Source organism: Indicator indicator, chromosome 18 (genome assembly GCF_027791375.1).
Source record: "Indicator indicator isolate 239-I01 chromosome 18, UM_Iind_1.1, whole genome shotgun sequence".
Taxonomy (NCBI): Eukaryota; Metazoa; Chordata; class Aves; order Piciformes; family Indicatoridae; genus Indicator; species Indicator indicator.
Genome location: NC_072027.1, coordinates 2,171,400 through 2,240,894, shown reverse-complemented (window position 1 = coordinate 2,240,894; position 69,495 = coordinate 2,171,400). Strand labels below are relative to the sequence as shown.

General features: G+C 45.4%; 2 protein-coding genes across 8 annotated transcripts; one reads left to right on the top strand and one right to left on the bottom strand.

Annotated features, from left to right (window-relative positions):
- Nucleotides 1-34,720: 34,720 nt before the first annotated feature.
- HNRNPAB (heterogeneous nuclear ribonucleoprotein A/B) lies at nt 34,721-65,049 on the bottom strand. 5 transcript variants are annotated; one of them, XM_054389035.1, is made up of 9 exons: nt 64,963-65,049; nt 64,542-64,842; nt 61,210-61,378; nt 60,967-61,125; nt 60,434-60,565; nt 58,705-58,813; nt 58,459-58,611; nt 58,296-58,380; nt 34,721-34,737 (listed from the first exon to the last, which is right to left on the bottom strand). In XM_054389035.1, the coding sequence occupies exons 2-8, from the start codon at nt 64,802-64,804 to the stop codon at nt 58,310-58,312; spliced, it is 1,056 nt and encodes a 351-aa protein (XP_054245010.1). In that variant the 5' UTR covers nt 64,805-64,842; nt 64,963-65,049; the 3' UTR covers nt 34,721-34,737; nt 58,296-58,309. The 5 variants fall into 5 exon arrangements, with proteins under 5 accessions (XP_054245010.1, XP_054245008.1, XP_054245009.1 ...); XM_054389033.1 differs by lacking the exon at nt 34,721-34,737 and adding an exon at nt 35,568-39,350; XM_054389034.1 differs by lacking the exon at nt 34,721-34,737 and adding an exon at nt 57,472-58,039.
- Nucleotides 47,270-58,774, top strand: PHYKPL (5-phosphohydroxy-L-lysine phospho-lyase). Of its 3 annotated transcripts, none has more exons than XM_054389031.1 (13): nt 47,270-47,364; nt 48,743-48,861; nt 49,703-49,862; nt 50,310-50,384; nt 51,213-51,300; nt 51,395-51,511; nt 51,732-51,814; nt 52,117-52,342; nt 52,591-52,745; nt 53,261-53,350; nt 53,545-53,675; nt 54,097-54,153; nt 55,599-56,226. In XM_054389031.1, the coding sequence occupies exons 1-12, from the start codon at nt 47,333-47,335 to the stop codon at nt 54,147-54,149; spliced, it is 1,329 nt and encodes a 442-aa protein (XP_054245006.1). In that variant the 5' UTR covers nt 47,270-47,332; the 3' UTR covers nt 54,150-54,153; nt 55,599-56,226. The 3 variants fall into 3 exon arrangements, with proteins under 3 accessions (XP_054245006.1, XP_054245005.1, XP_054245004.1); XM_054389030.1 differs by lacking the exon at nt 55,599-56,226 and adding an exon at nt 58,740-58,774 and having other exon boundaries at nt 47,329-47,678; XM_054389029.1 differs by having other exon boundaries at nt 47,329-47,678.
- Nucleotides 65,050-69,495: the final 4,446 nt, after the last annotated feature.

Sequence of the window (69,495 nt, the reverse complement as noted above, 5' to 3'; positions counted from 1 at the left end):
TGCTGTGCCAGAGCAGTGTCACCTTAGCCCTGTCACTAAACCTGTCGCTTCCTGTCACCTTCCTTCATGCTCTGCACATTGTTTGATGCCTCTTACTGTACTTCTGGGAACCCTTCCTGCTGGATTGCATGGATGAAGGATTAGGTATATAAATCATGTAGCCAATGTCCGTGAGTAGAGCCTCTTCCAGAGCATGTCTGATGTCGCTATGTTTGCAAATTGATTTATTTTTTTATTATTATTATTACTTCTTTCTTTCCTTTCTTTCTTTTTTTTTTTTTTAATAATAATACTGTCTTTTCCTTCCCTTTTCAGGGGCCTCTTGGTTTGGATGGAAAGCCAGTAAGTAGCACTGAGTGCCAAATGTAACATGTCTTTATTCATGCTGCCCTGCAACAGATAGGCAGAACCTCAACTATTTCTTGTTTATTACTACATATAGAACTGTTTAGAAGTCACAATTGTGTTTAGAAATACTATTCAGTGATCTGTAACACATGCAAATCTAAATTCTGAGCCAGGGCTGGCCAGCACAGCTAGGGGTGAGCTTTGCTTTACCTGTCAGCTCCTCTCGGCTGCTTCTCCCCAGCCTGTGCCAGCTCAGCTAGCAGAGACTTTGCAAATGGGCAGCAGGCCGAATTTGGGCAATAAACAGCAGCAGTGCCCTGGCAGAAGCAAAGTCAGCAATCTTGGCTGCATACTCCCTGTGGTGTGATAAGTATTGTTCCCAAACTGTGTTCATTTGCCTCTGAAGGAACCCAGGTGGGGAGCTGCTTGAGAGTGTCTGGTGGGACAGCCTGGGCTTCATTTCCTGAGCTGTTTTCTTGATTTCGTTTTTGCTTGGAAGCCCTTTGGCTACCCAGATGCTACACTCTCTTCTTACTTTACAGAAACAGAGACTTTTTTATTTTCAGGACAGTAGCCAGCTCCAATTCCTTCTGCTGGCTGGCTGCTGCCAAAGGGCTCAGCTCTGTATTTTGTGCCCAGTCCCATAGTCTTCCACCACGTTCATTAGAGGGCACCATTAGAAGCTTGTTGAAGCTCTGCTCATACACCAGCTGTGGTGGTCAAAGAGGGGAGAAGTCCTTCAGTCTTTGCAATGCACAAGTTATTCCTGATGCTTATTTCTAGCCAGTCAGGGAGTAGTGGTTTGCTCTAGCTGCATGCTGCTGTGGTTGCTTTTGGTCCTACCCCTGAAGATGACAAATGTGAACATCAAGACATTTATTAATAAAAAGAGGAAAAAAAGGCAAGCCAGATCACAGTGCTGTGCTCAGGGCTTGGCTGTGAACTAGCAAAAGCCCATGGTGGAAGAGCAGCCTGAACCCCAGCAGCACACTGCTGCACCAGCTGCCCTTGGCAGGCACATGGATGCCAGTGGCTGAGTTGTGCACATGCACCAGCCAGGAGAGGAACTGAGTGAGAGACAGGGAAGGTCTGAAGGACAAATCAAACTCATCAAGAGGCCAAATTCAAACCAAACTGTGCATGAGCTCTTCCATGAGAGCGAGGGGCCGGTAGCCTTGCTTAGAGCCAGAGGAACACCAGCAGGGATGCTGGGTGGGGATGCAGATGCTGCTGCTGTTAGCCTCTCTGCTGACCTTCTCCCACTGCATCCCACCAGGTCTCACTTCAGCAAGCACCACGAGTTGGGCTGAACCCTGTGGGTCAGTATTTTTCCTGCTGGAAGGAGGATGCAGAGTGTGGCCTTGGGGCTGCAGCACAGCGCTGCCTGCCTGTCGCACAGAGAACTGCTTGGAGGGAAGATGACTTCTGGCTGCAGCAAACAGGCCAAAGCAAGCAGCCCATCCTCCTTGTTTATTTCAAACAGATGGGTAATTGTTGTAATGATATGCTGAGCATGTGTTTTTCTAGCAGTGATTTAGGACTTCAAGACATCTCTTGCATCTCTTTGGGGGTCACGTGTTTGCCAGCAGCTGTCGAGCTGCCTGCCCTGCCCTGGTCCTCCTCTGCTCCTCTGTCCTGGCAACAGCAGGCAGGTCCTTGGTGGTGCTCTTTGGTAGTGTGATGCTCAGGGGAAGCAGTGGTTAACTGACAATAGTAACACATATCACTTAAAATAACAGTGAACGTGGCTCTAGGTTGTGACCTGATCAGTGCAGTCTCATTGGCTTTGCTGGTGTGTGCATTGAGGATCCTGCAATTCCTTAACTCAGATCCTTCTTGTGTCTTTCCAGGGACCTCCAGGACCAAAAGGGGAGAAGGTAAAGACTGCATTAACACCTGGCTTTTGGGAAAGCAACTGTATATTCTCCTGCTGCTGTAATTCTCTCAGGCTGGACTCCCCCAATACATGACATTACTGCTGGGTTGTGCTGGGATGTGGGACCAGGCTCTCAAGGCTCTCTCAGAAAAGCCCCAGGAAAGGGAGAACAGAAAGAATGTGCAAAAAGAGGAGGAATAAGGATGGCCTTTAAGCTCATCCATGCTGTAGGGTTCCTGGTAAGCCCTTCAGGGGTAGGAAAGTGGCATGCAACTCTCTTCTTGCTTTCCTGCAAGAGCAAGGCTGTGGGCTCCCATGACATCCTCCCACAGAGTTAGAGCAGCCAAAGAAGGTCATTGCTGCACTGAAAGTGATGTGAGTCCTTGCATGTGTAGCACATAAGCAGTTGCCTGGGGAGCCTTGGAGTTGGAACCAGTCCACTCTTTCTGCTCTATTATCTGTTTCATCGCCTGCCAGGGCAGAATCATTTGCTATTGTGTTGTCTCAAGCCCTTCTCCTCCCTTGAATCCATTAAGCAACAGCACTCTTGCCACTTCCCTTGTGTGCTGTCCCCATGTCCAGCTGCCCCTGTGCTCGGTGTGGTTGCAGTTTGAACTCTAACAGCTGACCCTTTGCTGTCTTTGCTGCACAGGGTGAAGCAGGGGACATTGGCCCGAGGGTGAGTAGCAACAGAGCACAGTGGTGTGTTCTAAAATGTGGTTGGGTTGGGTCACTGCATTGTGCAGCTCTGTCATTGCAAACAGGTATGCTAACAGTTTTGGAAACGTTTCACTGTGCCATTGGACCTCTTCGTGGGGATGGGTTTCCTAACTTTGACCCTGAGGAAATGAGACCTTCAGGTACCTCCTAAAGGGTTGGACTTCCCTATTCCTGATTCTCTCTTCCACTGTCAGGGAAAGCATCCATGTTGCTCTTGAAGCTGTGTTCCTTATTTGTTGGCATCAGCATGCCAGTGTGTGGTGATAAGACCTGGTGTCCCAAGGAAAGGCCCAGAATGATGTTGTGCAGGATGGAAAGTTCCTCCTCTCTTGCTGAGCTATTCACCTGGGAGTGTGGTGGCATGCAGGCAATGCCTAGGCTGCCCTGGAAAACGGGGTTTTGAAGTAACTGTATGATGAGGGAAAGCTGTTTTGGCTATAACACACAGAAATTAATGGAGGTTTGTGGAAACAGCTTTTGTGCAGGTGTATGAAGTTGAGATTTCCTGCAGTGGGTCCTTGTGGGGTGCAAGGGGAACATGGCTGTGCCACAGTCCCTGCTGTGGTGATGGTGATGGCAGTAGTAGCATGAAGACTCCTACACAGCTGAGGGAACTGGGGTTATTTAGCCTGGAAAAAAGGTGGCTGAGGGGAAACCTCACTCTCTACAATTATCTGAAAGGAGGTTGTAATGAGGTGAGGGTTGGGCTCTTCTTCCAAGTAACAAGTGATATGGCAAGAGGAAATGGCCTCAGATTGCATCATGGGAGGTTTAGTTGGGATAGTAGGAAAAATTCCTTCCCCAGAATGGTTGTCAAGGCCTGGAACAGGCTGCCCAGGGAAGTGGTGGAGTTCCCCAACCCTGGAGAGATTTGAAAGCCATGTGGATGTGGTGCTGAGGGACATTAGAAGTGACCTGGCAGTGCTGGGATAATGGTTTGACTCAATGACCTTAAAGGTCCCTCCCAAGCTAAATGATTTCTATGGTTCTCTGTTGGGGATGAGGCAGCAGAGCTTGCCATGAGGTCTGTGGTATTCCTGCTCCACTGCAGTGATGAAGGTTGAGTTGTGTGGGTTATGGGCACCTCCTGGAAATCCCATGGTGAAGCTTTGCTGGGATGCTGGTGCATGGGCACAGAGCAGAGGCTGGATTTGGAGCTGGCACCTGAGAGTTGGCTGTGAGTTTTAGATGCAGTTGCTGCAAGCATAGCCAGGACCTCAGTGGTCAACATCAGGCAGAGATGCCTCAGAGTCACTCTCTTTTCCCTTGGAGGCTCTTAAGTCAGTTTTTGAAGTTGGTGTCATTTTCTGAAGCAGCTTCCAAGTGCCCTGAGTGCCTTTGGAAATGTCCCCCTCAAGCTTCAAGAGCCCCTAAAAATCCTCTAGCAGATTTATGCCCTGTGTGGCTAAGGAGGGGCTCAGCATGAGGTCTCAACCTTAAGAGCCCACCCCTGGACTCAGAAAAGGCTTTAAGAGGTGATTCAGCAGCACATGGGGGTGAGTTTCCACTCCTGGGCTGAGGCTGTGGATGTCTTCAGGGCTGGTGACTTGGGTGATGCTGAGGAGTGAGGAGATGCTGCTCAGGCTCTGAGGTCCCTGTGGTGTGTGCTGCTGGATAACCTGGAGCCCAGGGAGGTGCCCTGGGGATGAGCTGTGCCTGCACTCACAGGGGTGGGTGCCAGCTCCCAAGGTAACGCTTGCCCTGCATTTTAATCTACTGATAAAAATCAGTGCTTTTATCATCCTGATCTGCACTTACCCAGGTCTTGCTCTGCTGGTAGATTTATTTCTGTCATCTTGCACAAGAGTGAGTGAAAACTCAGTCACCATTTGGGAGGGGAGGGGGAGAAATGAGCCTGGCAGAGCCCTGCACAAGGAGGTCTAACAACTGTTGCCTGGCTTTGAAAATTGCTTCCTTCGTGTCTCCAGACACTCAGGGTTGTGGATTGGATACCAAAACTCCTTCATAGCATCTGACCCAGATTCTTCTTCATTTCTCCATTTCATCTATCTTCTTCCTCCCAGTTTCAGTGGCTTTGTTTAGCTGATTTTGAAAGATGCTTCACATCCATGGGAGGGTAAAGAACTGGCAGTATGGGCAGTGCTGCCTCCCTCACAGATGTGCATGCCTGTGGGCTCTGGAGTGGGGATAGCATGTCAGGGGACACAAAAATATTAGGAATGGTGGACAAAAGGGAATAATGCTTGGGAGGGACTGGCTGCAGTGAGGTGAAGGCAGTTAGGGATTAGCTACTGAAAATGTTTGTGTCTGTGCTGCTTCTTTTTCCATCTCTAATACTCACCTGCTGCCAGCATGGAGAAAAAAGGACATTATTGCACATGTGAGTGTGCCCAGTGCAGAGAGAGGGTGATTCTGGAGAGCTGAGGAAGGAATTCCCTTGGGCACTGAACACTGGTTCTTGCAAACAGCATTAGGAAGTCTCTTGTGCAGCCTCAGCTAACCAGGGTGGGGAGCAAACATCCTCAGACATCCTGACAAAATGCATGGAAGTGCATTTACAGGGAGAAGCCTAAAGCAGTTCTCCTTTGCTCTGGGGAAGAAAGAGGGAGTCAAAGCAGGATGCTCCCAAGCTGGAACTGCAGAGCCCTGATACTGTGCTTGTTCTTAAAACATTTCTAGACCTCTGTGAAAGAATGATTTTGTAAGCCAGCACTCCCTGACCACTCTGGATTTATTCCCACAGCTTGATTTGGGTGATTTTTGTGATGATTTTGTTCTCACTGCCAGTTCAGATGTTTGGAGAAGTGATGGCACTGATGAGTTTCTGCACATCTGGGCAGCAGCACTGGGTTTGCTCTTGAGAGGGAGAAAAGGAGCTTCAGCTAGTGAGAGAAATGTTCTTGTCTCCAGTGGTGCATGCTGCATGCTCCTGCTCAGTGGCCAGTGCCAGTGGAGATGGCAGCAGAACCATCTGCAGCTGTCTGCTGAGCTGCTGTGGGGCTCAGCACTGGGGGGGCTGCCCTGGTTCTGTAGCAACAGGTTGAGTTTAGGCTGCAGGTGGAGAAGAGCTTTGTCTTTTCTCTTTTTGCCAGAAGATAAGTGCTTGCCAAGCTCAGCATGGGAAGTGCCCAGCAGAGCTCACAGTCACACTCAACAGAGGCACCTATGGGGATTTTTTTCCTTTTCTTTTCCTTTTTTATTTTTCAGTTTTACTGGTTTGCTTATTTTGGAACATTATGTTGAAATGGCTACATCCAAGGACTCTAAAGCTGGAAGGTGCCACATTCAAGGCTTCTGTGCTCTAAGACTCCAATGCTACATGAGGTCAGACCCAATGGCCAGTCAGCCCAATGCCCTGTGTTGGGAGAGTGGAGCAAGAATGTGTAACTCATCACACCCCACTGCTTTCCTGGAGCCTGGATATCTGTGGTTCAGATGTTTCTTGGGCCAAAGATGGTGTTTCTGTATTTAGTAGCCCCTGGGGCTGTTCCCCTTCTATGGACTCATCCCCAACAGGCTGTTTAAATGTGTGATGCTGGATTTGCTGGGATCTGGTAGCTCTGGCCTGAGAGCAAGCAAATGCAGATTGTCATTTCACATTCAAACAGATAGAACTGGGCTTGGAAGGTGTTCTCTTGGATGGTGCTCAGCTATCTGAGGGATAAGAAAAAAGTTCCCATTCCTGCCTGGCTCCTTGGACTACTCTGAAAATCTGACTTAATGTTCTTAATGGCCACAAGAAGCCACAAAACTAGCTCCTTGAGGTCTAGCACAAAAGCCTTTGTTCTCAGTAGAGCCCTTTTGGTGGTTTCTGTAGGATCTGGAGGGCCTGGCCAAGTGCAAGGACTCTGTCCCCCCATCAGTTTCCATGTGACATCAGCCTTGGGTTGTTAAAATCTCAGGATTTCAGCATTGTTCCTCCTCAAAATGGCTTTATTGAAGTGAGGGCTGAGCTGAAGCCTCTCTCTACAGCTTGGAAGAAAGCTTTGGGAGAGGTTTCTTTTCCAGGGTTGGTTAGATATTTCTGACTTGATTTTGGTCCCTCCCTTTCTGAGATGCCTGTGTTAAAGCTTTGGTACTTTGGTGTACCTGTGCATGCCTGCTGCTGAGCCTGTCCTGGGAGGTTGGGCAGGAGATGAGCTTGCCCATGCAATTTTTACCCCAAAATTTAATTGAGGATTATCTGTGACTCGTCTGAAAGGTTTAAAAGCTCTGTGGGCAATTTGGACAAGAGGTTTTGTTCCCTAGAAACCTTCCAAAATCTTTATGGAGGATGTGCTCTGTGCTTCCATGGAGCTTGTTGTGGCTTTGGTCCTCCTATGGACGTGTGCAGAGATGGATGAAGGAAAGGGAGACACAAGCAGCGTCCTGGGAAAGGAAACGTCTCCCTGCTTCTCCCTAGACAGAGAAGTGGAAAGGCTAAGAGACAATAGCAATGACTACTGACATGGTCTGAATACATTGTTTTTGCATCATATAAATCTGAGAGATTGATCTGCATGCTGCAGGCTGGGGAATACATCAGTATTCATTTTAGCCTCTGAAAAAGTATATTATATGTGGTCTCGGGAGAGATGCTGGGATACACCCCCTGTGGATTTTACTGGAATAATGCTCTTTATTCTGCAGAAAGGCCTGCAGTAGGGAACCCTCTGTACCCCAGCTGCTTTGAATGTCCTATTGTACAGCCAGCTAATGAACAGATACTTGTTTGTCTGCTTGCTGCTTCCCCAGCTCCAGCACACCCAGAACCTTCAAACAACCGCAGCTGGCTACCTGGATAATTTCCTCCTGTTCTATATCATTGCAGCCTTCAAATCTCATTCTTTCACTGTCCTTTCATCTTAAATTCTTGCTCTTTCCTCCTCTGCCTCCCACTTGCCCTGCCTAGATGGTTTTCCCCCGGCTCAATCACGGATTCCTGGCTAACGACCAGCTTGGCTTTAGCCGGCGAGTGCTCAAGGTAGAGCTGTCCCATCTGTGCTGCTGGTTTGCTGTGGTTCTTTGAGCTGCTTTTGCTCCTTCTTTCTGGCTGATGGTGCACTGCTGCTGGTTTAATTTGTCACTACTATGGCTGCTCTCTGAGGGACTTGTTGGGAGCACACTCGATGGAAATCTTGTTGGAATTTAGGAGGAGAGGAGATGTTAAAAGGAGGAGTTGTAGGATTTGGCTGTTTATGAGAAGTTGGGGGGTCAAGAACATCCTATAAATGTTCATATATTGTAAAAAAAAAAAAACATTAAACCTAGAGTTGTCTGAATCCTCCTACTCCAAAGGTGACAGTTTAATTAGGCAAAATTCAGTGGGAGACTCTCAACTTAACCCAGTGCGATGCAGAGTTCAGCATTTACTGTCACTTTTTTTTTTTTTTTTTAACAATATGCAAGTGACTCAGGAGCACAGATCTTGTTGAAAAGCTGTGGGATTTGTGCTGCTAAGTCACTTAAGGACTTACTAAAATCCCACACTTGTCCCTGATTTGAGGGTGGACCACATATTAAACACAGTCCTCGTACTGCTGCAGTGGTAACCCTTCCAGATGTTGCTAAAAGATTTATGAGCTGGCCTTTCCGTCAGCCTTTCCATTGTGCAGCCTCATGGATGTGCCCAGCCACAACCCCAGGGTTGGGCTGTGGAGGCTGGCAGGGGGTTGGGAGCTGATAACTGGGTGGTGAAGTCCCCTGGGGTGCTGTTCTCCAGAGTGGGCACCTACCAAACCTTCCCAGTCACACAGATCCAGCTGCTGCTTTGGGGTTCTGTGTCTGTGCAGTGCCAGGTGTGAGCTGTGCTGGATGCTAACGTCTGGCTGTGTTTGAAGGGTTCTACTAAGCACTGCTCTTTTTTTTGTGTGTGGTTTTTTTTCTCTTGGTGTGGTCCACTAAGCTCTGGAGGCATGTGCATGCTCTGTGCCAGCACGTTGTTGGCTCTGGGTTATTTCTGGGGACTGTCAAATTGGTGGTTTCCATGCAGACAGTCACTGCACAAGGGCTTGGAGAGGTGAAACCTCCTTGGAAGGCGTTGAGCAAAATCCTGGTGAAGGAACTAAACCCAAAGGGTGTGAATTGGCCATGAGCACTCTTCCCAATTGGAAGCAGTAAACAAACTCCTCTGGGAGAGCAGAGGCCAGGGTGCTAACGGCCCAAGGGTGCAGTGCATGTGCTGCAGCCACCAGCGCCACCAGCGCCTTGTTTCACCATGTCTGTGTGAAATTCTTCCAGGGCGACCAAGGGCGAGATGGAGCCACTGGCCCCCCTGGGCCACCAGGACTCCCAGGTGCCAGAGGGCCTCCTGGTGACACGGGAAAAGATGGCCCAAGAGGACCTTCAGGCCCCCCTGTAAGGACGGGAGATGGAGAGCAAGCACATGCCACGCAGTTCCCACCCCAGAGAGGGAGAGAAGCTTGAAGGGTATCCCCCTCCCCAGCACTGACACCCCAACTTCTAGGTCCCCAACCTGAGCCAGCAGTTGGGGCTTGATGGCTGCTCATACAGCAGGGTTTGGGCATGGGGCTGAGGGAGCAGGAGAGGACTTTCCATCTTCAGTTTGGGTGCAAAGAGCCGGATTCGGAGCACGTGTTTGTGGGTGCTGGAGGAAATCTCTGCCCCAGTCTGTAGCTTTCAGGTGACCTGTGGCAAAGCTCCAGATCACTGAGGATTTGCTTCATAAGTTGGAATGCTGCTGAGCACTGTGATGATTGCTGAGCATTTTGGAGAAAGAGGGGCAATGGATTCAGTGTTGGCTTTGGATTTTTGCAGGGTCTCAAAGGTGAGCCAGGAGAGGATGGCCTCATGGTGAGTGTTGCCCAGCAGCATCCACGTGTCCATGCCCCTCTCCCCCTTTGCTCTTCAGCACCCTTCAGCTCACTGCAGCAAGTGGGTTTGTGTCATGGCTTATGGAGGTCAGAAGAACCCAGGGGACATTACAGATGTCCTAAAACATGTGTTTGTCATGAGGTATCTGTGCCTTGAGGAGAAGGGAGGACAGCCTTGGTTCCCTTGGCTCCTCCGGTGAGATGTGCTGCTCCTGCAGCCCCACTTCTGCCCCCCTGCAGCCTTCTGGCATTGCAGTTCCAGTTCACAAAGGACTAGGTCTGGATGTTAGGAAGAAGCTCCTTACCATGAGGGTGATGGAACACTGCAACAGGTTGTCCAGGGATGTGGTGGAGAGCCCATCCCTAGAGATATTCAAGATCAGGCTTGATGGGAGGCACTCTGAGCAACATGATCGAGTTGAGGATGTCCCTGCTCACTGCAGGGAGCTCAAACTAGATGATCTTTAAAGGTCCCTTCCATCCCAGTGCATTCTAGGATTCTAAAATGGACAAAAATGTGCTTATTCTACACAAATATTCTTTTACAGCTTGGGTATTTTCTTGTTTACTGTGGGAGCACAAAGAACTTCCTGCTGTGATTGCAGGGGAAGTTGAGAAGTTGGCACCTGTGACATTTTAATTTTTTTAATGGGAATTTAAATGCACTTGGAAAGGTTTTTATCCTGTTATATTCTATTGTCAAATAATTATCCCAACTACTCTTGTATTCAACAGGGTGCCAGGGGACCTCCAGGACCAAAGGTGGGGAATAAGTAATTTCTTATCTAATTTTATCCCAAATTCTTGAAATCTTGCTGCCCTGGGGGGGGGGGTGGAGATGAACATGCATATTCTGCACTGGACTTGAACTCATCAGTGCAGATCAGAAAGAGAATTTCTGAGGCATCTCTTTAGCCATTAGCTTGGACCTGCAAATGTCTGAACATGTCACCTGCTCAATGTCACAACCACTGCCCCTGTTAGAACCTTGAGATGGGAGTGGAGGGAGTCAGGGCTGGGAGCTGGTGTGCTGTGGGAATGTGCTTCCAGGCATGTTTGAAGGAGGAGAAATAAAAATGATCAAGACAAGGCAAGCATTTTAACTTTACAATTATTTTTTATATCTAATTAGGCTTGTTTCCTGTTCTGTCCCTAAACTTTTCTCCTCTGTTGTTGTTGTTGTTTGTTTGTTTGTGGTTTTATTGCTATCCAAGGGTGAGCCTGGCATCCAAGGGATAAAGGTAAAATGGTGATTTTTTTTTTTTAATTATTATTATTTATTTATTTGCTTTTATTGATGCTTAACAAGGGAAATCCTTGCCTGAGACTGAGGGAGAAGCCATGGTCCTGGCTGTCCATACCAAGCCCTTCCTTGTGTTCCCTGAGGTTTCTCACCCATGCAACCCCGAAGCACAGGCACAGCTGCGCCTGCAGCCTGCTTTTCATTCCCACAAGCAAGCCAGAAGCTGCAGTCACATCTGCCCAAGAAGACAAAGAATAAAATAGCAAATTCCAAACAAAGCAGTGGGTCTTGAGCCCTTTCACTCCAATAATTCAATCCAAACCGAGAGGTGCCTGGAGGCTGCTATCTGCCCAGGGGACCCCAGCATGGGCTTGAGCTTCCTAGGATGGGCATCACTGCACAGCACCTTGGTCTCGTGGGGCTGCCCACTTTCTGAAGGACAGGCATGCTGCTTGGGCACTGAAGACTGCTGGAGATTCATGTGTCTAAGCTCTCCATGCTTTAATCTGGTGGTGCCATCAAGCAGTTGATAAATCACTGCCTTTAACTGAGGCCAGAAGTGTTGACAGGGCTCAGCCTTTTCCTCTTACTGCTCTGCCTCAAAACAGACTTGGCCCTGGGTGTTTTTCAGGCTAGAATTTGGCTTAAAACATTTCATAACTGGCCAGTAAAATTAACCTCTTCAGTACCTACAAAGTTGGGTTTATTTCAGGAGAACAGTGAAAAGTGAAGAGTGAAACAAGAAAATCTCCTGGCAGCTCTGCATGCTGGGGACTTGTGTTGGAGTCCATGAGGATGGGTGGCAGCTTGCTGGAACTCTGTGGCACCAAAAAAGCCTAAATGGATTAAACACCTAATTTCTATTAAAGATGGGAGAGCACTTTCTCCAGCACCTGCTTTAATGAAATTCTGGGAGGTGCCTATCCACCTCCGCAGGAGCAGGGGAGGCAGGAGACAGAGCTGTGCTGGGAGAAAGGTGCAACTTTCCCCTGACCTCCTGCAAACCTCAGTGAGTCTGAGGTCTCTTCAATACTCCACAGGGTCAAATATGGCAGGTTGGATTGTAATGACAGGTGTTTATGAGCTCCTTGTATTTCACTTTTTAATGTTTTATCTCATCAGGGTGATGATGGAATCCCTGGGGAACCAGGTCTCGTGGGCCCTAAGGTGTGTTCTACTCTATGTCCATCTAATGTATGTGCTTGGCAGCATCCTTTTGTCATCTGGTTTCTTGGTGCAGTATCACAGCTGGGGCAGGTTGAGAAGCACATTTCTCCCCTGACAAGGAAAAAGAACCAAAAAGTAGGAGAAGGAGAAGCATATAACCCTCCCCTCTGCCATGCTGGCTTTGCCCATAAGAAGTCTGCAAACTCAGCTTGTTGACTGCCGCAGAGAATTGCTCCTCCTGCAGAAATAAATTGAGGAGTGCTGCTGGGAGTGGCCCAGAGCTGGGGTTTGGGCTGTGGGGTTGCATTGCCCAGGGGCAATGGGCTCTCCACAGAAGGCTTCTCTAAAGGTTGCAGTTCTGGGGCTAACTTTATGGCTGAAGATACCACCCCCAGCCAAACTGTTAAGCCTGAGAGCTTCATTTTTACCCCAAAAACTCCCCTTTTGCACCTAGGCAAGGTGGTGTATTATTTGTGGGTAGAAGCAGAGTTTTGTTTATTCATGTGTGTAAAAGTAAAGTAAGGAAATGATAACCTGAAGGAATCTGTTCTCCATCCTGCCCATGCTGCATTTGTTGAAGCTGCCTTGTTTTCAGGGGGAAAAAGGAAGTGAGGGTCCCAAGGGAGAGAACGGCACAGAAGGCTTGCCAGGACCCAAGGTAAGTCGCAATCTATCAGTGGGATCCTGGCACAGTGCTGGGGGCAGAGGCTTTCAGCTGAGTTGGGGTTTTACCCCTTTGCCTTCCCAAAGACTCAGAAAACTCCCAACCTGAAACCAAACAGGGGGATGTTCAGAAGTGTTTTAGCTTTTCCTGGGGATTCAGTGAAAGCTCAGACTGAGAGGTTTTGAAATAGTGTCTTTGTGTGGTTTTCCCACCAGACTGCCTCTTTCTCCCAAGAGAGCAAAGCCTCTAACCACGTTTTGCTGCTGGCTATCCATGGCTGCAGCATTGCCTCAAAGCCCAGAGCCTGTCTGTGCTGCCCTGTTCCCTCCAGCCCTGCCAAGCAGTGCAGGGATAGCCTCACTGTGCTCACTGCTGGTCACAGGATGTGGGGGTTGGAAGGGACCTCTGGAGCTCATTGAATCCAATCCCCCTGCCAGAGCCAGGACCATAGAATCCAGCACAGGTCACACAGGAACACATTTGGATGGGTCTGGAAAGTCTCCAGAGAAGGAGACTCCACAACCTCTCCGGGCAGCCTGTTCCAGTGCTCTGTGACCCTCACAGTGAAGAAGTTCCTCCTCATGTTGAGGTGGAACCTCCTGTGCTGGAGTTTATATCCATTGCCCCTTGTCCTATCACAGGGTGTAACTCAGCAGAGCCTGTCCCCTCCCTCCTGCCCCCCAGCTCTCAGGTATTTATAGACATTCATTAAATCCCCTCTCAGCCTTCTCCAACCTGAACAGTCCCAGGGCTCTCAGCCTCTCCTCCCCAGGCAGTGCTCCAGTCCCTTCAGCATCCTTGCAGCCCTCCCTTGGACTCTCTCCAGCAGATCCCTGTCCCTCTTGACCTGGGGAGCCCAGAACTGGATGCAATATTCCAAGTGTGGCCTCAGCAGGGCAGAGTAGAGGGAGAGGAGAACCTCCCTGGATCTTATGAGGAGAGCTGGGCAGTATTTGTGGGCTGTGATTTCCCCTCTCAGCTGCTTCTTGTTTAGTAGGCTCTATATCCACCTGAGTTTTCTGTATCCAAAAGCTGTGGCTCCTCACTGGACAGGAAGCTGTGATGAAGGGATGTGAGCTAAGGTGACTCTTAGCCACCTTTTTTTTACCTAGCGCTGTTTTACTCCCCTGGGATCTCCTGAACTGAGTTTTCCTATGAAGAGTCTTTGCATTTATACCATTTAATTTTTACCTTTTTTTTTTTTTTTTTTTGGAGAGGTTTTGTTTGGCCAGCAAATGGATGTTGATGGGTAGGGCAAAAGGTATATTTTTTTTGAATCCTGAATTTCAGGTCTCTGCTGTGAGAGTGCTGTGGCTTTCCAAACTTCCCAACTTTCACATTAAAACAAACCAAAAAAAATTAATAATCAGGGGAAAAGAAAGCCAACCAACAAACAAAAAAAAGGGGAAAAGAAAGCTAACCAACAGCCAAAACAAAAAAAAGGGGAAAAGAAAGCTAACCAACAGCCAAAACAAAAAAAAGGGGAAAAGAAAGCTAACCAACAGCCAAAACAAAAAAAAGGGGAAAAGAAAGCCAACCAACAGCCAAAACAAAAAAAAGGGGAAAAGAAAGCTAACCAACAGCCAAAACAAAAAAAAGGGGAAAAGAAAGCTAACCAACAGCCAAAACAAAAAAAAGGGGAAAAGAAAGCCAACCAACAGCCAAAACAAAAAAAAGGGGAAAAGAAAGCCAACCAACAGCCAAAACAAAAAAAAGGGGAAAAGAAAGCTAACCAACAGCCAAAACAAAAAAAAGGGGAAAAGAAAGCTAACCAACAGCCAAAACAAAAAAAAGGGGAAAAGAAAGCTAACCAACAGCCAAAACAAAAAAAAGGGGAAAAGAAAGCCAACCAACAGCCAAAACAAAAAAAAGGGGAAAAGAAAGCCAACCAACAGCCAAAACAAAAAAAAGGGGAAAAGAAAGCCAACCAACAGCCAAAACAAAAAAAAGGGGAAAAGAAAGCCAACCAACAGCCAAAACAAAAAAAAGGGGAAAAGAAAGCTAACCAACAGCCAAAACAAAAAAAAGGGGAAAAGAAAGCTAACCAACAGCCAAAACAAAAAAAAGGGGAAAAGAAAGCCAACCAACAGCCAAAACAAAAAAAAGGGGAAAAGAAAGCTAACCAACAGCCAAAACAAAAAAAAGGGGAAAAGAAAGCTAACCAACAGCCAAAACAAAAAAAAGGGGAAAAGAAAGCTAACCAACAGCCAAAACAAAAAAAAGGGGAAAAGAAAGCTAACCAACAGCCAAAACAAAAAAAAGGGGAAAAGAAAGCTAACCAACAGCCAAAACAAAAAAAAGGGGAAAAGAAAGCCAACCAACAGCCAAAACAAAAAAAAGGGGAAAAGAAAGCCAACCAACAGCCAAAACAAAAAAAAGGGGAAAAGAAAGCCAACCAACAGCCAAAACAAAAAAAAGGGGAAAAGAAAGCCAACCAACAGCCAAAACAAAAAAAAGGGGAAAAGAAAGCCAACCAACAGCCAAAACAAAAAAAAGGGGAAAAGAAAGCTAACCAACAGCCAAAACAAAAAAAAGGGGAAAAGAAAGCCAACCAACAGCCAAAACAAAAAAAAGGGGAAAAGAAAGCCAACCAACAGCCAAAACAAAAAAAAGGGGAAAAGAAAGCTAACCAACAGCCAAAACAAAAAAAAGGGGAAAAGAAAGCCAACCAACAGCCAAAACAAAAAAAAGGGGAAAAGAAAGCCAACCAACAGCCAAAACAAAAAAAAGGGGAAAAGAAAGCCAACCAACAGCCAAAACAAAAAAAAGGGGAAAAGAAAGCCAACCAACAGCCAAAACAAAAAAAAGGGGAAAAGAAAGCCAACCAACAGCCAAAACAAAAAAAAGGGGAAAAGAAAGCCAACCAACAGCCAAAACAAAAAAAAGGGGAAAAGAAAGCCAACCAACAGCCAAAACAAAAAAAAGGGGAAAAGAAAGCCAACCAACAGCCAAAACAAAAAAAAGGGGAAAAGAAAGCCAACCAACAGCCAAAACAAAAAAAAGGGGAAAAGAAAGCCAACCAACAGCCAAAACAAAAAAAAGGGGAAAAGAAAGCCAACCAACAGCCAAAACAAAAAAAAGGGGAAAAGAAAGCCAACCAACAGCCAAAACAAAAAAAAGGGGAAAAGAAAGCCAACCAACAGCCAAAACAAAAAAAAGGGGAAAAGAAAGCCAACCAACAGCCAAAACAAAAAAAAGGGGAAAAGAAAGCCAACCAACAGCCAAAACAAAAAAAAGGGGAAAAGAAAGCCAACCAACAGCCAAAACAAAAAAAAGGGGAAAAGAAAGCCAACCAACAGCCAAAACAAAAAAAAGGGGAAAAGAAAGCCAACCAACAGCCAAAACAAAAAAAAGGGGAAAAGAAAGCCAACCAACAGCCAAAACAAAAAAAAGGGGAAAAGAAAGCCAACCAACAGCCAAAACAAAAAAAAGGGGAAAAGAAAGCCAACCAACAGCCAAAACAAAAAAAAGGGGAAAAGAAAGCCAACCAACAGCCAAAACAAAAAAAAGGGGAAAAGAAAGCCAACCAACAGCCAAAACAAAAAAAAGGGGAAAAGAAAGCCAACCAACAGCCAAAACAAAAAAAAGGGGAAAAGAAAGCCAACCAACAGCCAAAACAAAAAAAAGGGGAAAAGAAAGCCAACCAACAGCCAAAACAAAAAAAAGGGGAAAAGAAAGCCAACCAACAGCCAAAACAAAAAAAAGGGGAAAAGAAAGCCAACCAACAGCCAAAACAAAAAAAAGGGGAAAAGAAAGCCAACCAACAGCCAAAACAAAAAAAAGGGGAAAAGAAAGCCAACCAACAGCCAAAACAAAAAAAAGGGGAAAAGAAAGCCAACCAACAGCCAAAACAAAAAAAAGGGGAAAAGAAAGCCAACCAACAGCCAAAACAAAAAAAAGGGGAAAAGAAAGCCAACCAACAGCCAAAACAAAAAAAAGGGGAAAAGAAAGCCAACCAACAGCCAAAACAAAAAAAAGGGGAAAAGAAAGCCAACCAACAGCCAAAACAAAAAAAAGGGGAAAAGAAAGCCAACCAACAGCCAAAACAAAAAAAAGGGGAAAAGAAAGCCAACCAACAGCCAAAACAAAAAAAAGGGGAAAAGAAAGCCAACCAACAGCCAAAACAAAAAAAAGGGGAAAAGAAAGCCAACCAACAGCCAAAACAAAAAAAAGGGGAAAAGAAAGCCAACCAACAGCCAAAACAAAAAAAAGGGGAAAAGAAAGCCAACCAACAGCCAAAACAAAAAAAAGGGGAAAAGAAAGCCAACCAACAGCCAAAACAAAAAAAAGGGGAAAAGAAAGCCAACCAACAGCCAAAACAAAAAAAAGGGGAAAAGAAAGCCAACCAACAGCCAAAACAAAAAAAAGGGGAAAAGAAAGCCAACCAACAGCCAAAACAAAAAAAAGGGGAAAAGAAAGCCAACCAACAGCCAAAACAAAAAAAAGGGGAAAAGAAAGCCAACCAACAGCCAAAACAAAAAAAAGGGGAAAAGAAAGCCAACCAACAGCCAAAACAAAAAAAGGGGAAAAGAAAGCCAACCAACAGCCAAAACAAAAAAAAGGGGAAAAGAAAGCCAACCAACAGCCAAAACAAAAAAAAGGGGAAAAGAAAGCCAACCAACAGCCAAAACAAAAAAAAGGGGAAAAGAAAGCCAACCAACAGCCAAAACAAAAAAAAGGGGAAAAGAAAGCCAACCAACAGCCAAAACAAAAAAAAGGGGAAAAGAAAGCCAACCAACAGCCAAAACAAAAAAAAGGGGAAAAGAAAGCCAACCAACAGCCAAAACAAAAAAAAGGGGAAAAGAAAGCCAACCAACAGCCAAAACAAAAAAAAGGGGAAAAGAAAGCCAACCAACAGCCAAAACAAAAAAAAGGGGAAAAGAAAGCCAACCAACAGCCAAAACAAAAAAAAGGGGAAAAGAAAGCCAACCAACAGCCAAAACAAAAAAAAGGGGAAAAGAAAGCCAACCAACAGCCAAAACAAAAAAAAGGGGAAAAGAAAGCCAACCAACAGCCAAAACAAAAAAAAGGGGAAAAGAAAGCCAACCAACAGCCAAAACAAAAAAAAGGGGAAAAGAAAGCCAACCAACAGCCAAAACAAAAAAAAGGGGAAAAGAAAGCCAACCAACAGCCAAAACAAAAAAAAGGGGAAAAGAAAGCCAACCAACAGCCAAAACAAAAAAAAGGGGAAAAGAAAGCCAACCAACAGCCAAAACAAAAAAAAGGGGAAAAGAAAGCCAACCAACAGCCAAAACAAAAAAAAGGGGAAAAGAAAGCCAACCAACAGCCAAAACAAAAAAAAGGGGAAAAGAAAGCCAACCAACAGCCAAAACAAAAAAAGGGGAAAAGAAAGCCAACCAACAGCCAAAACAAAAAAAAGGGGAAAAGAAAGCCAACCAACAGCCAAAACAAAAAAAAGGGGAAAAGAAAGCCAACCAACAGCCAAAACAAAAAAAAGGGGAAAAGAAAGCCAACCAACAGCCAAAACAAAAAAAAGGGGAAAAGAAAGCCAACCAACAGCCAAAACAAAAAAAAGGGGAAAAGAAAGCCAACCAACAGCCAAAACAAAAAAAAGGGGAAAAGAAAGCCAACCAACAGCCAAAACAAAAAAAAGGGGAAAAGAAAGCCAACCAACAGCCAAAACAAAAAAAAGGGGAAAAGAAAGCCAACCAACAGCCAAAACAAAAAAAAGGGGAAAAGAAAGCCAACCAACAGCCAAAACAAAAAAAAGGGGAAAAGAAAGCCAACCAACAGCCAAAACAAAAAAAAGGGGAAAAGAAAGCCAACCAACAGCCAAAACAAAAAAAAGGGGAAAAGAAAGCCAACCAACAGCCAAAACAAAAAAAAGGGGAAAAGAAAGCCAACCAACAGCCAAAACAAAAAAAAGGGGAAAAGAAAGCCAACCAACAGCCAAAACAAAAAAAAGGGGAAAAGAAAGCCAACCAACAGCCAAAACAAAAAAAAGGGGAAAAGAAAGCCAACCAACAGCCAAAACAAAAAAAAGGGGAAAAGAAAGCCAACCAACAGCCAAAACAAAAAAAAGGGGAAAAGAAAGCCAACCAACAGCCAAAACAAAAAAAAGGGGAAAAGAAAGCCAACCAACAGCCAAAACAAAAAAAAGGGGAAAAGAAAGCCAACCAACAGCCAAAACAAAAAAAAGGGGAAAAGAAAGCCAACCAACAGCCAAAACAAAAAAAAGGGGAAAAGAAAGCCAACCAACAGCCAAAACAAAAAAAAGGGGAAAAGAAAGCCAACCAACAGCCAAAACAAAAAAAGGGGAAAAGAAAGCCAACCAACAGCCAAAACAAAAAAAAGGGGAAAAGAAAGCCAACCAACAGCCAAAACAAAAAAAAGGGGAAAAGAAAGCCAACCAACAGCCAAAACAAAAAAAAGGGGAAAAGAAAGCCAACCAACAGCCAAAACAAAAAAAAGGGGAAAAGAAAGCCAACCAACAGCCAAAACAAAAAAAAGGGGAAAAGAAAGCCAACCAACAGCCAAAACAAAAAAAAGGGGAAAAGAAAGCCAACCAACAGCCAAAACAAAAAAAAGGGGAAAAGAAAGCCAACCAACAGCCAAAACAAAAAAAAGGGGAAAAGAAAGCCAACCAACAGCCAAAACAAAAAAAAGGGGAAAAGAAAGCCAACCAACAGCCAAAACAAAAAAAAGGGGAAAAGAAAGCCAACCAACAGCCAAAACAAAAAAAAGGGGAAAAGAAAGCCAACCAACAGCCAAAACAAAAAAAAGGGGAAAAGAAAGCCAACCAACAGCCAAAACAAAAAAAAGGGGAAAAGAAAGCCAACCAACAGCCAAAACAAAAAAAAGGGGAAAAGAAAGCCAACCAACAGCCAAAACAAAAAAAAGGGGAAAAGAAAGCCAACCAACAGCCAAAACAAAAAAAAGGGGAAAAGAAAGCCAACCAACAGCCAAAACAAAAAAAAGGGGAAAAGAAAGCCAACCAACAGCCAAAACAAAAAAAAGGGGAAAAGAAAGCCAACCAACAGCCAAAACAAAAAAAAGGGGAAAAGAAAGCCAACCAACAGCCAAAACAAAAAAAAGGGGAAAAGAAAGCCAACCAACAGCCAAAACAAAAAAAAGGGGAAAAGAAAGCCAACCAACAGCCAAAACAAAAAAAAGGGGAAAAGAAAGCCAACCAACAGCCAAAACAAAAAAAAGGGGAAAAGAAAGCCAACCAACAGCCAAAACAAAAAAAAGGGGAAAAGAAAGCCAACCAACAGCCAAAACAAAAAAAAGGGGAAAAGAAAGCCAACCAACAGCCAAAACAAAAAAAGGGGAAAAGAAAGCCAACCAACAGCCAAAACAAAAAAAGGGGAAAAGAAAGCCAACCAACAGCCAAAACAAAAAAAAGGGGAAAAGAAAGCCAACCAACAGCCAAAACAAAAAAAAGGGGAAAAGAAAGCCAACCAACAGCCAAAACAAAAAAAAGGGGAAAAGAAAGCCAACCAACAGCCAAAACAAAAAAAAGGGGAAAAGAAAGCCAACCAACAGCCAAAACAAAAAAAAGGGGAAAAGAAAGCCAACCAACAGCCAAAACAAAAAAAGGGGAAAAGAAAGCCAACCAACAGCCAAAACAAAAAAAAGGGGAAAAGAAAGCCAACCAACAGCCAAAACAAAAAAAAGGGGAAAAGAAAGCCAACCAACAGCCAAAACAAAAAAAAGGGGAAAAGAAAGCCAACCAACAGCCAAAACAAAAAACAGGGGAAAAGAAAGCCAACCAACAGCCAAAACAAAAAACAGGGGAAAAGAAAGCCAACCAACAGCCAAAACAAAAAACAGGGGAAAAGAAAGCCAACCAACAGCCAAAACAAAAAACAGAAAAATACTTTTTAAAAAATAAATAAAAAAGAAAAACAAGAAGAAGAAGAAACAAAGGGATGAGGGGAAAATACAAACAAACAAAAGAAAGAAAAATAAACCAAAAAATCCCAAATTATTTGGGGAGGGGGAAAATATAAAAGAAATTTTTAAAAAGGAAAGGAAGAAAAAAACCAAAAAACCCCTCAAATGAATAGGGAGGAAAAATAGGAAAGAAAAAAAAAATGAATGGGAAAAAAATTAAAAGAAAGAAATGGAGGAGAAAAGAAAAAAACCTAGGAAAATTAAGAAAAGGAAAAAAAAGGAGGGTGGGAATTTGGTACAGCCCTTCCCTTTTCCCTCCTCTTCCCCTCAGAAATGGTTCAAACATGCCAGCTGAAGCTTTCCACACACAAAATTCAGCCTAAAGCAAAGGGAGGTCCTGCAAAACCTCAGCACAAAGAGCTGGAGCTTGGCAGGCTTGGAGCAGAGCACAGAGCTCAGCCCTGAGCAGGCCATGCTGCTCGCTCGCCCTCAGACCTCCTCTGACTGTCAGCTGCCTCACACCAACACTACTTTTAGCAAGATGAATTTGCTCTGGAGTCAAATCTGGGTTGTTATTTTTTTTGCCAGGAGAAGCAACTCCTCGTTGGTGCTGTACTTTCTCTTAACCTAAAGCACATCTTGGTGTCTCCTGGAGTTGCACTCTTTTAAAGACAAATATCCTTTATTTTCCTCAGTCTCTTTCAACCAAAAATGTGATTTTGATTTTCAGGGTGAACCTGGTGAGAAGGGAGGAACTGGCTCCATCGGACCCCGGGTATGGATGTTCAGGGGTTTTGCTTTCTCAGGGGAGTTGCCTTGACCTCACCTCTTTCCCATTCCCCTCTGTTTGCATTTGGCTGAAGTGTTTCAGGATCAGTCCAGGGCTAGAAAACAGAGATGGTGCCGGTTTAACCGGCAAACATTCTGTGGGTACTGAGCACTGCCATGGGAGACAGCTCTGGGAGGTGCAGTCAAGGCTGATTTCCTTATCAGCATGACCCTCCTGCAACCCATTTTTTGCTGGGAATAGGGGTAAGCAAGTGAGGGTTTGTGTGCAGCTCTGCAAGGGTGAGCAAGTGAGGGTTTGTGTGCAGCTCTGCAAGGGTGAGCAAGTGAGGGTTTGTGTGCAGCTCTCCAAGGGGTGAGCAAGTGAGGGTTTGTGTGCAGCTCTGCAAGGGTGAGCAAGTGAGGGTTTGTGTGCAGCTCTGCAAGGGTGAGCAAGTGAGGGTTTGTGTGCAGCTCTGCAGGGGTAAGCAAGTGAGGGTTTGTGTGCAGCTCTCCAAGGGGTGAGCAAGTGAGGGTTTGTGTGCAGCTCTGCAAGGGTGAGCAAGTGAGGGTTTGTGTGCAGCTCTGCAGGGTGAGCAAGTGAGGGTTTGTGTGCAGCTCTGCAGGGGTAAGCAAGTGAGGGTTTGTGTGCAGCTCTCCAAGGGTGAGCAAGTGAGGGTTTGTGTGCAGCTCTCCAAGGGGTGAGCAAGTGAGGGTTTGTGTGCAGCTCTGCAAGGGTGAGCAAGTGAGGGTTTGTGTGCAGCTCTGCAAGGGTGAGCAAGTGAGGGTTTGTGTGCAGCTCTGCAAGGGTGAGCAAGTGAGGGTTTGTGTGCAGCTCTGCAAGGGTGAGCAAGTGAGGGTTTGTGTGCAGCTCTGCAAGGGTGAGCAAGTGAGGGTTTGTGTGCAGCTCTGCAAGGGTGAGCAAGTGAGGGTTTGTGTGCAGCTCTGCAAGGGTGAGCAAGTGAGGGTTTGTGTGCAGCTCTGCAGGGGTAAGCAAGTGAGGGTTTGTGTGCAGCTCTGCAAGGGTGAGCAAGTGAGGGTTTGTGTGCAGCTCTGCAAGGGTGAGCAAGTGAGGGTTTGTGTGCAGCTCTGCAAGGGTGAGCAAGTGAGGGTTTGTGTGCAGCTCTCCAAGGGGTGAGCAAGTGAGGGTTTGTGTGCAGCTCTCCAAGGGGTGAGCAAGTGAGGGTTTGTGTGCAGCTCTGCAAGGGTGAGCAAGTGAGGGTTTGTGTGCAGCTCTGCAAGGGTGAGCAAGTGAGGGTTTGTGTGCAGCTCTCCAAGGGGTGAGCAAGTGAGGGTTTGTGTGCAGCTCTCCAAGGGGTGAGCAAGTGAGGGTTTGTGTGCAGCTCTCCAAGGGGTGAGCAAGTGAGGGTTTGTGTGCAGCTCTCCAAGGGGTGAGCAAGTGAGGGTTTGTGTGCAGCTCTGCAAGGGTGAGCAAGTGAGGGTTTGTGTGCAGCTCTGCAGGGGTAAGCAAGTGAGGGTTTGTGTGCAGCTCTCCAAGGGTGAGCAAGTGAGGGTTTGTGTGCAGCTCTCCAAGGGGTGAGCAAGTGAGGGTTTGTGTGCAGCTCTGCAAGGGGTGAGCAAGTGAGGGTTTGTGTGCAGCTCTGCAAGGGTGAGCAAGTGAGGGTTTGTGTGCAGCTCTGCAAGGGTGAGCAAGTGAGGGTTTGTGTGCAGCTCTGCAAGGGTGAGCAAGTGAGGGTTTGTGTGCAGCTCTGCAAGGGTGAGCAAGTGAGGGTTTGTGTGCAGCTCTGCAAGGGTGAGCAAGTGAGGGTTTGTGTGCAGCTCTGCAAGGGTGAGCAAGTGAGGGTTTGTGTGCAGCTCTGCAAGGGTGAGCAAGTGAGGGTTTGTGTGCAGCTCTGCAAGGGTGAGCAAGTGAGGGTTTGTGTGCAGCTCTCCAAGGGGTGAGCAAGTGAGGGTTTGTGTGCAGCTCTCCAAGGGGTGAGCAAGTGAGGGTTTGTGTGCAGCTCTCCAAGGGGTGAGCAAGTGAGGGTTTGTGTGCAGCTCTCCAAGGGGTGAGCAAGTGAGGGTTTGTGTGCAGCTCTGCAAGGGTGAGCAAGTGAGGGTTTGTGTGCAGCTCTGCAGGGGTGAGCAAGTGAGGGTTTGTGTGCAGCTCTGCAAGGGTGAGCAAGTGAGGGTTTGTGTGCAGCTCTCCAAGGGGTGAGCAAGTGAGGGTTTGTGTGCAGCTCTGCAGGGGTGAGCAAGTGAGGGTTTGTGTGCAGCTCTCCAAGGGGTGAGCAAGTGAGGGTTTGTGTGCAGCTCTGCAAGGGTGAGCAAGTGAGGGTTTGTGTGCAGCTCTCCCTCACACTTTCTGAGGTCTGGTTAGATGACAGAGCTGTCAGAGAAGGAATTGATTAAATTGAGAGTGTCTGCAAGGTGCTAATCCCCAAACACGGGGTGCCAGGTCTGTGCTTTCGTGCCACCTACTTCTCAGTTGCTGCAAAAACTAAAGAGGATAAAAAGTGAATAAGATTTGTCCTCCTTTGCAGGGTCCCCCTGGCCTGAAAGGGGAGCAGGGTGACACCGTGGTGATTGACTATGATGGCAGAATCCTGGATGCACTCAAGGTGAGCCCCACAGCAAGGCCATGCTGATCCCTGTGGTTAGTGGGAAAGGGCTGAAAAACTGCCAGGCTCTGCCACAGTGATGTTGTGGCACCAGGTCTGTCCCTGTCCTGATCCTTCCTGAGATCTGAGTCTCAGCACAGGCCTGGCTGGGAGGGGAGGAGCTTATTGCACCTGGGGGATGAGGGGGCTGAGGATGTACCAGCAAAACATGAAGCTGTGAACTTGGGTTGGATTCCAGGCTCCTGGGTTCCAGCAGTGGGATGTGAGTTAATAACCTGCAGGTAAAAGCAACTCAAATCAGCCTGTGACACACAAACACCTAATACAACAAGTGTGAGCAGCCAAAGTACAGCTGAAACACTGCTGGCTGTGGCACTTATTCCCATGCCAGGGTGTGGAGCTGCAATTTCTACTGCATCCATCCTCTGGAGCAGCTTGCTCCACAAGGGAAAGGGTGCTTGGGCCCTAACCTGCCTGACCATCAGTGCCCTGCCATTTCCTTGTGATGAAAGAAGGCAAAGAGAAAGAACATTTAACTACAGACATATTTGAGAACCATCCTAATTGTTTTACAACAGGCTGCAGGGATACACAAAGTGCTGGTAATGACTATTTGCCAGATGTCTGCATGGCCTGCAGCTCTGTGAGTGGACTGTGTGGAGTGCAGTGGCTGGAGAAGCTCCATCAAACATCTGGAGACTTCATCTGCTGGGCCCAGACCCTCTCCTGTGTGCTGCATGTGGAGACTGCCAAGGGATGTGTCCCTAACTTTGCTGTTTTCCTGCTTGTTGGCTGCTTTCAGTGTGTGCCCTGTGCCCTGTCTCATGGACAGGGCTCTGGAAAGGGGGAGGCTTTGCAGGGCTTCCAGTGTGCTGGAATAGAAACAGAACTGGAGTGTGCTCTCATGGAAGAAAGTGCTTGAGGATGTGCCAGTGGTTTGGTTTGCAGCTGAGCCAAGACCATGAGTTTGGCAGTTTGAGATACATTTCGCAACTGGCAATTTGTGTTCACTTCAAGGCAGTTCATGGTCTCCAAGCCCAGCAGTGCTCAGGAAAAGCAGCCTGGATAAGGTGTGCAAGGGGTTCCTGCTTGTAGTGCTCACACCAGCTCCTTTGTCTCCCCTCCTTAATTGCACCTCCCTGGATGTTTGTCCATGTTTTCAGCAAGATGTTTCTCCCCAGCCTGGCTGGATGGAGAGAGGAGAATGCAAAAAAAGACGTCCAGATCTGGGGCCACACCTCCAGCTACAGTCATTTTGCCTTTTAAACTCAGGTGCTGTTGCACTGGACACACAGCCAGTGCTGGTTGTGTGCTGCTTCTGCATGAACATTCCCCCAGAAGGGCCCTCAGGTCACTTTGTGTCAGCTGAGCTCATCATGGTGTTTGGGCAGCCCTGGGCTGTGGCAGGTCCTGGTTGGGAACAGCTCCCAGCTCTTCCCCAGCAGCATGAGGACAGGGTGCTGCCATCTTCATCTTAGCCATGCTCATGCCTGCTTTGTTTGCTGTTTCAGGGTTCACCAGGTCCCCCAGGGCCACCAGGCCCCCAAGGTGCTCCAGGTCCCAAGGTAAGCCTGACCTCTGCCATGCAGAGTGTTGCCAGAGGGTGATGTGGTGATTAGCAGCTCTCCATGCAGCAAGTGTCTCCCAGCCACAATAAGGCAGGAGATGCTGACAGGGGGCTTGAGACTACACATAGTAAAGGAAATGCTATTGAACACTTTCCTGGGCTGAAAAAGGAGGTTTGCACACAAAAGCCAAAGTTTGGGTGACCTGTCTCTGGTCTCCAGCTTCATCCAGAAGATGCTGTCCCAGAAACCTCCTTGCTGCTGCTCCTGAGCCTGGCAGTGCCAAAGCCATGACCACAGGAATAACTCAGTTCATTGCAAAATGCCTTCCTGAGACCATTTCCTGATTTCATTTACCATGGGTTCCCCTTTCTTTTGTGTTTCTTCAGGGAGAGCTGGGCTTGCCAGGTCCACCTGGGCTGGATGGTGAGAAGGTGTGTGGGCAGAGCTGGACTGAGTGAAACCTTGCAGGAGCTGAGTTAAAGAGGAGCTGAGTTTACTGTGTCTCCATGACAGCTGTCACTGTGAAAAGCAAATCTCAGCCTGCCAGGAGCAAGCTCTGCCCTGTAACATTCAGCTGCATCTCCTTGAATTCATGGTCCCTTGCCTATGGCCCTGCACTCAGCACAAGTGTGCAGACGCTGCTCATGGCCACATCTGCCAAGCTGAAGGGGCTTCTTTTACTCATGGTCTATCAGACACCATCTCAAACTCTGTTGTAACCCTTCCCAACCCTGAGTGGCTGCAATCCCTGCTATGGCCCAGGCAAATTCTGCTGCACGAGCAGCAGTGGCATGGTTTAGTGTTCAAACATTCTCCTGAGCTCGAGTGTGACCTGGGCAGGAACAGCAGAAAGGCAGAAATGGCTGGGGGGGGAGTGGGGGTGAGGGGTGGGGTTGGTTTTCTCTTAAGCAACTTGTTTTCTGTACACTTCCAGGGTCCCAAAGGAGCAAAAGGTGACCAGGGCAGCGTGGGCACCATGGGACAGAAAGGAGAGATGGGAGAAATGGGCTTGGCAGGGCCACCGGTACGTCCCCCCTGCCCTCTCCCTCGGCTGCTCTGGTGGCTTGGTTTCTGCAAAAGGTGGCTGGGGCTGCTGAGCTAAGCAATGGCCTGGCCACACCCTGATACTGTGGAGCTGGAGGATGCAGGAGCTTGGAGTTTCGTTCCCTGGTGATCACAGGATCATAGGCTTACAGGATGTTAGAGGTTGGGAGGGACCTCTGGAGCATTTCGAGTGCAACCCCCCTGCCAGAGCAGGACCATGGAATCCAGCACAGGTCACACAGGAACATATCCAGAGTCTCCAGAGAAGGAGACTCCACAACCCCTCTGGGCAGCCTGCTCCAGTGCTCTGGGAACCTCACAGTGAAGAAATTCCTCCTCGTGTTGAGGTGGAACCTCCTGTGCTGGAGTTTCCATCCATTGCCCCTTGTCCTGTCACAGGGTGCAGCTGAGCAGAGCCTGTCCCCTCCCTCTTGACCCCCAGCCCTCAGGTATTTATAGACATTTATTAAATCCCCTCTCAGCCTTCTCTTCTCCAGACTAAAAAGCCTCAGGGCTCTCAGCCTCTCCTCATAGGGCAGTGCTCCAGTCCCTCCATCATCCTGGTAGATCTCATGATGGTAACAGCTTGTTCAGAAGGTGACCTAAGCTGGTAGCAAGGAGAAAAATCTTTTCTCCAAGTCCCCTGGGGATGAGCTTTGCTTGAGAGAAGACTGGAGCTCAGAGTAAGACAAATGTCTTTTTTGTCCCTCTTGTTTTCTCTTTCCTGGAGGATGCACCACATCAGCATTAATTTTTATCTTTTAGGGAGCAGAGGGGCCTAAAGGAGACAAAGGAGAAAAAGGAGACACTGGCTCACCATGTTTGCAGACCAATCATGTAAGATCCTGGTACTAGAAAGCCTCTTCCACAGCCTGGGCTCAGGGGGTGCCGGCTGGAGCCACTGTTCCCATCTCCATCAGCATAGCAGAGGGGAGCAGAACCCAGCTGCCTGCTCCAGGAACTCTCAGGTGCAGCTAACTGGGGTTTGTTTGTCAGGGAAGGACACTCTGCATGCTCAGCACTACAAGTCACTGCAGCTTTTGCAGTGCTGGCTGAGATGCTGCTTCCTCATGACATTTTCTTCTAAAATCACAGAGGGCTCCTTGTAGTTTGACAGGATTTCTGCAGCCTTTCTTCTTTATCTCCACCATTGCCTTTAAAAAACAATGGGGTGGGATTTGATAACTTTCTATTATTGACATGAGAGCTGTGATTTTTTTTTTTCAGGGTTTGTGGGGTTTTGGTTTTGGGTTAGTTTGTTTTGGGGGTTTGTGTTTGGGGTTGTTTTTTGGTTTTGGTTTTTTTTTTTTTTTTTGAGGGATTTGGGGGATGTTTGTGGGTTTGAGGTTGGTTTTTTTGGGTGTTGTGGTTTTTTGTTTTGTTTTTTTTTTAAACAAAAAGGCTGGTTTCCAGAAAATTGCATCATCTTCTCTTACATCCATTCTATGACTGGCAAGCACAGGGAGGAGCATGGGTCCTACCTCCCCTGTCAGCTTGATTCATGTGCTTCCCAGGATTGATCTGCTTCTAAATACTCCAAGCAGCTCTTTGATGAGCAGTTTCTTTTGATCAAAGGGGTTCAATCAGAGAGTATTACATCATGATTGTAGGCTGTGTGAGGTTTTCATTCCCAAACTGCCTCCTCTCTGTGCCCAGCCCTGTTAAATTCCCCCATTTGATTCCCTTCTGCAGATCATACCTGAGCCTGGACCCCCTGGACTGCCTGGCCCCATGGTAGGACTCTGGAAAGTGGCTCCTGCAGTTGAGCCTTGCTGCAGATTTGTTATTGCATGTGATCTGTGAAGGATGAGGGTGGTTTACCCTCTTTAATCATTGTGGGATGTTGTGAATCTAGGAGAAAACTGAGGGAAGAGCTCCAGCACTGGGGGCTGTGTCTGGAGAGCCAGAAGCACTTGATTTAAGAGAGTACATCAGCAGTTGGGGCACATCTTGCAAATAACCAAGGGGTTCCTTGGAATAAGGAAGAGGATGGGAAAACCTGTTCCCCACTGTGAGGATATTTGTGTCACCACAAATTGGCCCCAGATGTGAGTTTTTGCCATCAACTGCAGTAGGAGAGGACACAGGTGGTGAGGGAGCACTTTTGATGAGATCTCTTAAGGTGTTTGGTACCTACAGTGCTCCAAAAGGCTGAGGAGCTGTCAAGGGCTTCAGGACGCCTGTGATGTGTCCAAGATGCTCCTTGAGAGACCACACCTCAGAACAGACTTTGTGTGGTGGCAGGGTGCTGCCCTCAGGGCTTGCAGTCACTTGTTCCAGCAAGGCTCTTGCTCACTCCCCAAAGCTTCTGTTGCAGAACTTCATTGTTGCACACTACACCAAGTGGTCCTTTTCAGTTCCTCTTCCCCCTGCTGTGGCATTGGAGAACCAAACAAACTGCCACCTGCCTTGACAAGAAATATTTGGCTGTTGTCAACCCAAAATTCGAGCAAGAAATGGTTTGGGAAGCAAACTTGGGGGAAAGGGGGGTTGGGTTTTAAATTCTCTTGTTCAAATGCATCATTGTCTTTCCCACAGGGTCCTCCAGGAATCCAGGGGCCTAAAGTAAGTCACTCAATTAAATGTCACCCACTGTTTCCAGTGCATTATGTAGAGGCTCACAAAGGCCTGGCAGCTCTGGGGACTGATTTGTGTATTGATTTATTTTTTTTTTTGTCACTGTGACAAGACACCCCTCGCTTGTGCTGTTTGGAAAAGAAGCCATTTGCCTTCCAAACACTTTAAAACCTGAAATCCTCCTTCCTCTAGCACAGAGCCCAGAGGGCCAGCAGCACAGGCAAGTCAGGGTTTCTAAACCTGCATTTTCAACTGGTTTTTGTTTAGTGTGCTTTGGTCAAGAGGAAGTCATTAATGGCAGCAGGGCTGTAAGCATCCCAGGGGTACCATGGGAGGTGGTGGTGGATGCAGAGGGTGGGCAGGGCTGCCAGATCTTCCTGGTTGATGCCATTTTGTACACACAGGGCTTGGATGGTGCAAAGGGAGAGAAAGGTGACACTGGTGAGAAAGGAGACCATGGTGACACTGGACCTGCTGTGAGTTGTCCTCCCATATCCCTTCCTGGCTGGTGATAGAAAGCTGCCTTACAGCAGCCACCCCCAATGTCTTGTTTCTGCCTTCTTGAAGGGTCTGCCAGGAGCTCCAGGGCTGATAGGTTTACCTGGTACCAAAGGAGAGAAGGTAATCCCAGGTGTGGGGAAGGAGGGCTGACCTTTGGGGCGATCCTAAAAGAGGGGCTATAAAATCCTGCTGCAGTGGGTCCCACCTGAACTGCAGAGCTGGGCTAACTGGTGCTACCCCAATGCATGGCCAGGAGCTCCCCTCGAGCCTCTGGGGCTGCTGGCCAAGCCCAGGCCACCACTACCAGGCTTCACCAACTGGATCTGAGTTTGCCTGCAACACCAAACTCAGTGTGACCTCTCTTCATTTTTGTTTCTACACCCACAGGGGAAGCCAGGGGAGCCAGGACTGGATGTGAGTATGGGAAACATTGGTTGTGCTGTGTGTGGGAGCATGGGCAACAGGCATGTAAAGGCCATCAGGTTGCTGCAGATTGTCTGAACACTGTGTGGCTGACCCTGCATGTAGGCTGCTGTGCCTTAAACAGGATGGCCTGCAGCAAAGGGCTGAATTCAGACCAGTTGCCAGCCTGCTTCCACAGCACAGCAGTAACTGCTCAGCTGAGGATGCTGCAGGACTTTCCCTTTCCAGTTGGGAATATGTGTGTTGGATTCAGTGGATTCTCTAATAGCTGGAATGCCACTGGGCTATGGTAAAGCACTCACTTCCCCAAGAAACTGCTGCCCTACCAACTCAGCAGGAGGGCAATGTCATGTTCTTCACCATGGGAGGATGCATTGAGCACTGTAGGTTGCTGATGTTGCACTGAGATGCTGAGATGTTCCTGCACTAAACTCACAAACTTTTTCTTTTTTTTTTTTTTTCTCCACCTAAAAAAATGTTGTGATAGGGTTTCCCAGGTCTGAGAGGAGAGAAAGGAGAAAGAAGTGAAAGAGGAGAGAAGGTGAGTGGGTTGTGGCTGTGGGGATGCTCGTGGGGGCAGGACTGGCTGCTCTGTTTGGCAGGCAGCAACGTTTGCCCTGACTGCTGGGACCCTCTCCAGCCTGGCAGAGTTTCTCAGGGGCCTTTTTCTCTGGCACAAGTATTTGCATGGTCCCAGTGTAGGGCAGGACATGCAGTTAATTTCTACCCACTTGGAAGTGTTTCTGCAAGCCTTCCCCCACCTCATCACAACTATTGTGGGGAACTGGAGCAGCCTGGCAGCTCCAGGTTGTAAAGAATTGCTGGGTATGGTTTATAGCCCTTGAAAAATGGATTCAAGTCAAAGGTTTTGTTACAGGGATCCTCAAATAAAGGGGTGCCCAGGCAGAGGCAGGAGTCCAGCTGAGCACAGAGCAGGGGCTGGAAGCTGGTGCTCCCTCTTACTGTCAAATACCAATCTGGTTTCTAGCAGAAATTTGGTCCTTTAATTATAAAATTATCTGCCAAAATATCTCCACCCAACTGTAAGTGAAGGTTACTCAGCTGAGGTTACACTAGTGCAAAGCTCCCTAGTCTGGGGGAGGTGTAGGACTCTGCAAGTGCTGTGTGACTTAAAGCCAAGAGGTTTCCCCTCCTACTCCTGATGCTTTCCTCTTGTGCCAACAGGGTGAACGAGGAATTCCAGGCAGAAAAGGAGCCAAGGGGCAGAAAGGGGAACCAGGCCCTCCTGGACTGGATCAGCCTTGTCCTGTGGTACGTCTTTGAGTTCCCTCATCCCAAGCACACGTTGCCAGGACTGAAAATGAGATGAAGCCTTGCAGCCAGGGCAGGGGAGGGAGGGTTTGATAGGTCTTTATTTTGCAGTAAATCACAGCAGATGGTTGTTGTTTTCTCACTTTTCTTAATGGTCTCTTTTATCTGCACTGCTGGAAGTTCACTGCTTGCTGCAAGGGCTCCTCTCTGGCCAGATGGGTGTGAGCCACAGCAGTAAACACAAGAATCTCTCTGTGAAGACCTTCTTATTGTAGTGGGAAACAAAGGGCTTCAGTAATGCTCTTCAGGAGAGTATGCCCTGGTGAAGCTGCCAGCCTGGCTTTGGAGCACATAGGAGAGTAACCCAGTGTGGTGGTGGGAGGTGATCTGGAAACAAGGTCAGCTCCATCCCTTCACCTCTGCAAACCAAGCAAAGGGTGAGCCTGGCTCTAGCTCTCCTGTCAGGGGAAGCAGATCAGAGCTGACAGCATCTTAGGGCTGCCAAAGATAGCTGGTGTATGAGCTGGAGCTCCCCAGGCTGCCAGGAAGTGTCTCAGGGAGAAGAGACCTCCTTGTGCTTCCCTGCCTCACACAGCAGCTTGGGGCTCAGGTCTGTCCCCTCTCAGACATGTCCTGGGCCACCTCTGTGCAGTGTGTACACAAAGAGGCTTTCCAGGAAACCTCCTGGGTACCTGAGCCTGAGGAAGGTGAATCTCTCCAGTCCACTTCCAGAACTTCTCATTTCTTCCATAGGGCCCAGAGGGAAAGGAGTAAATTTGAACTGGCAAAATTTACCTCCTTTTCATGACTGATCTTCATACAAAAACTGTAACTAAGGATCCTTTCCCTAAAACACTTTGAGGCTGTAAGATGAAAGGTTGATCCACCTCAACTATTGATCTAAAGCTGCATAAATGTAACTCTTAGCTCCTAGTTCAGCTGCACTTAACTAACAGTGCCAAATAGCTGCTCCAACACGTTCCAGAAACCCATTTCTTGTCTGAATGGGTCACTTCTTCTTGCCCTGGCAGCCCGGCTGTGGTGACTGAAGCTGATGTACAGCTCTACTTCACCAGCAAAAAGCTCCTTCAGTCAACAGACTTTGTTTTGCTTGGAGATTTCATGTGAACTGCAATTAGCTCTTTTGTTTCTGGTGGATCACCTTTCCTCCCTGGACATGTTGGATAATTTAACCCTCATCTTTTTCACTGCACTGTTACAAACATGAATCTCTGCTTTGTGTGCAGAAGATCTTTCCCAGATGACAGACCCTTCATGTCTGTGAATTCCTCCCCCCCGTAAAACCACTCTGCTGACTTGCCATGTCATCACAACTGGAGGGGTACATTTCTGGACCAGTCCTCCTCCTCCTGCACTGAAGCATGAGTGTCTGTTGGAGTAACTCCCATGTCCTTGATCATTCTCAACAAGCAGTGATTTTTCCAAACAGGCAGATCATAGCCTTGCAGGCAGCAAAAGGGACCCAGGGCTGCCAGGCCTGGGTGGGGTGAGCGTGCCCTGCCCTTTGGTACAGTATCTCCTCTCTTTCTTTCTTGCATGGCTTGTGTGTGTTTCTACTGAGGCCAAGCCCTGTCCCTGTTTCTCCAGTGAGAGGAAGGACATGAGGCAGCAGAGCTGAACAAGTTGTTTCCCTTTGGCTCAGGGAAGAGTGAGAAAGTGTTGTGCCCTCTTCCCACAGTAAAAATGACTTTAGATAAGGAGATCCCATGGGGGTTGCTTGCCCCTTTATGATAACAGATGCTAAGAATTAGTTCTGTCCTCTCAGGACCCATGCCCCAGTTTGGTTCCCCTCATGCATGTGCTGCTGCAGCCCTGAGAGTCCAAGTCCCAGCTGGGCTCTGAAAAGCTTTCCCAGCACAGCCAGTTCTGCAGAGCTGGGGCTGCTGGCACCTGGGCCACGAGAAGGGCATTTGCTATGCCAGCCCCAAGCTCAGCCCCACAAAGCTCAGGTTGAATGAAGTTCATGCTCTGTTCCCCAAAAGGGCTCTGCACAACCGGCTAAAAAAGGTCATTGTTTCATTTTTGTGGTTGTTCTTTTTTTTTTTTTTTAACCACAGAAAATGCTGCATGTTGGCTGATTTATGTTTGTCTTCAGAGAAACAAAAGGACAGTGAGCTGTCTCTTTCAAAAAGCCAAATGACTTTCATATGTGTCAAACCAATTACTAGCAGCAGCCCCACTCCAGCTCTTCATGGTGACTCCCCAGAGAGGTTCTGTTTACCAGGTATCTCCCATCTGAGCTGTAGAGCAAACACAAGACCTCTCTGTGAACTGCAGGAGGTGCTTTCTCCAGCCACTACATGACCACCAAAGCACTTGCACAGCTTCCACTTACGTGTGCAAGGCTGAGCTGCAAGCTGGCTGGGAGTGTTGTCTTCATTCTCTACCCCACCAGGAGGTGGAGGCTTGCTAGGTTCCTTGTGATGGCCTTCAGTTCAAGAGCATGACCATGAGCCTTACACACAGGTTGCAAAGCTCTGTCTAAGCTAACAGGTCATTTTGGAATCACTTGGGTGATATCATGAGGGTAGTGGAACACTGGAACAGGTTGCCTGGTGTGGTGGTTTTAAGGCTATGCCTTTAGTTTCTTGATTAATTCCTGCTCAGACATGGGGAGGTGGTTGAGGCCCCATCCTTGGAGATATTTGAGGAGAGGCTTGATAGGGCTCTGGGCAACCTGATCTAGTTGAGGATATCCCTGCTCACTGCAGAGGCGGTTGGGCCTGATGGCCTTTGGAGGTCCCTTCCAACCCAGACCATTCTGTGATTTTGTGAGTGGTAGAAAGGTGGTGTTCATGATGGCCAAAATCAGTATTTTGAGTGCATGGGAAGGAGAAAGAGCCCAGGGCAGAACTCAACCCTGTTGATGTTAGGATGTGCTTTATCAGCAGGTCAGGATCTTCCTGGGGCAATCAGCTGCTCTGTGCCTTGTCCCCTTCACCCCCAGCCAGCTCTGGCAAATGGACAAGTTGTACTTGTTTTAATGGGTAGTATGGAGCAAGCTGTTGAGTGGTGGCAGCAGAACACTGTGGTTTCTGCCTGATGTTAGGGAAAAGCATGTGAGAATAACTTGACTTGTCACACTGTGAGTAGCTGGAGAGGGTCACCTTACTTCACTGCATCTGTTTTATTGGGCATAGGCTATTGTACATACAAAATCAATACAGAATACAAAAAAAAAAAAAAGTGATGGCTGACATTTACAGTAAAAAATGTAACAATGCATTCTGCCCTGCACCTGCACCAGCAGTGAGCTGTGCTGCACACTCATCCTTGGGGCTCCGAGTGGAAGGTCGGTGCCTGTGTGTGCTCTGCAGCTCTACATGCAGACAGTCATGCCCCCAGAGACCCAAGAGCCTGAAAAAAAAACCCAGCATCAGAAAAGGCAGCTGAAGTCAGCTCTTTCTTCTAAAGCATCTTGAAAGAGATGGTCACACATGGTCCATTCCTCTTCTAAGGGGCTCCTTCCTTCTCACTGTTTTCCTGCTGGCAAGTTAAGTGCTTCTGATTTTCTGATTTCTGTGTGTTTCTTACATCTCCATCAGAAGAAGACAAATATTTTCACTCCTTCTGCACAGTCCACAACTCAGCCTATTTCAACCAGTTCAGCAACTCAAGATTCCTTAAAGAAACTAAGTGCTGCAGGATCCAATTGCACACAATTAGGATATCATCTGGGAATAACAAATTACATCGCTGCCCCCAAACTGAAAAGCACACATTGACCAAAAATAAAAACCCCCAAACATTTCCACATCATGCTCTCCATAGATCTGATTGCAAAAAAACACCTTAGAAAGCAGATGATGAAGTTAACCAACTGTGGTTCCGAATTTCTGTATTTGTCCTCATTTTCTGTCTTTGTTTTTGTTTAAAGGCAAAGAATTGCAGCTCCAAATTCTTTTTTCGCCCTGGGGTGTGTTCAGTTTTGTGTTGTGTGTGACACATGGAGGACATTGCCTGCACACTTGTTTTTGTGCCCACACAGACACTAGATGGGGTTTGCATGGTCATGAATGGTGCTGCTGCTAAACCTTTCATCCTTGTGAACATCTGAGCTGCAGGTTTGGGGCTCTGATGCTCAAGTTGCTGCCAACAGAAACTGAACTCTGTGCGCTCCATTTTGCAGGGACCAGATGGGCTGCCAGTAGCAGGATGTTGGCATAAGGTACAGTAACAATCCTGACTGTAGAGCCTTGAGTAGGGCTGGAGTAATTCTGCTTGCTGCATGGTGATTGCTTGCACTGCTGCATGTCCTTTGTCCTTTAAAGCAATAGCTGCTGTGGCTGGCAGACACAATGTCATGCCTTGGGAGAGCAAGGTTCCACCCAGCTTCATGCCTTGTTCCCCACAGCTGTAGATTGGTGCTAGGAGTGCTGCTCCAAAGCCTGGCTAGGCAGCACAAAGCCACTCATTCTTAGTGCTGGCAGTGCTGCCTTTTCTTGGGCTTGTTCAGGCTGGCTGCTTGTTATGTATGGCCCAGACAGTGCAGGAGCCACTTGGCTGCACCACTCTGCACAATGTGCTCCTTTTGACTTCCTCAACCCATACCCTCCAGCTGAGACTTTCACTGGGGGTTACCTCTTTGTCACAGGGTTACAAAACATTTGCTTCCAAGCACTTTTCTGCCATTGTCTTTATGACTCACAACCAGGAGGCTGCTCCAGTGCTCCAAGCAGCAAAGCTTGGTGCAGGTGCTCAGGTTAACTTGTAGAGTCTCACACCCCCAGAACATCCAGGGGTTGCAAATGCTAATGCAGCCTGGGAGAACAAGGAGAGAGATTTGTCTCCCTGCAAATGCAGCCTGGGAGGAGGGTGCTGTAACCTCACTCTCTGACAAGGAAATGATAGTGAAGCTGAGTGGAATCACTAACCCAGTTTCAAAGGTGTGGAATGTGGATGCAGGTCAAGTTAATAGCAAGCATGTTACTAACTGGTTGCAAAGCCTGGGTTAGGAGGTGAGTACACCCTTAGCAGCTTTTAATTCTGTGGTAAATTGCAGTGAGGTACACAGTTAATATTAAAAGGAATCCAAATGTCAATCCTAATATTAACACTGAGTAAGTGCAATGAAGGGAGCATTTCTTTTTGGATTAACAAGTTTGTCCCTGTGTTCTTTTGCAGTGATCCCCAAGCATGAAGCACAATCTGTAAATAATGTGAGATATTTTGATCTTTTTAATTTTTGTATAAAAAAAGGAGAACAAAAAAAAGAAAACCCAACAAAACACCCAAACTTTTGACAATAATATATTGACCTTTTTTTATACTGGATTCTGTCATATATGGACTTTGGAAATACTGCAAAGCTCCCAAAGCCATAAGATAGGCATGACACCACCAGGATTTGATGAAGGTCCCAGTGACAGTGCACTGCTGATGCTGCTGTGTGAACTAACAGCACTGAGACAGCCTCTGCCTAGTTGTGCCTTAATTGCATGAAGGAGGGAGCCCTGTGCTCATCTGGCTCTCAACTCTCTATTTACATTGCACCTGCACGTTCAAAGGGTGAGAAATCCTGGCTGAAAACAAAGAAGAAAAGGATGCAGCCCTAGGAATGAAAGGAAGCTGCTGTATATCCTCTAGTCAGACAAGAGGACTTGCAAGCTGCAGAGGAAACAAAGCCAAGCTCCATTGGTTGCTACCTGCTGTTGACATTCTTTGGCTAACAGAACCATGACTGTCTGGGGTTATCTCCACTTGTATCAGCAAAACCTTTTGCTTGGTTGTTTGGTTTTGGGGTTTGGGTTTTTTGGGGGGCTGAAGAGGAAGCACCTCTGGGTCCTGCTCTGGGCTGTGTGGTTGAAGCCCTCTGGGATACTGTAAAGCCAAATTTCACCAGGAAACCTCCACTGCAGAATTTCAGAACACAAAAGCCAAGTCATACTTCCAGTGTAGAGTATGCAGGACAGGGAGGGCTCTGCTGAAGTCTTTTCTTAAACAACAGAGCACAGAATGTTGCAGCTGGGGTTCCCAAAACTTTGAAGTTTGTGGAGTGTTTCATTGTCTTGGTTTGCAGGGTTCACTTGTGTTTGATTTTTCTTGTTGGAATGCTGCACACTCCTCTTGCCCTCTTCCTTCTCTCCCCTCGTTTGGTCTCTTTCTTTCAGTTATCTCAGGTACATCCCAGGCAGAACAGGGTAAGGAATAAAAGGAGGGTTATGATTTTGCTATCTGCACATGGAATGCCATTAAGTTAGACCAATGAAAAATTTGCAAGCTGTTCCACTGGTCACATTTGTAAAGATGTTGGGGGAAAAAAAACCAGAGATTGTGAAGTAAAGAGCCACAAAAAATTCTTTCAGGGAGGAAGAAAATGGCTTGCAGATAAGTCTCTTCAGCTTACGATGAAGATCAAGAGGCAATCAGGTTCCTTTACAGGGAGGAGATAACTTTGTATGAACAAGTTCTTAAGCTGAACAGATAAAAATGTACAAATGTCCATCCAATGGGTAGAAGTCGAAGCAATCAAAAATCAAGAAAAGTAAGCCATGGATTTTCACTGGTGGGACTGGTTAATGCTAACCAGACCTGTGATGCCATCATTTTAATGCAGTTTTCATTTTAACAGATCATTTCTGGAGGAAATACTTTAGCCCAATACAAGTTGCTAGGCTCTGTGTAGGAGTCTTAGGTGAAATTAAGAGCCTGACCACGATATCAAACCAGTTCCTGTAAGGGTTCTGTGTGGCCTTGACCTTAGAGAATACAGAAGGGAGTTATTTTTGGTGCTTTGAGTAGATGTGAACCCTCTGTTAGATCCCAGTTCCACTGCATCTCTTAGAGCAGCTACTGCCAGAGAGGAGTTGAGAGAGGGATGTGACCATGCAGGGGCTATCTGCCCTGTACAAGCTGACCTGGTGCTCTGCTAGTTCTTGCTCTGCTACTCTGCAGACCAGCAGGAAATGCTCAGTGATGTTTGATGTCTGTGAGTTCTTGTGTGTCTAAGGCTGGGTCTTAGGTGTCCTTGAGCTCATTCTTTTAGTCAGCTGGGAGCATTTGTTATCTGCTGGTACAAGCTGAACTGGCCACATGGCTTGGTAGATGTGGACACAGAAGACTGACAGCTGTAGGCAGTGAACTTCTGTTACCTGCCTTTGTTAGCTGTTTAAGGTCTATGCCTATACATTTCTTGCTCTGTGGCTGTACTTGCCATCTTCACCAGTTACTGACCACTTTCTTGGTCACCATACAGATTATATCCATGTCAATTCAGATCAACTCTAACAAATCAACAAATGAGAATTATGTAACTCAAAACAGCAATGAAAATGCATTTTATTTACTTCCATTTCATGTTAACTACCACTTCTGGTGCAGGGTTTTTTAAAGGCATAAGGAGCAGGTGAACAAGCTCCCACTGGCTTTTAGTGCTTTTGAAAAACCCCTTTTAATGTCCCAAATTAAAGCTAATTAAAAAAAAAAATCTTCTTCTGTGGAAGGTTGAAGGCAAGTCTCTCATTGATGTCACTGGGAAGAAGATCTGTAATTGTTCCCTTAATGAACAGTTTGCTCTTCCCATCTGCCCCAGAATCTCCAAACTAAAAGCAATTCACTACTCCAAACCACGCTGTGGGCTTCTACACTCAAATTCCTGCAGGGGTGGTGTGTCCTGTTCATGGAACCTCTGCCAATGTCAATGAGAGTTCAGTCCCCAGAATGACTGCGGAAAGCACAAGAACCTGGAAGTGTCCACAAACAATCTACAATGCAGATAGAAAAGTCTCGTCGTACATACGCTGGCAAAAACTAAACAGCTTTCTATCTAGCTCCTACTTGAAGAAGTTTGATATCACTGAAGCTACAAGACAAGCTAACCTCCAAAGCTTATGAAATTATATTAAAATTTATATTTTTCTCTGAGGAAATACCCCGAAGTCCTATTATCTTCAGGTAAACAAGTCAGTATTCCGTCTTCAACTTGGGGAATATCCAGTGCTTGTAGGCATCAACTGTGACCACTGCCAGGCCTGAAAAACATTGATACAGAATACCAGAAGAGTGCTTTACCTGGTGCTGTCATGGCAGCTGTCCCCCTCCCAACACAGAGCCTCTGCTGCCACAGAACCCACATTTGTTTCACCAATGGAAAGGAAGAGAGCTCCTTTTGGGGCAGCTGCACCTCTGAAGCAGACATGTTCTTCCCTGTCCCTGAGGCACAGCCTGACCAGCTCAGTCTCTCCATGCTGGTCAAGGAGGAAGGCTAGGGTTGTCTTCCTAGCATAGCACTGCAGCTGGTATCCTTCATACCCACCAGTGCTACCACCTCAGCTGTCAAACCCTTTAGTGGCCATCCTAGGCAAATGCCCTCCCTGCTGTGGTTTATTCTGCATCCCAAGTGTGGTGAGTGCAGCACCTACAAAAGAGATCCTACTACACACCTGTGCAGCTCTGCTGTGTTCAGGACATCTGAGTTATAACTTGGATCTGCAGCCTGTGTGCAGTAGCTTCTCTGGACTATTGCCACTGCCAATTCTACTGGAAACGGTGTCAGGAATGGATCCTGCTGCTTTCAGGCACCCATCACCACCTCAGCTACAAGGAACGGATCAGTAGATCTCCAGAGATCTACCAGCCCCTTCTGTCACTAGAGCAGCTTAGACCTGTGGAAAGCAGAGCTTCTGGGAACAGGGAGAGGTAGAGATCCCTGGACAAGGCTGTCGTGGTTGTGACCTGCACTTGAACCCCTTCCTGGTCTCAGCTGAGATGGTTGCATTTGGCCTCGATGCTCTGGGCTCAGTGTTCTTCTCCATGGATTGTGCCACGCAGCCTGACAGAGTGCCTGAGGGAACTGCTGGGTTTGTATTGATTGCCCAGGGTCTAAGGGGAAATTGGTGTAGATTGTAGGAGCAGGTTGTTAACTGATAAATAGTCACACAGCAATCCTGAGCTTATTGAGAGGAGTTAAACAGCTGTGCTTTGCTCAGCAGTTTCCTGCCAGATCTGTTGATTGTTTTTCCATGTGAAAATGTTGATGTGGGGCTTACTGAGTACTTGGAGTTTGCAAATAGCTCGCAAAAGATGAATTTGATTTTTTTGGTAGTACTGGTAGTCTTGTTCAAAACTCAGGAACTATTTCAGCCTCTCTCACCAAGCCTAGTGGTTTTTTTTTATCCCCAGGAATCCTCTCTGGTTTGTTTGGGTTTTTTTTTCCTCTCTAGTTTGAAAGAATTTGAATGTAATAGGAATTCAGAAACGCAGATCAATGTTACCACTTGTCAGGAGCAATCAGGATGATTGACAGGGAGGCTGCTAATGCTTATGAAATGTAGGTCAGTCTGAGGCTGAGCAACTGATTTGTCTTGATCACTGAAATATTCAGTGTGTTAGAGCTTCATGGATTCATCAATAGAGACTTTAGATAACACACTTAAGTTACTGCTCTTGGGCATCTACAGCCCAGCCAAACATGTGTTTTGTCTTTGTTTTCTCCTTAGTCTAAATTAACCAACCACGAAAGCATCAACATTTCTACTAAGGTAATGCTGCCCAAGAGCAGAGGACAAGCAGCTTTCTTTAAAGATTAACTAGTTAAAGCTGTACCTAAAGACCATCTTCACAGTTGCCACCAACATCTGGCCTCATCAATTTTGGAAGCAAACTGAGTCCTAAGAAGAGCACAAGAGCTCTCATTTGAAACCCCTAAGAAGTTGTTCAGCCATGAAGCTCTGCAAGCAGGGCTACCTTGACATGGCAAAAGGCAAAGAGCTGCTGCTCACTGTGCTTCTGGCAGCAGCACTCCTGGCCCTGGGTGTGGTGATGTGGCACCCAAGTGTAGGGGCAAGAGCACTTGTTTGTCAGCAAGGAAAGCTGAGGGGAATGGGTTTTGGGGGTAAGGGAATGTGGCCAAGCAACCCCCAGGTCTGTAACTCCAGCTCAGTGCTGAAAGTGTGCTGGCAGCTTGAGAAGCCTCTCTGCCAGAGCATGAACCTGATGCTGTTGGGGGTACATGAGATTAGTTAAGAGTTCTGCAGCTGAATCCTGGGCTTGGCCACTGAGTTCTAGAGCCATATTCCTGGGTTATCAAAGAGGTGGCAAAGAAAAACCAGTCTGACTCCAAACTGAAGCTGCTGCCAAGTCTTAAACCCAAGCACTTGGATTTTAGGGGCTTTTTAAAACCCAGTTAAGACACTGCCCTGTGCTTTCAGTCATACAAAAGGCCTTTCTCATACACACTGCTTCTAACACTTGCTGTATATATAATGGTGATGAATTTATTACCATGGGATTGTTCTCCTGTTGTCTCTTCTAAAGATAAGAGACTTTCTGAGGTGCATTGTTTTTAGGAAGCCAACAGGTAAAATATTGAGGTGAGCTTTTGTCTTCTGTCATTTTTATAAACTCAGCACTTGAAACCCATAAGCAAACCAGCAAGACATGTGTCCAGCACATGCCATGCAATGATGAAAAGTAATCCATGTGGAGTGGCACAGGTCAGTACTCCTGGTTTTAAGGTTGTTAGAGTAACCCACTACCCAAGAAGCACATTTGTGCTGAGCAAGGCTTTCATGCCAGGAAGTTTATGTTGTAGGCTGGCTATAGGTTTTTTTGTTTTTCCCCATGAGGGTGGTGAGACACTGGCACAGGTTGCCCAGGGGGGTGGTGGAAGCCTCATCCCTGGAGGTTTTTAAGGCCAGGCTGGATGTGGCTGTGAGCAACCTGCTGTAGTGTGAGTTGTCCCTGCCCATGGCAGGGGGGTTGGAACTGGATGATCTTTGAGATCCCTTCCAACCCTGACAATTCTATGATTTTATGATTCTTATCCCCGCCACGTGCAAGCCCAGTGTCCCCATTTCAGCTGTTGCAGCTGAGCACAACTGTGTTGGCTGGCACAGTGCTGGACTAGATCCCATCAGCAAGGATTTCAGTTTGCAGTGTTCATTACCTCACCAGCCACAGCTCAGAAAGAACCTGTGGCTTTTTTTTTTTTTATACATGGTTTTGCCATGAGCCAATATAGTAGACTCCTGGGCCAGAAGGAAAGAGCTCACCCATTGCTAATGCTTAGATGAATCAAAGTGTTAAGATGCCAAAAATCTCCAGCTTTATGGCAGTGGTAAATACCCATGGTGAGTGTAAGTGTGCCTTACCAGTCTGGGAATGTAGTATGAGTTAGAAAGGAGTATTAGAGCTTAGCTTTCCTGGGCATTGAATGATGATTTAATGCTGCCCTCTAGAGATCTTTTTGGTTTTTAACAGAGAGAAGTTTTAATGCCAGGACCAATTCTATGCAAATTTAATGCTGTGACACTGGTTCCTTAATAGCCAGCACACACAGGGATGGGCACACTTGGGGCACAACTAGATGGTTTTAACAGAGATTTGTAAACCAGCAGCATGCAGCTAGATAAACACTTTTTAACCTGTTTTCCAAATCTGGTGTTTCTTTCTTGGGAGATACCATCTCATATTCTTCCTCCTTTTGAGTTAGTCCCATTGTTGTCCAGACAATTTAAAACATTCTCCAAATACAGTGTATCAGTAGGAGATTACCTGTCAAGTTTCCATTTTTAACTTTTAAAGCATGGAAGCTTTGAATTAATTTTCTTGGCAGACAACAGAATTATATTTAAAATAGGCAAAAATATTTAGTAATAATACATGATAAAAATATAAACATTTAAATGTCCCCCCAAACCTCTTCTCCTGTATAAATACTGTACAGATCTGACTGAATTCAGCTCAGTGAATTTGATTCCAACTTGTACTAGGCATAGCTAGGATTGTCCTCAGAAGGTGTCCAAGGGTGGAGTAAAACCTCAGTACTGCTTTACTTCATCTGAAGCTCCTAAGTTTTACTTCCTCCTGACATGCTCAGCCAGCTTTTCACTTGTTCAACCAGGAAGATTTTTTTTTTCAAGCCAGAGGTGAATTATTAGGATAGATTCCAAGAGGTCTTAGACACTTTAGCTTGCCAAGACAATCACTCAGACATGCACTGACCTTGGCAACCTTACAGGACAGCATTTATGTAAGAATATTTCTTGGACCCTTTTGCAACAGTGATTTTTTTTTTTTTTTTTTTAAAGTAAAATTTATAAAAGGGGGAGAAGTAAACATCTGCCTACTCCAGCTAATCCTGTCTCACTGTCCCTTACTGGAGTCACCTGCCTTTTAATTGTGTCCCTGGCACTGCAGTCTCCCTGACTGTAATTAGCACAGTCAGAAATACCTCACAGCTCCACTTTGGGGGATCCATGCAGACTGAAGCAAACCAGTGAGTAAAAAAACCAATTTCCTAAACTTCAATTTCCCTCATTACCATAAAGCTAGTAATTACTTCTAGAATTTTCACACCCTCAGGTGAACTCCTGCAACTTTTTCCATATGCTTGTGTACCATTAGATGGCACAAGAAAAGGGATGTCCAACCTGTGTGACCTGCAGCTCCAGTGCTGAGAACCTGTCACTTGAAGATTGATGGAAGAAGGACTTAAGAGATTGTACGGGAGAAAAGCACAGTGAGGTTGGGAACCATGAGGTTTTGATGCATAGGGAGTGGCATCATTGGCAAGAGAGTGGAGTAAGAAATGCATTAGTAACATTGTGGTTTTCTTACATCTTAGCCCAACAATCAAGCCCTGTTTCCTAAGATCTGGTAGAAGTTGCCTCATAGTTGTGCAGTTTCATGAGCAGTCCAGCTCAGCTGTGTGTCTGTGTGTGGTTTCTTATATAATGTAGATATTAATGAACAGAAACTTAAGATGGAGATGTCCCAGGCATCTGTATATGACACCAATCCCACTTGCTGCTTTTTTGTATGCTGTTAAGCACTGCATTGTATGCTTGACTTTGGACAGTGTGCTTTATGTGGTGTTAAGTATAAGTGGATGCACATCAGACTTGCATTGCTGCAATTACATTAACAAAGCCCACATATTACCCCCTAGTATTTCCAAATCAAGCAGAAGAGGTAGCAAATTGCCATTTGGTAGAATGAGAGTTGGACTTTTGTTGTGTTCTATAGACTCTTTGTCATGTAGCAACTTTTTGTGCTATTATTTGAGGTTCTTTCTTGTGCTACCTTGAAAAAACAATCCAAAATATTCATTATGATGAAAATGTCACAGTCAAAACTGAGAGCCCACCTGCTCCATTGCATTAAATTACTTTGGGCATAGAAATATTTTGAAATTGGCCACACCTGCTGGTGTTTAAATTAAAACCTCACTTACTGCATGCTGCTTAGAGCAGCCCATGCAATGTGTGCTTTATCTGTCCTTATTTGTTTTGAAATTACACTGATAGGGCTTAATCCTCTACCACGTTATGCAAGTGTCCCTTATTTGTGAGAGTGGTTGCATCACTCCAGTAAGACTGTTCAGAGAGGAGAAAGGGCTGTGGGAGCATGTGTGTGTGTAGCTTGGACAGCTCACAAAGATTAGTTTTGTTCTGAACACATTTACGTGATATTTTAGACAAAGCTGACTAAATTCCTGTCAAATCTATCACCTTTAAAAGGAACTAGATAGAGATACTAAAAATGCAGACAATGTACTTAACATCTTCCCTTTGCAAACTCATGGTGGTTAATCATCTATGTGCCAAGGCAAGTATTCTATTTACTCATTTCTTTGGGGAACAACTACTACAAAAATGAAGGCATAAATAACAAAACAGTATTTCTTATCCATTGTTTTAACATTTTAAAATGGTATTAATTAGTACTGCATCATGTATTTCTAGTTTAATGGACAGTACATTAGCTTGAGACCTCCATAAATATTGTGGGTTTTTTTTCCTTGTGCTTTCTGTAATAGAAGCAAAGAGTAGATTATCCAAAATGGTCTCTCTGTACAGAATACTTTAACAACTGTGTGAATATGTACAATGAACTCTGCATTTGTAACCAAGAATAAACTTTACAAATTGTAAATGTTCAGGTAATTATAAATAGCTACTAAATATCTTAACCAGACAAGAGTTCAAATAAAGATTAACAGCCATTAGTAACTTTATCTCTGCTGTCTTTTGTTACTTAAAACCTGAGTTTTATGCAAGAACTGAATTTGACTTCCTAAACTCAGTCTAAGTGCATAGCAGTTGGGTTTGGATTCTCTGGATTACACAAAATTTAAACTGCTCCTGCTTTTATTAACTGCACTTAAGAGATAATTGTTGGTGGCTGTATCTAGTAAGCAACCAAGCCTACCAAGTGTGTAGTTTTAAAAGAGTCTGCTCCATTTTCTAGAGTCTTAACACATCTTGTCCCTTCAAAATGTCACAAGGTACTTGGAAGGAAAAAAGAAAATCTGACATCATTTAGGTAGAAGCTTCATACATCTGTGAACTCAGTTGTGGGATACAACACCCACAGTAGCAGAGGACTCGACCCTGAACACTCTTTCTGGTTCTTTATCTTCATATTTTTGATTCATTCCAATCAAACAGAAATGGATGAAAGAACATTCTAATCTGATGATGGCATTTCCTCCTTTAATCCTAAATATTGCCAATCCTAGGATTGGCTTTTAAGTGATCAGTGATAGACAGACACGTCTTGTCACTGACCAAACACAAGAGTACAACAATACAAATGGTCTGGGTGGGTTTACTTTTCCTTAATACAAATGGTTGGGGTTTACTTTTCCTTAAATAGTAAAGTATGTACAGAGGAATTAATACAGCTAGAGCACCTAAGCTACCACCTCAAATTGCTTTCAGCTGCAAAAGAAACTTCCTCAATGTGTAAGTATTTCAGAAGAGGAAGTGTTATGATATAGTTGTATAATATTGATCCTGAAGAACACTCAAACCATGTTATCTCCTCTGAGGTGCCTGGTAACTGAATGGGATCTGAGCCCATGTGGTGTAACACCAGGAGGTACAGCTCCCACATGAGCTGCCAGCAGCCTTGCAGGACCCCAGTGCTCTCCCACATTTGTGCTACAGGATCTCGGAGTTATAGCATCACAAGTGAAGAGTCCATTCTCACGGCTCAAGGAGCCTGAAAGCACTGGTGAGCTACTGTTGTACTCCTTCAGTTTGCCTACAGCTGTTTGGGAGGCCAGGGGCCGGGCCCTAAGCTAAGGGAGGGGGGCAGTGCTGCTGGAACAGGCACACAGGCTGTGCCCTGGTCTTTGTGCAGCTCTGCCAAGCGGTACCAGTTTCCCGCTGCAGGAAAAAGCTCTGTGCTGCAGCGGGACCCCAGCGGGTAACTGCTGCCACTGGTACCACTGGCACAAGCCTGGCAGCGGCGCGGCCCGCAGGGGGCGCCACAGTGCCGGGGCGGGTCCCACCGAGGAGAGGCGGTGCCTCCGCTCGCCTCCCCAGCTCGATCCCGGCTGTGTCCCGCCCGGGCCCTCCGCGGCGGCGGCCGGAGCTGCCATGAGGCCGGCGTCGCGCTCCCGGCAGGAGACCTTGGCCCTGCGGCGGCAGCTCATCGGGTAAGTGCTGCGGTCGGTCAGCCGCTGCTACACCGTTCCTAGTGGCGGCGGAGTCCTGCCGCCCGGTGCCTGACGTGGCTGCAGGGCCGCGGCCCGCCGACGGCCTCGGCCCCAGGCTGGGAGCGGACGCGGCGGAACCCCCCTGCTCGCGGCTTTTCTCCCCTCCCCGACCCCGGGCGCACGCGTTCCCCTGCACGTCGGCAGCGGCGAGTTCCGGCTGCTCGGAGCCCGGCCCACGAACACGGCTGCTCCGGGGCTACAGCAACAGAGTTCTCTCCTCGGCAGAGTGCAAAGCCTGCTTTTACTGGTGTCATTAACAGCAATTATCGTCTCTTAGCGGGAGAGGTTACGAAACTAACGTAGAAAACCTGTACGCTATCTGCTGCGCCTGCTTTAAGTGCCCAGAAAGCATTTCCCCAGCTCAGCCGAGAGCACTGCGTGGGGCTGCACTAAGCCCCCCCTGCACCACGGCCGTGGGGCTACCACACCGGGCAGGGCAGAGACTCTGGCTGACCTATAGTGATACAGCCTGGCTTCCAGAAAACTTTTCATGACACCAAAAACGTGATGAAATTAACAGCGTATCTCTGCCCAGGTTGGTAAGTACAAAATTCGGTTCTAAACTTCCTTGTATTGTTTCAACTGACCTAAAAATTCCAAGTTCAACAGACCCTTACCAGGAAGGGCAGTCAGTGGAACAGCTATATTTAACTGTGAGAAGGCTTTCACAGAATTCCAGCACGATGGGGCTTGTAAGGGACCTCTGGAGAACATCCAGCCCAAGCCCCCTGCTAAAGCAGGACCACCCACAGCAGGTTACCCAAGACACCAGGTGGGTTTGGAATCTCTCCAGAGGACACTCCACAACCTCTCTGAGCAGCCTGCTCCAGGATGTGGCACCCTCACAGCAAAGGTTTTATCTTGTTCCTTATTTCCCTATTGTACCTCATATACACTGAGAACCAAGGCTACTTTAGATGTTTTATACACAGCTGAAAGCAACTGGAACTGTGTCAGTTGCACAAACCTGAAGAAGACAATTCTGTATTTAATCTTTCTGAAACTCATTTGCCCTGCCACTGGAAGCCAGCCCCAGCCCTAAAGAGCTTTCTTAGCATCCATTAAACAGCCAGGATAAGCTCACCTTAAAAAAAAAACAAAGCAACAACCCTGACTAATCATCCTACTGCCAGCTTACACAGAAAATACAGGATTCCTCTAGGGGAGGGCCAGTGAAGCAGTTTCTCATTTGATCGTTGTCTTTTGTTGTTCATTTGACAATGATTTAGTATTTATTTACGGTCCAATTGTTTTGCTTTTGCATAAGCAGTCTTTTACTAAATGAAGCATGAAAGTTTGGCATTACCCTGCAGAGTCAAATCTCTGCAACTCCCACTTAGGCAGATGGGTTGCAGCTTTAGCCATTTGGCAATTCATTTGAAAAATGAAACAAAACAATGTACTGAAGTTAAAGTAGACCCAGCCTTACAAAATCACTCAAGGCATCAGCTCAGGTTAATGAAGCTTTATACAGGTGCTTCACCTGTACAAGTGTCTGGAAAATCAGGACCTTGGCAAGAATATAATAAAAATAACCACAAGACAAGAGGCACTTAAAAGAGGGTTTCAAGAACATGAAGGGCAGATACTAAGGAGCTGCAGTTAAGACTGGATGAAACTGTAGCACCAAGTCCTGTCTGTGTGCTATAGCTAGATTCCTGTAAAGGATTTTCAGTTCTGGAGTGTGTTTTTTTCCCTGCAAGTCTAACAAAGTTTGACTTGATTTAGAGCACAAGGTCTGTTCTCTTCCCCATCCATTCCAAGCTCTGTTTTAAAAGCCAGAATGAGGATGGCAGCACATGCCCACGAACTGGAGTAGTAGTTTTCAATTAACTGCACTGAAAAATAGCAGCAGCAGCAGAATAAACTATGACTTCTAGAACTCTTATCTGTTTTGCTTTCTGATGCTTGCCATAGCTCTTCTTGCAAGCTGTTCTTCTCTAATGATCCACTGAAGATCGTCAGGGCACAAGGCCAATACATGTATGATGAGAAGGGAAGGCAATACCTTGACTGTATAAACAACGTTGCTCATGGTAAGTTAAAAGTCAAGTTACTCCATATCGTGTTTTCCTAAGCAGAACAAGGAACAATCAGCACTTTCTGCCAGTTGTATTGTCCTGGCAGAAAGTTTGTTTAACTGGAAAAGTGGAATGAAAGCTTCCCTGAGCCTGGTTTGGGAAACTACAGAGTGCGTTCAATTTCTGTGACTGCGAATGCGCTTTCCAGGCGTGCTTCATGTTCTGTCTTCCTAGGAAAAACATACCCGTCTAAGATTTATGGATTTTTTTTTTCCCCCATGAAAGCTCAAGTAAAGCACCTAACTGTAAGATTAACAAATGGCTCAATGGTTTGTGGTGTTTGTTTAAGTTACTGCTAGGCACAGAGCACAAGACCACTGCTTGGAGTGCTGCCTTAGCTGTGCGTTATGAAGCAGCTGCTGCTTTCTCCCAGCATTTAGAAGCTCTCTGACCAGTCAGTGCTGCCACCAACACCCTAGAGCAGGTCTATGAAAGCTCTTGGTGGCAAAGCTTACTGCACACTCCTAAACCTATAAACTATGTAAATGTCTGAGTCCAAAGCAAATCAGACACTATTTTAACAGGGCAGTTTCTAGTATTAACTAGAAAGCTCAAAGCACAGTAGCAGGCAACTTCAAACTTGTTGAGGAGGGAAAAAATGAGTTGTTTAGATAAAATTTACAAGGTGTACTGACATCATCTTCTGCTGAAAATGTAATTATTAATGCCCCACAGATGAAATGTGACCATCAGTGATAATTTTTCTCTACTATGAAATGTATGCGTTACGTTAGTATGTTAATGAAAACCGTAAGTAGCATGGGAAAACTCATAAAACATTCCTGCTCTCCTGCAGTTGGACATTGTCACCCAGATATAGTAAAAGCAGCCCATGAACAGAACCAGCTGTTAAATACAAACTCTCGTTATCTGCACGACAACCTGGTCGACTACGCAGAGAGACTTTCAAAAACACTTCCTGAGAAGTTATGTGTCTTCTACTTTTTAAATTCTGGGTAAGTCAGGTCCATCAGAATCCATTCTGGGTTTTCACTAGGTACATACAGACAAGTGTGTGGTGTGGATGATTAGACAGTGACAAAAAAACATGGGTTGGGGCTTTTGGTTTTGAGCTGTAGTCCTTTATAGAAACTCGGTGACTCTGAAGTTCACATTTAGCAACCTCTCTTACCAGGAAGTTAAACTGGGGCTTTATTTAAGGAGTTTATTCTATTTGTAAGGCCTTTGGACTACAGAACAGTAACATAAATATTTACAATACTAGGTCTAAGATGGATTCTGTCTTGACTCACACTCCTGAGTACTTATTGCAAAGGAAAATGCGAGTAACATGCCTCAAGTTCTATCTTGCCTTTGCAGACATAGAGAGCACTGCAAGGGAGGTTAGAATTTCAAAATTCAGACCTCTGTAATTTAACTTTTGTCAAATGTTTCTGTTGCAGATCTGAAGCTAATGACCTTGCCCTAAGGTTGGCACGGCAGTACACAAAACATGAGGATGTTGTTGTTTTAGACCAGTAAGTACATTGCAAATTCTCTCTGCTGCAGGGTATAAGGCTCAGTTTTGGTCCATGGTCGGAGTACTTCTGAAAACCCGTTGTAGTAGAAACACTGGAACTAGGAAGTTGAGGGAAGTGTTTTTTTCCCTCTGTTCACTATGCTCAAGACCAGCTTAGAGAACGGTGTCCAGGTTGTGCTCTCCAGTGTGTGACAGATATTGGCACACTGGAAGAAGGCCAGCAGTGGTCTGCCACAATGGGCAGAGCGCCCATAGGCTTGAGAGGTTAAGAAAACTGGGTTGGCTTCAGTTCTAAGAGATGGCTAGAGGGAGATATGACTACAGCTACAACTGTCTAATGGGAAGGAGTAGGAAAGATAGACCCACTCCTGAAGATGTATGAAGACAAGAAGACAACAGCTCTTAGTTGAAACCTGAGGAGTTCTGATGAGACACATGGAAAAATGTTCATCATGAAGGTGGTGAAATACTAGAACAGGACGCCCAGAGAGACTGGAAACTCCATCATGGGAGGATATTCAGAAGTAGGCCAGTCATGTCCCTTCCAGCTGTTCTACAGTCTTGCAGAACTTCTCATGACTTAACTGCTGTGGTTCCAGTCACTGCTCCAGACAAACCAGTAACAGAACTGTCCCTCTGCATCCCTTTTATGAGGTATAAAAAAAAATCCCAATAATACTAAAATTATTGATAGAAACTGCAGAGCTGAACTGACTGTATTCCCACCCAGGGACAGAGCCTGGCTACTCTTTACCAGTAATGCTAATCCTAAAGAACTCTTGATACTGAGGAAATTACTGTTTAGTTCTACTGATTGTTTTTTAAGTGCTTACCATGGACATCTGACATCCTTGATTGACATAAGCCCATATAAATTCAGAAATCTAGGAGGACAAAAGGAATGGGTCCACGTGGTATGTACTTCAGCCTCTCACTATCAACTACTTGTCAATTTAATGAAGTCTTATTTATGACACACTGAATGTAACATTCTGTTCCTTTGCATAGGCTCCTGTTCCAGACACATACAGAGGACTTTACAGAGAAGACCATGAAGATTCAGTAACAGCCTATGCTAATGAAGTGAAAAATATTATTGAGCAAGCACATAAGAGAGACAGGAAGGTAAGAAGTGATTCCTTTAACCACTTGTCTTGCATTAGAAGTGAGCATGGCTGTCACCAACATTCCAGGCTTACTGAGTTCCATGGTTTGGACTTGTCAGATAGAAAAGATCACATCATAATGCAAGAATCATCTGACAACACTGAATTTGCTAATGCTTGGCACCCTTTCCCCAACTTTCTATACTGTGTTCAAACATGATGTGCCACCTCTGTTTCAGATTGCTGCATTCTTCACTGAATCCCTGCCAAGTGTGGGTGGTCAAATCATTCCCCCAGCAGGCTACTTTCAGAAGGTTGCAGAGTAAGTCAACTTTTTTTAACTTTTTTTATCTCAACTCTTTTTAACAGAATTGCTAAATATAGAGAAGTGATAGAGAACGTCTCTGCCTGCTGCAGCATGTAGCTTGATAGGCAGGAACTGGCCTGTGGTAAAATGTAAACTTTATGTGTGGCAAAGATCTGCCTTAAAATACAAGATGTAAAATTCAGGCCTGCAACAAGTTCATTTCCTGGAAGTTTGCAAAATTAATGCCTTCTGCAGGTTCTTGAGTGAATGGAACATGATGTTTACTTTCTGAGACAATCCAATCTGTTCTGTTACAGGCATGTGCACAGGGCAGGAGGTGTATTTATTGCTGATGAAATTCAAGTTGGCTTTGGCAGGGTTGGCAAGCACTTTTGGGCATTCCAGCTTCAGGGAGAAGATTTTGCACCTGATATTGTCACTATGGGGAAACCAATAGGAAATGGGCACCCCATTGCTTGTGTAGCAACAACAAAAGAAGTTGCAGAAGCATTTGCAGCCACAGGAGTAGAGTATTTTAATACAGTAAGTAAAAAGCTACCTAAACTCTCCTTCTCTACAGGAGTTTAATTATTAAAATCAGGTAATCATGCAGTGTTTTTATTAAGCTTTATCACTCACACAGTTACTGTTTGAGTGTGGAACTTTGTCTTTACTGGCTCCATCTGGCAGAAAGAGCAGTATGCTCACCACATCACTGTGTCTGCAGTTTCAGTGACATGGTTGTTTTTTTCTTCCCCTTACATGAATATCTGCTCTTTTCCTGAGTTCAGTTTGGAGGAAACCCTGTTTCATGTGCAATTGGATTAGCTGTGTTAGATGTGATTGAGAAGGAAAACCTTCAGGCTCATGCCACAGAAGTAGGCAACTTCTTGATGAAGCTACTCAGAGAGGAGAAAATGAAGCATCCTATGATTGGTGATGTCAGGTATCAGTGCCTTATTTGCACGTGTAGCTGCTTTGGTTTTGCTCAGTCTGTCAAACAGCTCAATCCCACTGATGTAGCTTTAACAAATTCATTATATCTGTGTTTCCAGCAACTATCAACAGCCTGATGTATATCAGATTAAAACAAACTGTATCAGACTTTGGGTAAGCTCAGGTTTGCCACTCTAGCACAGTACTGCTTTACTGATTTATTACTCACTAAAGAATTCACTTTCTTGTTTGAACTCTTCTATGAAGTGTACGAAATACAGAATTAGGGAGCTGGATAGAAAATATGCTTATGTCCTGCACTGCCATCCTGAGCAGATAGAATTTTGTACTGTATTACTACATGTCTTCAGAACAGCAATACTTTTCCTATTGCTAGCCAAACACCAGGTAATTTTCATGCAGTAAAGGTTTGGGCTCACAAAAAACCTCTCTTAGTATTTTAGTTCACTTGCAGTTCTTTCCTCTGATCCTGACAGTGGGTTGTTTTTTATTTTTCTTTTAAAGGGGTTCTGGCTTATTCATTGGAGTAGACTTAATCAAGGATCAAGCAGAAAGGACCCCAGCCACAGCAGAAGCTGAGTATCTAGTAACAAGGTAAGAGAGATGAGCATGTAGTTTAGTTTGTAATGGTGTGCTTGGTACACACTGTTCTCAGCATTTGAAGTTGTTAAAAGGTAGCTAACTGGCAGGAAAAGAAAGGCATTGTCTGGCCAGCCTGCCTGCTGATGCTTTTAAGTTTTTGACTCTGTGAAAACGTAAACATAATTCTTGGTTATTGCTCTTTCCAGACTTAAGGAAGAATATATTCTACTGAGTACAGATGGGCCAGGAAGAAACGTGCTTAAATTCAAGCCCCCAATGTGCTTCAGTATGGAAGATGCCAAATTTGTTGTGGACACAATTGACAAGCTACTAACAGGTACTACAGATGAAAGCTTGCCTTCATAGGGGGTTGTTCTTGGGCTGCCTTGAAGTCAATGCTGAGTCTGCTTTCCAGAAGTGGTAAAGTACAGCCAAGATGATACATGATGAGCATGGAAAAATTACTCTTGGGCAATGCAAGTTTAGTCTTTACTTCTAAACCAGAAAAATATTAAGTTCTCTCACAAAACTATTATTTACTCCACAGATGCACATGCCTTCTAAAATAGCTTTGTTCTGGCAGAGCTTGAAGTGTTTACAAGTTTGAACAACGGCAACTGTTCAAATTCTACTCTTGAAAGGCATAATCTGCATGCGTTTGCAACTGAGTTTTTTATGAAACTTCTTCACACTCAGCAGAAACCAAAAAACTTCTGCAAGTCATGGGTTTGCTAAATTGATGCTTGTTGTCTCCCCAGATATGGAAAAAGAACATCTGAACCAACAGGAACCATCCACTTGTTCTGCCTGAGCAGGTATTTATCTGTATTCATCTTTTACTATGCAAAGCAATGGGTCATGAACAGAACTTCACAAACACTGCCACTGCTAGAGCAGGACCAAGCTTCCTCAGATGTTTTTACTGGATGTTAGCCTGCAGAAATTTCTGGCAATCTAGAAGCATGGACCAGACTTGGGTACATCTGGTGTTCACAGATACCTTCCATCAAGGTGTAACACTTGTAGTAACACTACATGTATTTGTTGGTTTGCAGCCTAGGTCCAACATGTCTCAGAAATGTCTAGCACTAGAACATGCCATGTTTGCCTGGGAAGCTTTAAGAGTGACCAGGTTTAACCCTTGGCAATGCAAATGACATACATGGCCATCAGGACAAAAACACAGCTTTTGTGCTAGCTGCTCAGTGCCTTAAGTCTCTAGCCAGAAGCTGTTGCAGCTGCTTAACTACTCCTCACAGGCTCCCCTTAACTGAAGGGCAGGAGCACTGTATATTCTGCATGCCACAATCTATCTGGGAACCTCTACTTATGCCATCAGCTTTATGGAGAGCTCTTATTTGTGCTAACCTTCATAAACCATGGTAATTTTACCACTCCAGCTCTTCTTTTGCTTAACATCTGGCTTTGAAATTGCATTTCATTTGTCTCTCTTGAGCATTTTTGACTACTTTGTAAGATTATTTCAGGTTCAGGGTTATTATCTCAAGCTTAAGCATCAATTTACCCCTATATTCTGAAGTTTGTGGGCATCAGTATAATACCAAGTACTGTTAAATCCTCCAAGCCTTGTAATCTTAGTTGAGATCCCTCTAACTTCTTACAGAGAACATCTATCTGCAACTCATTTTGCCAGACTCATGAGCACAGTGAATACTTACAGTTAAGAACTCAATAAATAACATCCTTTGGTACACACAGTACTACTTCGACCTGATCTGACTAAAAGACACCCAAGTGTTTTTTTAATCAAGTGCCTAACAAAACTCTAAGCACCTGGACAGGAATGTACCTTGTGTCATCATGTAATTAATGTCATCCTGGGTGGTCTCAACCACCATACTGTATTCAGTGCTATGGCCCTGAGCTAAGGAGAAAGATGCTTTTAGTTCAATGCAATATTAGTATAGCAGGCACAAGAAAAATGTGTTAATATTTTATTTAGCAAGTTAATGAAGAGACATACAGCTGTTTGTACTACTTATTCTTGAGAACAGAAGGAATACTCAACAGTGCCAGTTTAACTTAAAGGCCTAATGACTTCATGTGTTTGTCTACAATCTAAACTAAGCATGAAAAATGCCTTTATTTTCTACAGGAAACCAAGAATGCAAAAAGCCTCTTATTAAGTACAGTACTAGTATGACACTTACATAGAATGTAAGCGAGAATGAGGCAGTGAAGTAAATTCCTTTTAATGATGCTTTTACAAAAAAAACATAACATTATTTTTTTTCCATAGGTTTCAAACAATGGTCAAGATCTACTACTAAGAAACATTATTCTACTATGATAATGCACACTTAATCTTCATCCTAGCATGTCTTAGACCAGATAAGTTACCTTTAAATTTGGGGTTTTTTTCAGTTGTCTTGCTGTTAGTAAAAGCTTTAGAAGAAATAAATATTAGAACAGCTTGTTTCAACTCTGCCAGAAGTGTGGAATGGGATTTCATTTAAAACTGCTTATCTAAAACTGGTTATTTAAAAAGGAATGTATTTCTAGTAGCTACTACAAACCACATTTTCTAAATGTTTGCTCTTTCATGTTACTTAAGATGAGCCAATGGTGTCTCTTACATCTGCTGCTAACCAATGCAAATGCCATTCTAGCTGCCAGTGCACCCAGTCCTCCCTAAGCTCCTCTAACCAGTTTCAGTAGCCAGTTCCAGAACAAGGTCCCCAGTAGCACTGTATTCAAACACCAGTCTCAGTGACCAGATCAAGACAAAAACTTCAGTCCCAAATTCATAATATCAGAAGCCTGAGGAACAGACAGCTGAGGGCCATGGCTCCCAAACCAGGTCTTACAAAAATATTCTGTCCTCAAGAAATACCCAGGCAGGATTAGTCCATGGAGTACATTACAGGCATAAGCAACAACCTTGTATACAAGCCCTAGCTTTCATCAGGCAACTGCATGTTCTCTGTATCACAGACTTTTCATGCGAAGAAGAAAGGCAAAGCCAGCTCTGCATTTAAGTACCAGTATCTTCAGCTTCTGCTTAAGGCCACATAACCTGTCCAGGAAACAATACCTACTTCCAAAAACCAAAGGAACAGCCAGCTGACAAACTACTACTAACACCTAGCCAAAAGTACTGCAGCAGTATGGTCCTGATACTATGCAAACTCACTGTTGGAAGGCAAACTATTTGCTAGAAAAATACTTTGCTACCCCTTATAAGTGAAAGTATGTAGTAATGCATTTCCACTTTTCATTGAGACAGTAGCACTTTAAAATACTGTACTCATTTATTTCAGTGTTCTGCAATACTTATTTTCAAGTAAGTTGGCCTTTGGGTTACATACTTCAGCAGCTGTGAAGCTGTCAACTAAGAGTTTTAAAATCTGATTAACCTTTTTTATACTTCAGATTTCTATTTAACCCCAAGAAAAGTCTTACAGACTTCTAACTTTACAGCAAGTTTTTCTTTCTGAGGTCAGCCAGCAGGGAGCAGCAGATCAGAGTCCCTTCAGGAACAGCTGCATCCCTTGTCAAAAACTGAGAAGGTCACTACTAGCATCTGTCAGATTTTATCTTTAAAAGGTAAGTAAAAATCAAAATTATTATTGCAACAAAGATTGGAAGTTTACTTTGTGCAGCAGCACTTGCTGCTTATCTATAAATTTGAGATTGAGACCGTTCTGCAGCAAGATAGGAAAACTCACATGATAGTTATTGCCTGAAAATACTGATAAACTAGTCCAAAAAAAGGAAAGGCTATTTCTAGCTGGCCACTCATCTCTAAAGATGTTTTGTGTTTTTTTTTTCCACCCACAAGTTTAGTGGAAGTTCTTTTAGCCTCTTTTGATAAACAAAAAGGCTGCTAAAATTCAGACTTTGCATTGGTAATTTCATGTCTAACCTGTCTTTCAAGGCTATTAAAGACATGCATGCTATTAAGGACTTGTAGAAAAGTTTCAGGCTCAACAGTGACACATGAAGTGCAGCTAGCTTCTTGCATAACTCTTAGCTTCCCCCTGCTGTGCTGTCTAGACTTCCATGCCCTACCTGAAGCCTGTGCCTCTGGCTCCGCCTAGCAGAGCCCTACAACGCAGACACTAACAGAGTTATGCTGAGCCTGTGCCTGTCTAGAATATGAGCCACCAGCACAGCCTCCCTAACAGCTGGGGCTTTCTGCCCAAGTTTTTCTCAACCTCCACGCAGAAGTGACTGCAGTTTTCAGCTGGCACTTCACTGCCAGTGAACACAACTACCAACACAGCCTTCTAGTTTTAAGATTAAAAAACATTTAAGCACAACTCTTCATCTATCAAGGTACTGCCATGAGCTAATTTCTGGGAACAGTATACTGGCGTTTTACTAACACATAAGCTGAAGAATGGCACAAGACACTAGATTACGCCTTTTTTATTTCAAAAGCTAGGATAGCTTCAATATCCATGTCATGGTGAATCAGAACACATGTAAAATACCTTACAATACATTAGATTCCAAAAAGGTACCAAAAAGTACAGTAAAATTAACACTTCCGTTACAGGAAATGTATGACACAAAAACAATACAAAATAAAAAGGTGGAAAGTGACACTGGTTCCCTAAGATGCATCTCATTCTGTACAACTGGAGTAATGCAGAGTCCATAGTTAACTCCAAGAGGCAGTCCCTAGATGCAGAGCTGCAGCTTTAAGCAGACCCTCAAAATCAGTTTCAGTTTAACCTATTGATAAAATCATTAATTAATATCTTCAGCAAGGCTGAAATTTACACACCACACTGTCTAGACAACTAGTTATCTGTAAGTATTAAACATGTAAAACATTTTCAGGGAGCTCTTCCAAGTAAGATGCACATTTAACAGGCCATAGAAATTTATTGTAAAGTTAAATTTGGTACAGAACTGAAATAATCCATCTACAGCATTGTATACAAAACCTATGCAGTCATTTTCCAAAAGAGACCATGCCACTGCATACCTGAATAAGTTTGATCAATATGGCTTGTAGTTATTCTGATGACCACCACGTCTTGGTGTCTTCCCATAATTTGCACTGCCTTGACCTATGAACAAGAAAACAAATGCATTAAACTGCTAATTAGTTACGCTTGCTTATACCCAATACAGTTCTCTTTACTTACTGTAATCATAGCCTGGTCCATATCCATAATACCCATATCCTGAATAATCATAGCCTCCATAGCCACCATAACCTTGCTGATAGCCGTATCCTTGATTCCCATAACCCTGGTTCCAGTAATTGCCATAACCTTGATTCCAATTTTGACTTTGAGCTATAGAAGGGAAAACCATCCACAAAATCCCATTTTAGTACACACAACTTATTTAGAATGTGTCCATACTAAAGTAGTGTGTGTGGTACTCACCGCCGCCTCTTCCGCCTCTGCCTCTTCCTCCATAGCTACCTCTTCCTCCACCACTACTGAACTGTTGCTGCTGGTATACTTCTTTTGGCTGTGCTACCTTAATCTCGCACTGAAAATAAAAAAGGAAGAGTAAGCAACTGTCCTGTGGCAGCAGCATCCAATCTCACCACCTAGGAAAGCCAGAGGTTGCTCTAGTGGCAAAGAGGATGTACATGCTGTGCTGTCACTGGAGCAGGGCTAATGTGTATCCACAAGAATCTGGTCTATTATGCCACCTGGGCAAAGGTAAGTCACTGTCAGCCATACAATGCATCCTGGTGCTTTGAGTATTTTATACAACCTGTTCTCTAATCTATGGAATAAGTGCTGAGGCCATCTCAGCACAGATGCTGCTCCTGTAGGAACCATGAGGCTGTTCTCTATCTGGCACAACCTCCAGCGTGAAGCTGTTGCTGTTGGACTGACTGCTTCACCTGAGCTGCACTAGATGAACCAGGCTCTCAGAAATGCACCAGAACAAGTTTTCCAGGCAGCCTCTGTGTTTACCCTGAGCATATCTGTTGGACTGTGTAGTACACCTGCCAACACTTAAAGCAATTGCTTATCAAATGGTTAGAACAATCAGAACTGACATTTCCAAGACAGACTGCCAAGCTGCAGTTCAAGCTGTCAGCAAGCTTCCTACATCCTCAATCTGTGGACAGTGAGACGAAAGCTTCTGTTGTCATGAAAGGAATGACTCCCTGGGATAGCAGCACCTGGCTTGGAATTCTTCACCATAGGAGCTTTAAGGTAACCTCCTTTTATTATGGATATGCCATAGTCACTGGATATAGGAATGATTTCTTCACTCCTTTGGCACAAAGTTTGTTTTCAGGAGAGATAATGCTTGCTAGCTACAGTGTCTGAACTACCAGTGTGAGGTTTGCCAGAGTTTATTCTGTGCTGTGTTAAGATCTGTCTTAAACTAAGTGCAAAGTCATTGTGTCAAGCAGTATGACCAGATCCACGAGGGCTTTGAAGTTGTGTACGGTCAACACTGGCCAAAGCATGGGAACAGGGATGCCTCCAGTCTGCACACATCATTTGCCTGTACTTCTCACTAGCTTGACATATGGACCTCTGAGCCATACCCACAGATGAGCCATTAGCTGTTCAGAGCATCTCACACCACTGTTGAAGTAGTTCACATAGCTGACAGGTATAAGCAGCCTTAAGCATGTATTTACCCTCTGGATCCTTGTATTGAATTTACACAAGGTTTTGGTAGAAGCAGGTGCTTCTCAAAGAAAACATCAAAAAGCTACCTACCCCCATGTCAGACACAGTTTCAGCTGCTTACAAAGTAGCATGTTTGTAAGCCCTGAATTTACAGAATTATGCTGAAAATAGTTACCTATCTGTTGCAATGGCTTCTACTGCTACATTGATAGGTAAATAACCCAGGTTTTCCAGATGTTTAATAAACATGATCAGATACTTTACATAGAAAAGTCAACAGAGCATTGCAAGTAGTAAAATTTCAAGTATTGGCAAAGACTTTTGGTAGGCTCTGAGACTGAATTTATGGCAAAACACCCTTGTGGTAGGCTGCAGGCTGTCCTTATTGGAAGGTACTTATCATTTTGGTACCTTGAGATCAGAGGTATTCAAAATCCCTTTCAGATTACAGATGTAGTGGTATTATCCTTAATAACTTGGACAAAAATTTACAAGTCAAAATTTGTACCTTGCTTCCACTGACGTTATGGAATTTCTTCTCCAAAACCTTCTTCACTGGATCCTCTTCCTTGAAAGTGATGAACACAAAGCCCCTCCTTTTGTTGGTCTTTGGATCCATTGGAAGTTCAATTGCTTCAATCTGAAGATACGAAATACTGTTTTCAGACTTGTATTTTAATAGAATAGTTAAGTGCATGGTATCTGGGACAGTAAAGCTGTACATTTCCTTTTTATGAAGATTATGGAACCCCAAAGCTGCAGTTTTCTTTCTCTACTAGCACAGGTTTTCAGACCAGGTTTCCATCATACAACTCTTAAAAACAAGTTAACCATCAGACAAAAGATCTGAGTTCAAGACAAGGGTATCTAACAATGGAAGCCATCTAGTACAGTCTTCCTTGCTCTCAAAAGGAGACACTTCTGGATGAGTTACAGAAAGCCTGATGCTTCTGAAGTTAGTTTAATTTGAACAGAGTTATTTAAGTTAAACAGAGTGCAAGTGGAGACTGTTTCAGCATTTACTTAGATAGCACTACCCACCTCTCCAAACTCTCCAAAGTATTCCCTGATTTTCTCTTCTGTGGCTTCTGGGTTAAGTCCACCAACAAATATTTTCTTCACTGGATCCTTTTTCATTGCCATGGCCTTCTTGGGGTCAATTAGTCGTCCATCTAGCCTGTGTTCTTTCTGTTCCAGAACCTGAAGGATAGTTTGATATGGTTAACTCAGGCTGAAAAGTTTTCCTTATACGTTAAGAATCTAAAATATAAATCTTAAATTCACCTTTTCAACACTCCCAGGTTCTTTGAAGAGAATAAATCCAAAGCCTCTGGATCTTCCTGTGTTAGGGTCCATCTTTATCGTGCAGTCAGTTACTTCACCAAACTTGGTGAAGTAATCTTTCAAGTCTTTTTTGCTTGTATCCCAACTGAGGCCACCAACAAACATCTTCCTGAAATTTCAAAGAGAGAAGAGCTTTTTAGATTCTGGGTACTACAGTAAAGGCACAGGTAGTGAGATGCTCAGTGGTACACACCTCAGCAGCATTGTCAGAAACAGGACCAACTGATGGAAGTTAAAAAACTTTTGCCTCCTGTCAAAAGCTAGTGATACTGCAGGAATGCACAAGGATAGGTTTTTGCCCTTGCCCCTTTTGGAGGGAATGACACAGTGCACTCTGAGGTTTACAGGCTGCAAAAACAGTAAAAATTGCATATCATCTCTCTCCAGTAACTTATGTTCTTTCAACAGTATTCTGTTATTTGCAATAAAGCAGTATTAATTATGAAGTACTGCCAGCTCAGTTTTGGGGGAGAACCTAGGATCATTCCTACTGCACTGGAAGTAATGAGGATAGAATAAGGCATCAAAAGCAAATATTTGAGCTCTTTTAGGGTTTGGACAAGGGGCTGTAAAAAAATGAGCCATAAGAACAAGCTGCAAAATTTAAACCAGGTATCTATGACCTCCAAGAACAGTCACAACAGATGGGACTTTGGACCTGCCTTAACTACTACATTGTGCACTTCTTGCTGCTCAGTTACTCAACCTAGTTCTACTTTCATCAGTACTACAGAGAAACTCCACTAGTAGTCTTGATTTCATGGAAGGCCAATACAGTATTCCCTGCCCCCTTTCCCACACAAAACATCCTCTGAAGCATCTCAAACAACTAAATGCTACTGAAACACAGACTCATAGAATCATAGAATCAACCAGGTTGGAAGAGACCTCCAAGATCATCCAGTCCAACCGATCACCCAGCCCTAAGCAATCAACTAGACCATAATACAGAAAGGAAGCTAACACAACTTCCATTAACCAGTAAGGCACTCTCCAAATGAAAACATTCATAACCCAGCTGTATTTTCTATTTTCAGAGTTTCCAAGGTAACAAACCAAGCTTTCAAAAGCATTCAAGCCTTTTTATCTAACTATAGAAATAAAGCAGTTTAAGTTGTTGTTACTTTGTTTAGAGACAACCTAGATTTGGCACTGGTAGCACATGAGAAACTAGACTACCTTTAAATAAAATTGGCTTTTGGTGTTTATGTGCAACTTTGATACGTTAGAACTAGCATCCATTTACATTCAAAAAGGCCGTATGAGAAAGCACCCTCTATGTGCTACAGGGTTTTTTTCCCCTTAATCTGGATGAAGCCATATCCTTTGTAGGCTAAACCCTTACTTTTTCAGAACATCAAGCTGTGCACTCGACAAGCGCAGCATGATACACAGGGTGCATGCAAGTCTGTGTGCCTTTTGCAGCCATTACTGCAAGGTAGAATCTTGCAGAAAACGCCTTACCCAGTTTCTTAACCTCTGTTATTGAGAGGCTTAGTAAAGGTAACTCGATGGGATTTCTTCTCATCACATCTTACTGCCCATGCATGACTGCTATAACCTGTACCAACTGACACTGTTTTTTTCCATAGCACCCCTATAATCAACTCCACTTAAAAGCATGATCAAGAGCAATCCAGTGGTTGGTGGGTGAGTGATTTGTTTGCAGGCAACTTTAGGTGATTTATGCCATCAGGATGGGGCCATAGTATGCACACAGATACTGCTATATATTAAATTCACCTCTTCCTTAAAAGCAGGAAATATTGCACTTCATAATCCACAGTCCTTTATTTTGTAATCTGAATAATTTATATCTACAGTTATTTACTTTGAATTTAAGGCCAAATTCCAAGTGTTTGGCTTTGCCTTCAGAGGCTGCTCGAACTAGACAACTGCACTCTTACCGTGTTATTTCACCTCCTGAGTGGAGCAGTGAAGCTAAATCAAAGCATGTTTCAGCTCCTAACAAAATACTCTTAGCGTCAGTACTCCTAACTCTGCCTTGGACAGCTCTTCTTTTAGCACAGTGCTGAGTTTTCCACATCGGTCAATCCCTCTTAATACCTGCTTTTCTTCAAAGTTTTGTTTCACACAGATTTAGGGTTGAAACATGTCACCCCCGCAAAAATGGTGAAGAGCACCACCAACTTTTCAGGGCAGAATACTATGAAGAAAGTTTGCACACAGCTCAAAGGTTTGGTTCTTAATCCTTCTAGTGTCTGCAAAAAAGGTACATCCAGTCCTATCTTATAGGAAATTAGCTCAAGTCTAACTCCTTCCTTTACAGACAGAAATCTATTATGCTACTCTGGCTCCAGCTCTCTGTTCAGTCTGAGGGAACCAACCCTCGCGTTCAGAGCCCAGGGGTAACAAAAGGAGTTCCAATTAAGTACATGGGGTAGCTTGAATCACAAAGATTCACTTCAAGAACTGGCAGGTGGATTATCTAATCAAGCATGTAACTGACCAATTACGATAGGAAAGAAATGATTCCTCTGTACACAAGGATGTCACTGCCAAAACACAGCGAAGTTATGCTAACTCCTCCAGGAATCACAAGAGGTAAGGCGTTTTCTGACAATTCCGCGAAGTACACCAAAATCACTCTCACTATTTTAAACACACCATACATTGTCTCAATCGTGCTGGTTTTCTTTTACTCCTTCAAAAAATACTTGTTTACTCTGATCTATCTCCAAAGCCGAGATTACTTTTTGATACGCGGTACACAGAACGTGTTCGCATTTACACCGAGGGCGATCGGCCATGCCATCCTCACAAAGTTTGAAACCAGCCCACCCCACCCTGCCAGAGAGCAACTCCTTCAACCCACTCCTTGGGATAAAAAGGGTAAGGGTGAGGAAAACGGCGGGATGCGAAGCGAGCCGAGATAAATCCCCTTCCATTTTACAGCGTGAGACGGCAACAAACCCGCTGCCCGCCCCTCCCCCCGCCACCACATGGCGCCAACAAAAGGCAGCTCCAGAACAAAGGAAGCGCTGGTGCTGCAAGGCCGGCGGCTCACCGCCCGCCCGATCCCTCCGCAGCGGGGCCGCCCGCCACCCTCCCCTGCCGGGCGGAGCGGAGCAGGAGGCAGCGGAGAGCGCCAGCCGCCCGTCTTGTTTCCGCTCCCGCCGAAGGGCCGTGCCGGGGCCTAGCGGCCGCGCTCCACCGCCGCACATGGCGCCCGGGGGGAAGAGGAGGGGGAGGGGGGAGGCGCGGCCTGCTCCCGCCTCAGCCCGCCGAAGGAGGCAGGGCGCTGCGCTTACCCCGCGTCCTCCTCGTTCTTGCTGGCGTTGATCTGGTCGCCTTCGGCTCCGTTCTGGCTAGCGGCCGTCCCCGCTGTTCCCGCCGCCGGTCCGGCTCCCGCCGCCGCCGCCGGTCCCGCCGTCGCTGCGCTCGCCGTTGCTGCGCCCGCCGCTGCCGGGGCCCCGCCGGTTTCGGCCTGCTGTTCTCCGGCATTCTCGGCCGCTTCGTGCCCGTTCTGGGTGGCGCCGGCGGCGGCCGCCAACTGCTGCTCCGCTTCGGACATGCTGCCCCGTCCGCAGAGGCGAAAGGGACGACAGGCGCCTGCAAGAAACGAGCGCGGCCCTCGGGTGAGCGAGGCGGCTCCCCCCACCGGGCCGGTCTGATCCGGTCCCGTCACGCCCCTCCCCCCTTTTCCGCCGTCGCCATCCCGCTCATACTCACTTTAAAACCCGCTCCCAATAAAATCCGGGCCGGCCGGAATCGGATTAAAATCCCCCACGCGCCGGAGCTGACACCCCTCCCCGCGGCGCTCGGCTGCTCCGCACCGGCCCCGCCGCCACCCTCTCCTCCCCCTGAGACACGTACTCTCCGGCCCAAAGCCTTAACGCGTGGCCGCCTTTATAGCGCCGGAGCCTCAGCCACACAGCAATAAGGACCTTCTTAGTTGGCCGCCACCACCTGTCATTCACACGGATAGGCTCTTCCAGTTGGCTCTGCGGCGGGGGGCGGGGGGGGTAAGGCGAATGGCGGCCCGCGGGACTGGGCTGGGAGGGAAGCGAGGAAGGTGGAGGCCCTCTTCTTGGTGTTGAGGGTGGTTCTCCCTGTCTTCGAAAGGTGGGAGAAAGGCGGGCAGCCATCGTGCTGTTGTCGCCGGGGGTAGCCCGGGAGGTGGGGGGTGCCCGGGGAGCTCCGCCCTTCCTCGGGGCCTGCGAGTCTGGCCGTTGTTTCTGTTTGGCGGGCGGGGAAAGGCCCGCTCCGGCAGCTGCCCGATTGCCCTGGTGAACGTTACCGGCCTCGCCAGGCGTGAGAAGGAGGAAACCCAATCCCTGAACGTGCGGGATGGAGTTAGCGCTCTCCTGGCGCTCTTCCGTTGCTCGGTCACGGTGGGACTCGGAACAGCACGCCGTACAGAGCCCTTCCCGCCGCGCCAGGCCGCACTGTGGTAGCCCAAGCCCGCGGGTCCTACACGGTAAAGTTGTAGAAACGCGCCTGTGGCTTGAGCGCAGTATTTAATTACACGGTTGCGCTGGTTTAACTTAAGGTGTGGTATGTGCACTTAGTCGGTTACACCAGCCTGAGAGGTTTAGTTAATGTTTTGCAACCAAGAAGGTCAAAATTTGTTGTTTTTAACGGAAACTTAAGTTTGGATATTACATAACTCCAGGAGCTGGAGCCCTGATCATGTGACTAGGCCTTAATTCCTTTTGCCCGAGGATATATCATTCTTACTGACAAAGTTGTTTGTGAAAAGTGCAAAAGGTGACCGGCCCATGTGCTTTAAATTTTTGTACAGTGTGCCTTTCCTAATATCCCACTTGGCCATCTCAAAGGGACAGTCTGGCTTCCAGAAAGCCAAAGCTTACTGACAAATTAAAAAAAAAAAAAAAAAAAAGAAGTTAAGCCCTTCGCTTGCAGGCAGAAAGTAACAATTACTGCCTAACGTACTGTAGTAATGAATGCATGCATTATTACTTGCTAGCTTCACCCTCTGTCAGGTACTTCCTCTGCCCCAATGTGCACATTTTCATCTGCTGCTACAATTCAGAAAGAGTGAGCACATAGCTACTGGTGAATAAAAATAAATTGTGGTGACACATTTTGTTGTTAAGTAATCTGGTGTAGGATCCAGGCTGTCCTCCAGTGAACTGCTTGTAGAGTGCTTTTTATCCTCTGCAGGATTCATTTTCTGAAGTAGGAACTTGGTAAAACATGACATGACGTAAGCTTTGTAGCAATACAAGAAGTAGAGTGTTGAAGATGAACACAAAATCAACATGGTATGCTCAGGGTAAGGGCCTGATCTGCCTTTTTTCTTTCTTTGCAATAAAAACATTCCATTCCTTCAGGCTATAAGCCAGGTTTCTTAAGGGAAAAAGGGAGGGGAGAATACTAAGCACATGGTATTGAGAGATTATATAGCCCTTCTCTACAGCTGAGAATTTCAAGCCACTTTTTTGCTTTGGTGCTTGTGGTACTTGCTGTGAGCATCACTTTAACTGGTCCAAGCTGAGCTTTCTGCTTTGATACCCATGCACATGTGCAACAGGACTGCATCACATTTGTTACTGGACCTGCAACTGATTCTCTTGGAATTTCTGGATTTAATATCCTTGGCCATAGCAGCTATTTGCTTTTGTAAATCTCCCCCTCAACCCTTCACATTTTTTGCTGCTCAGAAATGGAAAAGGATTCAAGCAATTTAAAAATAAAGGCCCAACACAGGTAGTGTCATGAATTCACAAGCATAATGTGTGATTCGTCAGCCAGGTGCTCTATCCATGAAGGATATTAATTTGTAAGTATTCTGCCACACTTTCAGCTCAAGCTAGAACAGCTCAGGACTATCTTCAGAGATGTTTGTTTCAACCTAGTCTGCTGACAGGGTAAACTATGTGGACAAGCTCTACACCAGCTCTTTAGGCTAAAGCTTCTGCAGCAGTGTTAAGTGAGGTTAGGACTAGTAAAGACAGTACAAAGAGTACCTAGCAACATGAAAACTAGTATCTACAGCACAGGTTGTTTGTGTTATCTGGTACACACTCATGAGAATATATATTTTTAAATTATTTGTCATGTATTGAACTTAAAACGTTAGAAGCAGAGACATTTTTCATCAGATATTCTTTATCCTAATTTATTCCATCTCTGAGGAACTTACCCAGAGTGAGAGAACCTTTTTCAGTTTGGGGATTTTTAGGCAGCTTTGGCTTAGACTGTAAACACTTTGGGTCTGTGCCAAAAAGGAATGGTTTGTGATTAAAAGCAAATAAGCCAATGTCTATCAGCTGGATGCCTTCATTTATACAGTGCTGCTTCAAGTGGCAAATATGCAGGTTGGTCTAATTGGGATGGCTTGGTGGTAAATGCTGCCACCCTTGTCCACCTTTTGCAGGCTTTCTGTATGCAGCCATGGCAGGTGGCTGGCAGCTATTTATATGAGTCTGTCATGTAAGTTGAGGCTCATCTGATGAATGTAATCTGAGTGCTTTTGATGATCTATTACTTAATTTCCTTTCAAGAATCACTGCCTCAAACAACCCCATGGTATTCCATCAAGCCTTGCTAAGGAGTGGATTGATTGTTGTGTCATTTGAACTTTTCCATACCTTTCCCTTTTCTTTCTTTTTTTTCCCAGTTCTTTTGCTTTGGTTAACCTGTCTTGTCTTTCCTTTCATAGCCTTTGCACTGGCCCTTTGGTACGTGTTATCCTTTCCCTGCTTTCTTTAAAGCTGTACTCTTTCCCAACTGCCCATTTCTCTTGGTAAGGTCCAGCTCAGTCTCTCTTCTTGGCAATTCCAAACAGTGGTTCCCATCTGCCAAGATCCTCTGTGATTTCCATTTGCCCCATTTTGATGGCTGTTTGATGCCTTGTATGTCTCATATGCACCAGCAAGGTAATGATGTGGCTGTAGACTGGCGAAGCAGCCTGATTTGAAAACTGAGTGCCGTGACTAACAAAGTCACTCTTTCTATATCTAGATATCAAAGACTGAGAAACTTGAGAATATGGGTTGTTATGATTATTATTTGTCTCACCATGCCTCATCATGCTACAGGTAATTTTAAAGAATTCTGGGTTGTGACTTGGGTTTTGTTCTTGCATTTCACTCCCCACTCAAAGCCTGTGGTTTATCAAAGAAAAATACACACATACCTTCTTGGGTGGTATTTCTCCTTACATGACACTTTCACTGCTGAGAAAAATACTATCGTCCTGTTTGCCATGTTTTAAGCCTGTAATTACTGTGATTATTCATGGTGCTGACTGAAATTTAATGAGTTTTTCTTGTGTATAGACATTCTGATCTTGGGCCTAATTCTGCTGTTCTATCAAGCTTGCTGTCTATTCACACCATTGTTGTGCCATACCTGTCTGCATTGCCTCCTTCCCTTCTTTATACTATCTATTTCCTTGTTATTTTGATTGTGTTCATATTTCTGGGATCCTCTCTCCCCCCAAAAAGGAGGAGAACCAATGTATCATTCACTGCCTCGAAATTGTTGGTGTCATTTATCCCTTTCCCACACCCTCTATCTATCTTGTTGAAACTGTAAGCAGGTCTCAGACAGTCTATTATATACAAGATACTGTCCTATAGGAAGCTTCCCTTTGAATTGGTCTTTATGCACAGTATAAATAATTTACTTTGTTTTTTAATAACTCTGCAAGTAATCTCATTCATTTTAATGATATGGCTGAAGGGAAATGCTCAAAATAAGGATGGCAAACAGGCTGCTTTATGCTACATGGATTTAAGATGAAGAGCAGATGCAATGACAATATAACTTAAAAATACTGTCCCTTGTAATTTGCCAAACAAAAGATTTTTATTGGTTTATTCATAGATGCATTTATTCACAGTGGATAGTATCACACTAAATGCTTATCTCCAAGCTTAGTGGCCTCAGGGATAATCCAAGCCCATATCGTGTTAAACATGATGTAGACCAATTAAAGAGCCAACATGTGCAAGTGTCTCTGCTCCAAAAGGTTAGGTGAAAGCCTAGTATCTATCTGCAGTGTCCATGCAGGATGTCTGTATACAGGGAAGGAGGAGCTTTGTAGAAAATAGGTTGTCAATGCAAGCCTTTACAGGTGTTCAACAGTAACTTGTCATGGGATAAAGCAGGAAGGTTTTTATTTGGAAATGCAGTAGTGGAATTCAGTTGTACCAGATGGCAGGAAGCAAGAGATATCCTTTCAGTGTCAAACAAAAGGTATGTAGGACCAGATCAGTGTGTGGATAGTTTTGT

What these genes read in the sequence shown, in the direction of transcription:
- PHYKPL (XM_054389030.1), top strand. Translation starts at nt 47,509, where the DNA reads ATGGGGCTTGTAAGGGACCTCTGGAGAACATCCAGCCCAAGCCCCCTG. An exon ending in AAAAGGAATGGGTCCACGTG is followed by an intron (nt 51,301 to 51,394) that starts GTATGTACTTCA and finishes TCCTTTGCATAG; the next exon opens with GCTCCTGTTCCAGACACATA. An exon ending in TACTTTCAGAAGGTTGCAGA is followed by an intron (nt 51,815 to 52,116) that starts GTAAGTCAACTT and finishes GTTCTGTTACAG; the next exon opens with GCATGTGCACAGGGCAGGAG.
- HNRNPAB (XM_054389035.1), bottom strand. Translation starts at nt 64,804, where the DNA reads ATGTCCGAAGCGGAGCAGCAGTTGGCGGCCGCCGCCGGCGCCACCCAG. An exon ending in AACCTGGGAGTGTTGAAAAG is followed by an intron (nt 61,126 to 61,209) that starts GTGAATTTAAGA and finishes ACTATCCTTCAG; the next exon opens with GTTCTGGAACAGAAAGAACA. An exon ending in ATAACGTCAGTGGAAGCAAG is followed by an intron (nt 58,814 to 60,433) that starts GTACAAATTTTG and finishes TTTTATTTTCAG; the next exon opens with TGCGAGATTAAGGTAGCACA.